This window comes from Molossus molossus, unplaced genomic scaffold (genome assembly GCF_014108415.1).
Source record: "Molossus molossus isolate mMolMol1 unplaced genomic scaffold, mMolMol1.p scaffold_m16_p_2, whole genome shotgun sequence".
Lineage (NCBI taxonomy): Eukaryota > Metazoa > Chordata > Mammalia > Chiroptera > Molossidae > Molossus > Molossus molossus.
The window spans coordinates 34,097,257-34,169,345 of NW_023425355.1; the positions used below are offsets into that span (position 1 = coordinate 34,097,257).

Genomic DNA, 72,089 nt, shown 5'->3' on the forward strand with positions numbered 1-72,089 from the left:
AGGGGCGGGCTGGGACATACTGGGGCCGGAAAGAACCGGACACCACAGAGGATGAGCAGCCGCTAGAGTGACGCTGCCATGACCGGGGCTAGCTGGTAGACCTAACTAAATGAACAGGGCAGCCGTTGACCCTGACTGGCACGCGCTCGGATTGGTTGATTTTGGCATTGTTTTAAAGAAGACTCTTCTATGATTGGCCAGAAAGTCAAGCGGGAACCCAGAGGTGGTGGGTGGGAGGGGGCGGGGGAAACAAAGTTGTTACCCAGGCAACAGAGATACACAGAGCTCTGGGCCGTTTTCGGAGCCTAGCCAGCGACCCAAAAACTGACCCAGGTGAGGAACCCATACCTTACGTGGGGGAAATAAGGGGTTCTCAGATACTGTGGCTATCAGAGAAAGTAGGGAAGACTCTAGATACTTACAATGCTGAGAAATACTCCCCCCACCCTCAAAAAAAGCCACAAGTCGCAGATGATAGAACAGACCCTAAATTCTCCTGCCCTAGACACTCTAATCAAGAAGCTTTACTAAAACTCAGTCTATCAGGGTGTGAGTTAGAGAGAGGGCAGTTTTACCTACAGAGGATGGATGTGGATCGAATGTCAGATAGCCAAAGTGAACAAGGGCAGGCTGCCCAACTCCTTCACACCACTTACGCACTTATAATTGTAACACTAAATTGAGAGTGAAAACTACGTTTTCTTATGGGTAGATTTGGGTGCTCCAAGTGAGAGCAGCCACTGTACCTTGTTTTACACGTATAGGCATGATTTATCCTGGACCAGCACTCCTTGACTGGGATATATTTTTTAAGGGGGATAACACTGTTCTAACTAAAAAATTTGACCTGTGCCACTTGCTACTTAGACAATGTTCTGTGTGTGAGAACATAAAAAGCGGTGGCCTGAGGGTTCCAACGGACCTTGATCAGATAGATCCTTTGAAGAGTGATACGCAATCAGTCCACACTTAGTGGACTGGAGCGTACCATATAAAGACAAATTGTACCTGCCAAACCTGCTACTCATCAAGGGCTAATTGGGAAAGTAGGTCGCTGTCATCAGGTGAGAAATTGTATCACAAAATGAAATTTGAGTAAGGGGAGAGAAACGAATTTGACGAGAGAGGTAGGGATCATTTCTCCTAAGAGTTTTGTGTTGTGAAAGGATTCAAGACAGAGACTATTTCGTAAACAAATGAAGAAAACAGGCCTCTTGACTTGAGGAAAAATTTTCAAAATACCGACGGAAAATTTTCTGTCTCAACTCCCTTTTAGATAGAGGTGGAGTATAAGAGTAAAACAGAGAAACAGGAAAAAGTTATTGACAAGTGTGTTACGTTTGGCTAAAATAACGAATAAATAGAGAGAGGAAATATTAAATCAAAAGAGGCTCATTTCTTGACCTTTAGGTTTATGAAAAATTTCAGGTAGTTTCAAAATCATCTTCCATTAAATTATAATTTAATTCAGACATAGGCATAGATGATGTTTACTTTTGTGTTTTCAGAATAAATTTAATACAGGTGTTGCTAAATAAGGCATTATATAAATAAAGTGCAAAATAAATGCTAAATTTATTTAAGAGAGTAAATGGATTTTGCATACTTTGAAATCATTCAGCTATAAATAGTATTTTATGAAGGGGTATAGGTTTACCTATTAAACAAGTTCCCAAAGGACACTATTTGCTGATCCTTTATTATTCTGATTTTATTTACTATATATAGTTAAATTAATAAAATATCATTACTTTCTATGTAGTCTAAAAATTAATTTTCACTAATTCAACCTATACTTCTCTCCAATTAGTTCAAGTCAAACAGCCTTCCCTTTTGACAATGTGAATGGAGGCAAATAAAATAGAAAGCAAGACCCCAGCCCTCACAAACAAGTTACTGATATTGCTTCAGTGCCATGGATTGGGAGCTATCGTGTTTGAGTTTATCTTGTCCCTATGTTTTGGTAATGAACCGGTTTTGGAGCGTCTTTCTCTTTAGCTTATTGTGACTAGTACCAAGAGAGGTCCCCCAAACACATCTCTGTCTATGAAGGCCGTAAAGGCTCAGGTGGATATAGGAAAATCAAAGGCTTGTCTAGAACTGATTTTCATTAGAATTGGCCCAGCAAAGGAGAGTGAGACAAAAATAAAGCACCTAGAAAATTTATTTTCTAAATAATCAAATCTCAAATAAAAGATTTAGCAATATATATTTTCTAATGAAACCCTACTTAAATTTTTCTTGGTTTAAATTTATTCTTGGCCTATTTAAGTGGCAATGCCAGATTCAAACGTGAGCATTGTGTCTGAAAGAATATATTTTCAACCCTATACTATAGTACCTGAGTAGCCAAGACAAAAGGAAGAATATATTTCGAGGTACAAGGGTAGAAAAGTATAGGATATATTCAATAAGCAGTTCAGTTTTTAAATGAATGCAGATTACATGTAAGAGAATTATAGAAGGGAAGGGCATAAAATTAGGTTGGGGTTATATCCTGAAGGACTTTGATTGTGAGGCTCAAGATGAACTTAATATATATCAGGTTTACCAATAACAGCCCTATAAATAAATAATACTGCACAGTTGATATAAAGACATCTTGCTTTAGTTTTTTCAATGTTATCTGTTTGTGTCAAATGAGCTTTAATATACTTTAATAAATTTTAGTAAATTATTCATAATTTGTTAGACTTCTAAAAAAAGCTAGTAGAATCTTCATTTCCATTTAATTTGGAATACTTTTTTCAAAAATTCACATTATTGTTTTTTCTTTGAAATATTTAGCTATTTACAAAGTATTGGTGATTCTTTTGTTTCTCTAAATACAATATCAGCAAACTTGTCATGATTTGTTTTGTGTTTACAGATTATTATTACAGTTGATTTAATACAATTATTTTTGTTAAATTGCCAATTATATTTTCACTCCAATTTAGCTTAATATGAATCTATACTATTTTATGCCAGTATAACTTGGAATTTAAAAAGTCCAATTCATAATATGCTTCAGATATATAGTTACTATAAATTATTGTGAATGATTTGTTTAACAAACACATTCAAACATATACATCCCAAGAAGTGGCATCCTCTTCAAAGCAATCACTTTGGAAGTCTATCCACTTATTCTAATGCTCTTGTTACTGCTCAAATTATTTTGAAACTACTCTTTTAAAATTGCCTTGAGGACTTAGTGCATTCTTTTGAATATCCTCATAGTAACAAATCTTCATATTTTGAAAGTAGATGTGATATCTAGATATATCTAGAAATTACTCAGAGAGAAACCTGATTTGTAATCAAACTGAGTGAAACCATAATGATACTTATTTTATTGGTGATACATATGAAGGCAATTTCAAAATATTTTTTGAGCATTGATAGTATAATTTACATCAATGTATATAACCTCCCAAGGTGACTACTTTTAATATAACATTTGTATGAATTTAATCATGCTTAATTCAGTATTCATTGACTGCTGACGACATGCCAACTCCAGTTATTGAAGACATTTAGCCTACAGATATATAGTTTTCCCCTGTCCATGCTGCCCTGCCTCTCATCAAATGAGAACCAGACCAGAGCTCCTTTCCAGAATGTGAATTTAAAATTAATCTGCTTTCCTTAAATCCAGTATCCAGTGTACCCACTGAAGCATAGGCTTTCTTTGTAACCTGTACTGTGGTTGCCCAGGTGACATGAGAAAGCCTCTAATGCAAGGCTTGGTTCATTTTTTCTTTTCCAGCTGTGACTTTGAGCCCTACCCTATTCTAAACCTTCATTTAGCTGCCAACTCCCCCACAGTTCTCAAGAACTGGACCCTGCCTCCTATACCCCTACCTATGAATCAGGGAGCCACTTCACCCTGAGTAGGCCTCCCTGTAACCTCAACTATTCAACCTTCCTGCTGTGAAGCACTGCTCACATCCCCTAACTCCCTGTTGCCATGTTCCTGCCTAGCAGATGAGTACGCATGAATAGCAGTTCTGATTTCTATCTCAGACACTATATTTGGGAATTCTGAATACCCTTCTTCTAGGTTAGCTCTACTGGTTTCAGTTTATTCCCCTCTCAGCAGCTCACCATTGAACTCTCACAAGCCTCATCATCAAATATCTGTGGGTGTTGGCACTATGTGCCAGACAATAATATTTCTACATAAGTTTTCATAATTTAGCAAATTCTTTCACATACGTTGCATAAAATGACATCACAAAAATTTATAAGGTAGGTAATGCGGAACTGTTGAAACAATTTCTGCTGTATTTGTTTTTAAAAGTCTCACTGTATAATCTCAACTCAAAATGCTAATTTTATCATTGCATCTGATATTTGGATCCATTTTCCCCTTTCATTGTCAAAATTAGAAAATGTTTCAAACTTTTTGCTTTTAATGTTAAATAAACATTTAATGAACGCTTAATCAACTAGGACTTTTAAAATATAAACAGGAGCCTCTTTGTTTAATTTGTGTCAATTATTCATTTCTATAATGGACTACCAGACCATACTGTGAGAGGATATAGTTTTATTACCTCTTTTTTCATCTTTTCCAAATTAATGAGTTTCCTATATAATGAGTTTTATCATTAACTTATTCAACATAATTGTTAGAAGTGATATTCATGCCTAGAAAAATTAAATTTTTAAAGGACCAATAATAGCTAATATATGTTAAGTGCTTAATATGTGCCAGGCACTGTTCCAAGCTCTTTTACATCCTTCTAACAACCCTATGAGGTAGCGCTACTATTATTTTCATTTTATAGAAAAGGAAAATGAGGTTTTGAGAGCTTAAATGATGTGCCAAAAGTCACAGAGCTAGGAAGTAAATGATAGATAACAAATCTAGGCAGCATGACTGTAGAGTCCTTACTCTTAACCACTGATATACTGTCTTTATGTTGGATGTACAGGGCAATTTAACATCTGTTTCATATTCTTGAGGTCTTCTATAATCATTAAAATCAGTTTTATATTTAAAAAATAAAATTAAAATAATGGTAAAAAATAATGAGGCTGAAGGTTTGAAAGCACTATCTGCATGCAGATTGATTTTGACAAGCGATTACAGCAGTACACATTTGAGAATCCCTTCTGTATTCCTGTTCTAAGCATAATGCAAAAATTTTAGTGGGTCATTTAATAAAAGCACTAAAGTAATATTTCCTGTTAATTAATTTTATAAAATAATGTTTAAAATATCAGCAGAAATGTAGAACAGATTTCTATTATATTTATGCCTAAATCACTAACAATAAGCCTAATTTTACAGTCTTTATTCAGAATAGTTATTAAAGTCTGACACTTCCAAGGTTTTTAAAATCCTGAATTCCTACTCCAAATATAACTGTAGAGATTATTTAAAAGACTGATGTCTGGTTAGTAGGATTATAGGTAGTTGTAATTTACTTATTTATACTTTTAATTAATTATTTCCTAGAAAGTCCACAATAGTCTTATACAGTATCACTACTATAATCAGAAAAACAATTTATTTTGTGTGAACTTTTACTAAAGTCATTGAACCAACCTATTTACATTCTCAAATGGAAATATAATGCTAGGTATCATTTACGGTTAATTAAAATTTTAAATAAAGCAAAAGGTACAAGCCTACCTGAGGCAGAAGTGTGAAATAAGTTCTTTGAGTCATACCCTGCTAGAAACATTCTTTTTAGTTCCCTAAATGAAATATACAGCCTATACAGCATACATGAGACAGATAAAAAGGTAGTCTACACAAATATGTTTCTAAATAATGATATACATTTAATATGATACCGAATCCACTTTCTCTGGAGGTAGGCCTAATAATCTGTGTTTTTAACCAACTCCCCAGATAATTCTTAAGCACACTAAAACCCGAGAACCACTATAGTAGGTGTTCAATAAATGCTTGTTAAATTGAGCATGAAGTTTTAGTGAAGTAAACTGAATACTTGACTTTACTTGTCACCCTCAGTCTGTTATTCAGTAAAATACATATATATCTGAAGAACTTTATAAGGATTTTCAAGGAAGAACAGGAAATAATGGAGTGACCCAGGGAAAGAAAGTATATATGATAATAAAAACTTTATATCTTAAATAAAATAGAAAACTAAGATACCTCTTCATGATTATTTTCTTCCTCAGAATATGGAATTGGAAAATATGGAACCTGAATATATAGAAACTGAAAACATGGAATTAGACAATATGGAAACTGAAACTATTTCTTCAGTTTCAACTCTGCAAGCCCTCTCTAAGCTACTTTATCCTGAAGAAGAGGATGCGTTTGAGTCCGAACAGGTGGTTGTATACTTATAGATGAATTAGTTTTGCTGACATATGCTGTGAAACTGTATTTGAACAACTTGTTCCAACCTTGCTGTGGGAGTAAGGATATGTCATTTTATACATTTGCAGGTGGCTGTAGGGCTGATTACGTATTAGAGTAAAACCTATAGTACATTTCTAGCAAATGTAATTGTAATTTTTTCGAAACTACCTGAATGCTAAATAGGAAAAATTGTTCTGTAACTATGGTAGCAATAGCCACATTTCAAAGTGTTTGTCATTTATATTTATGGCCAAACAATGCTTGACAACCATTACAAAGTGTGATAGCTAGGATTTTAAAGCCTAGACAGTATTTCTATGAAATAAATAATTTCAACTAGACAATATTAATTATGCCACCCAAATCCAGCCCTTTTATTCTTTTTTATTTGTCTATAGATGAAAGCAGAACAGAAAATATTTTGAGCCAAATAAGGGGAAGAATTATCTGCAGCCTACTAAAATAGGCCTCTGGGTGCATGGTCATGTAGAGCTGTGGAATGTACTTACATAGTTGAATAGCATTTGAGGTCAGAACTGGTAACCCCAGCGAAGCCTGCAGCAATATGATGGGCTTTATTTTGAATAGGAGAGTTCTATGAGCTAACCTTTGGCCACTCCACCGTCACTGCCAATATTCCCAGTATAATCATAATACTTTTATGTAATCCTCTCCTCACCCCATTCTTCGTTCTTCTACTCCTTAAATATCAGCAAAACTTGGCTGGGCTAACAGACTACTTAAGTCAAACATAATTTGGGGCAGAAATCTCATTCTGTAGCAGAATATATCTATTTTCTTTCACTTATTTTAATAAAGCTTTTTTATTATTGTGACTAGTTTACCATCAACAAACCATCTCCAATGAATATGCGTATCAGTTTGCTCCTCCCAAAATTCTTTTTTTTGCCATAGTGTGGAAAAACAAGTATAATCTAAAGAGGCAGCAAATTTAGTGGCTAAGAATGACACTAGATTTAGCTTCCACTTTTCGGGAAGAGCTTAGGTGGAACACCATAGAATCAACTAAGACATGCAATGGAGCCAGGATCAGGAACCAAGAAATTTGAGTAAGGGAAAAGTCTTAGTAGAGTCCCAAAATGAAGAAAAATCAAGATGTTAATAACATATTGAATATATACAACATATAAGATACAGGAGAAAAAGTTAGGAGTAGGTATCAATGAAGTTGATAAGGCAAGCTCATTTTTGCTTCCTTAGCTGAAATAGAATAATATATGCTGGAAAATGTGGCATTATGTCAGCTACAAGAAGTATATTAAGTGTTTGAAAAACAGTGCTCTTGAACAAAGGGAAGGGGAACTTGTATTTGGAACAGATTCAGAGATAACGGAAATATCTTGGTAACAAAGACGGTTCCCTTTGATGCTTAAGTTTGAAGGTGTTTATTTACAACTAGAGGTATTTCTCAGCTAAAGATGATAGCCTATTGAGAATAGAGAGCCTAGGACCATTTTACCAAATTGTACAATTGGTAGAAGAAAATTACTATGATAATGTATTATTCTGTATATCTGGGCTATAAGCAATTTTGAGATAATTGGTCATTCAGACACCTCAGTACAAATGTCATTAGAGGGATATAGAATTAGATTATCAGAGCAATAGGAGAATAATTCATGTTTTTAATGAATTATTAAATTTTCCAGGAGAGAAACATATTCCCCCCACCCACATGTATTAATCTTGGGAACTGTAGAATGATTACAAACAAGTGTGATGTGTGTTTTTCTTTGTTGTTGTCGTTGTTTCATATGTTTGTATTGATTTTTTAGAGAGAGAGGAAGGGAGAGAGAGATGGAAACATCGATGTGAGAGAGCTACTTCTATTGACTGGCTCTCCACAGCCCCCACTGGAGACTGCAACCCAGGCATGTGCCCTGACTGGGAATCCAGCCAAGATCTCGCAGTCTGTGGGATGATGCTCAATACACTGAGCCACACCGGTTGCAGAAGAGTGATGAGTTTTTTTAAAATACACTCTCTGAAAATAGCATTAGCACTGTTGCATACACATTGTTTCATTTATACTATCCCTACCATGAGTTGTGAAGAATCTGGGAGATTGGGAAGAGAGTATGACTGCTGTTTGTTCCTTCGTTTGTTTTTAACTTAAGAGGATCTTAAAAATTGCGGGTAATACTGTTCACTACTCTTCACAGACATTGTAACAAGGATGTCCTCAATCTCTTACATATTGCAAAGTGGCATAAATTGTAATGATAAATTGTTCAGATAATTTGACATGGATTCACAGTAAAGGCTGACATGATAGTCTTATAGAAAAGAGTTGCCAGGTGGTTTTTAATGTTTTTATTACCCTGATCCATCTTTTCACTTGAACATTTTTAATCATTTATTTTCATTAAGTTAATAAACTGAAACTCCCCTATGATTTTATATACTGATCCAATTATTACTCTCGATGGAGAGCATACCAATTTTTGTCAGAAATGTTCATTTTTATTTCTACAGATTTTAATTTTTTCATGGAAGGAGGCACTCAGCAAAACAAGAGGTCCTCATGTTCCAAGAAATGTTTTACCCTGATTGACTATTAGTATTCCAGTGATTAATAATTTAAGAAAAGCACTACAAGTTTATATGACCTTAGTGCTTAAAAAGAAAAAAAAAGTGTACAGAATATTTTCTTGGGATTTTCATATTAAAATGTCTGTAACAGTTTAACCACATATATAACACTTTTGAAACACCTTTTGGAAAGGAATAGTTACTGTTTCAGAAACTGTTGACATGTTATAAATTAATTTCTGATTTATAACTGTCAGAATAGTTTAGCATAAAAAGACTCAGGTGAGCTTTTCCACCAGCTTTCAAGCACGACTTTAATTCTCTTGCCCGAACAGGACATTAGAACTTTCATACATGTCTTAAGTCTTGGGAAACTAGTATAGGGGCCTGAAAAAGAACAGCTAGAGGTGCTTGTTTGCCAAGATCCAAGAAGATAAGAATTTTTTGACTGCCAGCAGTGGAGTGAATTGGAATGCAGAATGTGACATCAACAAGAACAATTAGTAAAAAAAAAAAAAAGAAAGAAAGAAAAAGAAAAGGGAGGCATTTTCTTCAAATATAAAAGAAACCCTGAGAGGGACCAGTGAAGTGGTTGCCACTACAATTATGGCATAATAAGTGTTATGCTAATATGAAAAAGGAAAGCTGTTCTTTTACTGGTGCATCAGAGGCAGTCCTGGGGAGTATGTATGCTTATGCAGAATATGGCAAAATAAGCTTGACCTTGTATGAAGACTATAGTGGTTCAGCACTTATTAAACACTATTAATTTGGGATTGCTGTTTGAATTCACTAGTTCAGTAATATGAAGTGGTGGGGTGAAGCAGTGTTTCATACACCCAGTGGAAAAGAAGTAAAAACTGAAATCAGGACTTTTGAATGAGTCATTTGATGTCTAAATACTTAGACTCCAGTTAGTGGTTTATTTTTATTTTTATAAAACTTTCCCAGCCCTGGTGGCTCAGTTGATTGGAGCATCAGCCCATACACCATACATCAATGTGGGTTCCATTCCTGGTCAGGGCACATACCTAGGTTGTGGGTTCGATCACTGTTTGGGCATACATGGGAGGCAGCTGATTGATGTCTCTCTCTTTCTCTCTCTCTCTCTCTCTCCCCCTTTCACCCTCCCTCCCTCCCTTTCTCTCTCTGTAAAATAAATAAACACATCCTCAGGTGAGTATAAAATGGCAACAACACTTTCCCATACTTCTATCCCCTACCTAACTCTGACCAGATACTGCCAAAACCAGAAATGTCGATGCTCTGATACTAACACTTGGTTATGACCTTCAAAGAGATGAATGTGGCTTATTCCCCTGTCCCCTGAAATCCATAATTCAGTGAGCTGGAACTGAGGATTTGGTCTATTCAAAGATAAATTCTACCTTAGAGTCTATTAAACCAAATACTTTTTGAAAGACAAGAAAAACACATTCAAAATAATACTTGACATCATCTGACTTTCTGTTGTATAACAACTATGGGTAATTAAACTGCAAAACTCAATTAAATTTTAGATGGAAAGTTTATTAATTTAAAGCACTACTGGTCGCATACATTAGACAAGTAACGCAAAAAGTTGAACTTTTTTCTTCTTCCAAGGCTAATTGTTTATCTGCGATCGGAGCCATGGGTCCTGGGGATATTGGACCACCAAAACTAGAAGAGCATAAAGGTAAGTTATTTAATAAAGTGTATAGGCCAAATAATTAGTACAATATTTTTTTGAGAACAAAATTATATGGAGAATAATACTAACATTAGCACTTATTAAAGATGACCTCAAATAATTGTGGAAATGATGAAGTCATTTACATATAAAGATGCTGCTTTTACTCTACTGTTGCAGGTAAGTTGTGTTTATAGTAGTGAAAATTAATTTACCTTGAGTTATTCACATTTTGGTATATTTCTTGAGATAAAACCAACAAAGTCATGTAGGGTTAAATAACTTACTACTTGGAGTCTAGTTACCAAGGTGCTTAGCCTCTTCACATTCTAACCTGCTATATTCTGGCAATTTCACAGAATTTATTCATTATTTTATTCAATATATTTATTGAGAGTCTATTATGTACCAGGCAGGATCATCTCTGAGATTACAATAGAAATCAAAATAGAAAAGGTCGCTGCCCCCATTAAGCTGACAGTCTTTTGCAGGAAAAAAAAAATACATAATTTTATCTTATATTGAAATGCTTACAAATTAAAGCCCATGGGGTGACTTATATAGTCATAGTTTCAATAAACTGAAATAAGTATATTTGGGTGCATTCCCAGCATTTGGCCTATACATTGTTTACAGAGCTGAACATTTTATACATCTTTTTAAATTAATTAATTAATTAATTTTGTTACAGATGTTTTTTCTTTCCCTCCATTGACACCCTCCATCTTTTTTAACAAAAACGTTTTTTATTTTTAGATTTAATTTATCTCTATTTTTGAAAGTATCACCAATGTCCTTCCTTTGCCCCCCATTGACTCCCTCCTCCCTGCTCCCCTCCCCAACCCCACCCCACCCCTGCCTTCATTGCACTGTTGTCTGTGTCCATTGGTTATGCATCTATGCATATAAGTTCTTTGGTTCGTCTCTTCTTACCCTTCCCACCCTCCATCCCTCGGAGGTTTGTCAGTCTGTTCCCTACTTCCATGTCCCTGGATCTATTGTGTTCGTCAGCTTATTGTGTTCATTATATTTCTCAAATAAGTGAGATCATGTGGTACTTGTCTTTCTCTGACTGGCTTGTTTCTCTTAACACAACACTCTCCAGTTCCCTCTATGTTGTCTCAAAGGGTAAGCTCAAAGTGTAAGGGATCTTTCTTTCTTTCAACTGCATAGTATTCCATTGTGTAAATATGTATCGTAGCTTTTTGAAATATATGTTTTTATTGATTTTTTTAGAGAGGAAGGAAGAAAGAGCTAGAAACATCAATGAGAGAGAAGCATCGATTGGCTGCCCCCTGCATGCCCCGTACTGGGGATCCAGCCAGCAACCTGGGCATGTGCCCCTGAACATAGGGGTGCATGTATTCTTTCTGATTGGTGTTTCAGGCTTTTTAATATATATTCTTAAAAACTATAGAAGGCTCTAATTCTGTTGGTCATAATCACAGTTACCAGAAGTTGGGCAAGGAAAGGAAGTAAAGTTCTCTAATCAATTTATCTAATTGTAAAAGTTTTTGTATGAAAAAAATTAAATAATGGATAAAAATGAGGTCTGAGGGGATGATTTTAAAATTTCAGTTATTATTGCTCAAATACTCAAGAGTTCATTTTCCTCATTCAAGAGACATTCACTACATGGAAGACTAGTTTAAGTTTGGATATACTTCTGTGCTGTCTGTATTTTTAATAATATAGATCTAATAATCTCTCAATTCTGAGAATAATTAGTCATATGTAAAGTGTTATGTTATAACTCTGTAATTAGGCTTTACAAAGCCCATACTAGACAGAAGCAGATAATTTCAAAAAATTAAAAACCTGACAATCAGGTGCATTTGCTAAAGATGCTTAAAAGGACTCCAGATAATGTTGCACATCTAATCTGACTCAATTTGCTGACCTAATAGTTGGAACAAATGTAAGCTGGGTTTCACATGGCTATTTACATTTAAACATTTAAAGACATGTAGAAACCTAGGCACATGCTCAGTTCTACATAATTGATAGAGAGTTTCTTTAAATCCCATATGTACATGAAGAAAATACTGGATTAAAAAATAAGCATTTTAGGTTATTTTTAATTGATAGTATATTTTAAGAATTATTTTATAATTAAATGAAAAATGTATCAAAGAGCCCAACTGGTGTTGCTCAGTGGATTGACCATCATCCCATTGACTGGGAGATCCCAGTTCAATTCCCGGTCAGGGCACATGTCCGGACTGCAGGCTCAATCCCTAGTAGGGGTGTGCGGGAGGCAGTCAATCGATATATCTCTCTCACTTAAATGTTTCTATCTCGCTCTCTTCCTGTATCTCTAAAAAGTTAATAAAAACATATTTAAAAAGAGAAAAATGTATCAAAGAGCTTTTATATAGTAAAATGCAATGCAAGATAAGACATTACTACCTAAATCAAAGTGATTGTTTAATTTGTTCTTTTATATAAAAATATTTTACACATGATTGTATTTATGTTTTGGGAAAAATGTGTGTTGCATATATATTATATTATATATACAATGTTATTTTATATATTACATATATATTATGTTATTAGATGTGTGTATGTATTCATATATATGAAAGAGAAAGAAAGAAGGAGAGAGAGAGAAGGAGGAAGGGGCGGAGGGAGGGAGGGGAGAGAGAGAGAGAGAGAGAGATAGGAAGCTATATATCTGAATGATATCATTCATTATCTCTGGGCAGTTAGATTGTAGATTATTTTATTTTATTCTATTTGCTTAAATGTCTTTTTCAAATTTTTACAATTATTATTACAATTCTACAATATATTGGTTGTGTATTTATTAAACTATTTTTAAAATTCTTTTTCTTTATTGCTTTTAGAAAGAGAGGAAGGGAGAGGGAGAAAGAGAGACGCATCAATGAGGGAGAACATCAATGACTGCTTCCTGCATGCCCCTCACTGGGGATCTGGCCCACAACCTAGGCATATGCCCTGACCAGGAATCGAACCAGCCACCTCTGGGTGTATGGGTCGATGCTCAACCACTTAGCCACACCTGCCAAGCTTATTAAACTATTTAATCAGTTGTTATTGATTTAGGGTTTTTTAAAACCCAAAATCAATCTAGAGATCACAAATAGAAAACGTTTTACTCCAATGATCTCAAACTGAGTGTTAAGAACAGGTGTGATTTTTCAGGGGAAAATTGGCAACAGTTCAGCTTTATCTTCTCTTTCTTTACAGTCATCACTCAAACCAGTGATGAAACTAGTGAGACCATTTGGAATTCAGAAGAAGTTCCAGAAGGATCAGAGCACACTGACAAGTGGGATGCTAGAGAAATACCAGAGTAAGTCAAATGATGCCTGGAATATTTTTAAGGGTTTAAACAAGATGTGTCATCTGATACCATTCTATTTTTGACAAGATTCATAAAAGTGACTTCTACCACATAAAAGATAAAACTACAGTGACACACAGAAGGCACGTGTAATTATTTTTTCCTTCTAACGCAGAAACAAACAATAAAACATAAGACTTTCCTTTTATTTATTATCTAACAAAAAATAAAAAACACAGTTTTTTACATTATAAATTTACATTTAATGTCAGTTTCTTGTATAATGTGGAACTAACAGGAAGAAAATAGCCTATTCAATTATAAACATTCATACAAACTAAATTATTATACCATGTTTATATGTGAAAGATATGCTTTTAATTACTCAATGTTCCACATTGACTATGACTATAAAACTGTGTCCAATGATTCAAACACCCTATCCTTCTATCTTCTAAGTCAGTTCGAAAAATAGAATCAGTAGGAGACTTAGATAATTAACTGCAAAGAAATATCCAGCTTTAAAATAAACAATGTAAAAAATTATAGACCTCATAGAAAACACTTCAGTCTACATCTTAATAATGAAGAAAGTAAATTTCATGTCATGTTTATACAGAATACACACATCCACATGAAAGATAAGAATTAAGTCACTCATTTGTCATATTGTCTAATAAATGTCAAATATCTCTATGTGATAAGCTCCAAATTTGAATAAACTCTCACTTTTTCTGTTGTTTGATATTATGTAGAAAGAACATCCATGAAAGCCTTACAGGTATAAGTAATTCATTCAGAATATGAAGAAAATGGCTTTTTAAGATTTTTAAAAAATCTATGTTTTCTGTCTTATGCAATCATATTTCAAATGTCCCAATGGGTGAAGAGGAAAATGAGTAAAGAATGTGGACAGACAGTTAGCAAAAAAGAATAACTAGCAACCAAACAAAAAATAATAAGGGCCGGATCTAAGTCACTGGACTCAGGGAAAAGCATTAGTCTTTTTTTGAGAGATTTTTGATGGCAGATTTGATACTTGATTAGATATAATGAATGAGAGGAAAGTGTAAAAAATGATCTGGAAGTTACTAGCTTGGGTGAGTGGGTCAATAGTAAGGCCGTTAACTGTAACTGGGAATGTAGGTGGAGGGAAAGTGATGAGTTTGGTTTTAGATGTGTGGACAGTGAGGTGCCTTTGGGACCTCCAGGCAAATGCATATAGTAGGCAGTTGGAGAACTGCTTCTGAAGATGAGAAGAGCAGCAGCTAGAGCAAATCTATTTGGGAATCACAGGCTTATGGTTCAGTACCTTTCTATTTTGTTTTAATCTGGCTTCATCTTTGTAAATACCTGATATATGTTATAGTCTATTAAGAAATAAATGCCCCATATTAAATGGCTACTTATTGTTAGTCTTGTCTCAACTTAGAAAAATCTCTTTTTTTATTCCTGGGCATTCTTATTTGCCAGTGGTCAAAGTTCAATATAGTCATTTAGTCTTCATGTCCAGAGATTTACCATTTCTTCATCAGAATAGAATTAATTACAAAAAAAAAATCATTTGTAAATGTTTGGTACTTAATTCCATCTAAAATGATAGGGTACATTATGGCTGGGTGCTTCTATAAAACATCCTGTCTCTAAGGGCCCAAGTTTGGGGCCAAAGAAAGATTTGTGAATTGTCATGAGTGAGGTGAAATCTTTCACTGAATTGAGAATTCTGTAAGACTTATTCTAAACATAGTGAAGCTATGCTGACTACATACTCCAGTATTTCTATTGCATAATTTTAGAAATGGAAAAAAGAGATCATTTAATTCAAACACATACCTTTCCATAAATTGTAAAAATGTAGAAGCCAAGACTCCACAACTTTGTCACTTGAGCAAGGTCACACAGTTAATGACAGAAATGGTACTAAACCTGGATTCTACTTTGTGGTTTAAATTTAGCAGAGGAGAGTTTCTATCCATCAAACCCTATGTTATAGGCCCGCTCTTTTTCTAAGCCATTGTTTTCCTGGAAAGTACCTTCCCTTTTTCTTCTACATTGAATCTTATTAGACTCTTATTAGAAGTTTCCTCAATCCATTTTATTTGTATAGCTCTAAAACATTTAAGCTTCATTTTAGAAAAGAAATATATATGATATAAATCCTGCTTTACAGTGTTAGGCATTTTTTACTGAATTTCTAGACTCCTATTCCTATTTCTTTATGTTTTGCTATATGGCTGAAAAACTGCAAATATTTTATTTATTTCGTCTTTTTATATTATTATTATTTGTTGTAATGGCATGTTCTTATATGTGTCTAGTTTTCTGCTCTATGACAGGATATGTCTCTTTCATTTGAGTCTCTACATCAATGACTTTTTTCAGGTATGAAATCATATACAAACAGCAAGTGGGAACTGAGGATATGTTCCTAGGATTGATGGAAAAGAACAGTTCAACAGCGTGTTGTGAGGATCTAATGGTAAGCTTCTCCCCTCTTCCCCATTTTCCTTATGACCATTATAGCTACATTGACTGCCTGTTATATACATAACACTATGGGAAAGGCTGTAAACTCTTTAAAAATAGTGATTGCTATGTTTCAAGTACTAAGGGAATAATGTGACAGTTTAAATTTGGTAAACATGTACAAAATAAACTAACCTTACACATGTGGATAAGATTTACAAATAAACATAACAAACTCATATGATGTAATATACTATTCTGGTACTATTAAAACTGCCAAATCTGATTGGGCTGAATTTCATTTATCCTACTTCTATCTTATGCATGTTATCTGATTGGTTAGTAATGTCTCATGAGTTGACAGGCAATCCAAATGAATGAAAAATTTCCTTCCTTGAATTTGTCTTCGCTCTTATGTTTGTATTTCTTTTAATGATTTGTTTTACATTGGGAAATTTAAAAAGGAATTTTTTCTTAATATTTGGAACTTCTGATATAAAATTCTAAAAAGACATCTAAAGTGTAATTTTCCTCCCTAATCCAAATGATACTATGCCATATTGGAGAGCATCTTTTGTGAAGCCACTGTTTCTATATAATTACAATTGCAACACAAACAATATCAATTGAAACCACTTTATTTTTGCTTATTTGAGCCTCATAATGATCTTGTTGAAATTATGGGTCTAACCAAGAGTGTAGAATGCAACTCATTTTGACAACATACACTAGTAATTTTGGTGCTGAGACTTTATTTTTTGAGATCTGGAGCTGTTCATATATCTTTTCCCTTCCCTCTCTTACTATACTGTTCAGTATAGAGTCCAGAAGTCCCCATAGGAGATGCTTAACGGTTTTTTTCCTTAAGAAAATGATAAATCAAATCTCTTTATTGTCTGAATTTCAGGTTTTTAATTATTAGCATGATCTAATATATTCAACTGAATCAAGTAACAAGTTGGGAATAGTGACTTTAAGTACCTCATGAGATTTTTCTAACTTGAATGAATTAAAGTTTCAAGTGATCTTGATGTAATCATCTCCCAGGGTTTTAGTGGTAATATTCAAAAAGCTATCCTTAAATACTGTAAAATTATGTTTTTGATGTCTAGTATTAAGGATTGCTCTAAACTTTGGAGAAATTCTAGGCCCTAAATAAATGAAACGGTTGTGGATCGTTCCATTGCTCTCATGAAAATTGCTAGTAGTATTAACGATAAAGGTATACCAAATTACAAATCTTGGAAACTAAATCACACACACACACAAATCTACACAGGAAAATAAGACTTGACGGTAGCGTTTAACATGGGTCCTCCCACACTAATCCAAACCAGTAAAAGGAGCCACAACTGATGGAAAATCAACACTGACAGGAAAAATTTGGCATGCTCCAAAACCCACTGAGACAGCCAAAATGGTGAAAGAAAGATACAAATGCCAAATGAAAGAACAAGATAATTCAACAGAAGATTAAATAAATGCAAGGGAATTGAGCAAGATATCAGAGGGAGAGTTCACATTAATAATCATGAGGAAGTGCCACAGCATGAGTAAACATATAGAAGCATTGAAAACTGACAATTGGAAATGAAGAATGACATAGAAATAAAGAACACATTGGAAGGAATAACTAGCAGAGTAGAGAAGGCTAAGGATTAAATCAGTGAATTAGAAGACAGGGTAGAAAAAATTGCCCAGAGAACCCCCCACCCAAAAAATAAAATAAAATTAAAACAAGGAAGACAGCCTAAGGGAACTGTTGAACAATATGAAATGTAACAACATCTGCACATAGGAGTTCTAGAAGAAGAAAATGAGCAAGGATCAGAGCATATATTTGAAGAAATGGTGACGGAAAACTTCCCTAACTTGATGAAGAAAAAAGGCATTCAAGTTCAAGAAGCACAGAGAGCCCCAAGTAAGAAGAACCCAAACAGACCAATACCAACACACGTAGTAATTAAAATGCCAAAAATTAAAGACAAAGAGGGAACCCCAAAGGCAGCAAGAGATAAACAACAAGTTACCTATGAAGGAACCCCCATAAGGTTAACAGCTCACTTCTCAACAGAAACACTACAGACCAGAAGGGAATGGTATGAAGTAATCGAGGTAATGAAACCAAGGTTCTGAATCCAAGACTACTCTATCCAGCAAGGCTATCATTCAAAATAGAAGATAAAATAAAGAACTTTCCAAACAAAAAAGAAAAGGCTAAGGGAATATGTTGGCACCAAACCAACATGCCAAGAAATGTTAAAAGGACTGCAGTAACAAGCAGAAGAAATAGAAAGAGAAACATAACCATAATAAACAAAAATGGTAGTAAGTAAGTACATATTTATAATAACCATAAATAAAAATGGTTTAAATGCTCCCATAAAAAGACACAAAGTAGCTAAAATGGATAAGAAACAAGACTCATATACATGTTGTTTACAATAGACCCACCTCACAACAAAAGACACACAGAGATTAAAAGTGAAGGGATGGAAAACATTTTACCAAGCAAATGGAAAGGAAAAATGGGGTAGCAATACTCATATCTAATAAAATAGACATCAAAATGAAAGTCACAACCAGAGACAAAGAAGGCCACTAGATAATATTGAAAAGACCTATCGAACAGGAGGATACAATATTGGTAAACATACATAACCCAATATAGGAGCACCAAAATACATTTAAAAACTTCTGAAGGGGTGAAAATGGAGGCGGAGTGAATAGAAGCTATGCAGATGATCTCCCAGGACCAAACGAGAATTACAACTAAAATTGAGACAAATCCTCAGAAAAAAGCAACAGAAAAGCAGCAGGACAGGGCCATATAACCAGGGACACTGGTAGGATCTGCGGAGGCTCAAGAGGGTGGCGGGCTGGGAGCCCACAAATAGCAGCAGTCTTAGACGTGAGCAGTGTCCTTGGGGGATAAAGACCAAGCCGCTCTGGAGCTCAGAGAGCTGGGACAGAGTGCTAAAATAGCCATAGCCACTAAACTGGGGGCTACGGCAGAGGGAGGGCAGACTGGGCAGGAATTCTATGGGGGCACCTGGGATTTGGAGGGCACTCAGAGTTTTTGCTGAGTTGCGGACAGAAAGGATGGTGGCCAGTATGTTTCTTCCCGAGGCTGTGAAGAAAAGCAGCATCCCTCTACCACCTTGGAGATTCAGCCTTTCCAGGTGAGGCAAAGAAATGCAAATTGAGGCTCATTAACAGCCAGCATCTCTCCCACCCTCTGGAAATCCTCTTATGCAGAACATCAGAGCTACACTTCAAGGCACTGAGTAACTGAGACTTCTAGCCACCAGGAAAAAGCTAGAGGATAACTGAAACTTCTCTGGGCTTGCAAATCTACCCAGGAAAGTAAGACTTGACAGTGGTGTTTAACATGAGCCACCCAGGTTCATTCAAACCCAATACAGGGAGCCACAAACAGCAGAACACAAACACCTACAGGGGAAATTTGGCAGGCTATATAACCCACTGAGATAGGCAAAATGGTGAAATAAAGAAACAAACCCCAAATGAAAGAACAAGGGAACTCGACTGAAGATGAGATCAATGAAATGCAGCTAAGCAAAATATCAGAGGTAGAGTTCAGAGCCATAATCTTGAGGAAGCTCAATAGCATGAATAAGGACATCAGCACCATAAGTAAAGATATAGATACATTGAAAACCAACCGAGTGGAGAGGAAGAATGACATAGCAGAAATTAAGAACACATTGGAAGGAATAACCAGCAAAGTAGAGGAAGCTGAAAACTGGATCAGTGAATTAGAAGACAGGGTAGAAAAAATCAACCAATCAGAAAACCAAAAAGAAAAAAACAATTAAAAAACAGAAAGATAGCTTAAGAGAACTGTTGGACAATTGCAAATGTAATAATATTTGCATCATAGGAGTCCCCGAAAAGCAAGAAAATGGCCAAGGGTTAGAGAATATATTTCAAGAAATGGTGACAGAAAACAATTTTAACTTGGTAAAGGAAGAAGGCATTCAAGTTCAAGAAGCACAGAGAGCCCAAAGTAAGAAGAACCCAAACAGGCCCACATCAAGACCCATAGTAATTAAAATGCCAAAAATTAAAGACAGAGAAACCTAAAGGCAGCAAGAGATAAGCAACAGGTTACCTAAAAATGAAACCCCATCAGGCTCTCAGATGACTTCTCAACAGAAACACTACAGGCCAGAAGGGAATGGCATGAAGTGATCAAGGTTATGAAAAATGAGGATCTGAATCCAAGACTACTTTACTGAGCAAGGCTATCATACAAAATAGAAGGACAAATAAAGAGCTTTCCAGACAAAAAAAAGGCTAAGGGAATATATTAACACCAAACCAGCACTGCAAGATATGCTAAAACGACTGCTGTAATTAGTAGAAGAAATAGGAAGAAAAAATAACCACACTAAACAAAAATGCCAATAAGTAAGTACATATTAATTATCACCTTAAATGTGAATGGTTTGAAAGCTCCAATAAAAAGATGCAAAGTAGCTGATTGGATAAGAAAGCATGACTCACATATATGTTGTTTACAAGAAACCCACCTCACAACAAAAGACTCACATAGGTTGAAAGTGAAGGGATGGAAAAACATTCTTTAAGCTAACAGAAATGAAAATAAAGCTGGGGTAGTAGTACTCATATTTGATAAAGTACATTTCAAAATGAAGGTCATAACTAGAGACAAAGAAGGCCACTACATAATATTGAAGGGATCTATCCAACTGGAAGATGTAACCTTGGTAAACATATATGAACACAATATAGGAGCCCCAACATATATTAAAAATCTTTTGGAGGACTTCAAAGGAGAAATCGACAGCAATACAATCATACCAGGGGACTTCAATACCCAGCTGACATCACTGGATAGATCTTCTAGACAAAAACAAACAAACAAACAAACAAACAAAAAAACAAGGAAACACAGACTCTAAATGAAGCACTAGATCAAATGGATTTAAAATATATCTACAGAGAATGACACCCCAAAACTGCAGAATTAACATCCTTCTCAAATTCACATGGGACATTGTGAAAGATAGACCACATGTTAGGGCATGAGCTAAGTGTCTACAACTTCAAGAAGATGGCAATAATATCAAGCGTCTTCTGAGATCACAATGACATGCAACTAGAAATCAATTGCAACAAGAACATGCAAAGATATTTGAAAACATTGAGGCTAAATAGCATGTTATTGAACAATGAAAGGGTTACCATAAAGATCAAAGAAGAAATGAAAAACTTCCTGGAAACCAATAAAAATGAACACACAACAACACAAAATCTATGGGATGCAGTGAAAGCAGTTCTGAGAGGGAAGTTTATAGCACTATAAGCCTAACTCAAGAAGTAAGAAAAATTTCTAATAGACTATCTAACCTCAAAACTTAAAGAACTAGAAAGCAAACAAAAGAAAACCCCAGAGCACGTAGAAAGAAGGAAATAATAATGATCAGAGCAAAAATAAATGACATGGAGACCAAAGAAACAATTTAAAGGATCAATGAAACAAAGAGCAGGTTCTTTGAAAAGATAAACAAGATTGATGGACCCTTAGCTAGACTCACCAAGAAACAAAGAGAGAGAACTCAAATACACAAAATCAGAAATGAAAGAAGAGAAATAATAATTGACACCACAAAAATACCAAGGATTGTTAACAAATATTATGAACAATTATATGGCAACAAATTCGACAATCTTAGTGAAATGGACAAATTTCTAGAAACACACAGTCCCCAAATACTGGACCAGGAAGAGATAGGAAACTTGAGCAAACCAATAACAACAAAAGAAATTGGAGATGTAATCAAGACTCTCTTGGCAAACAAAAGCCCAGGCCCAGATGGCTTCATGGGGGAATTTTACCTAATATTCAAAGAAGAACTGATACCCATTCTCCTCAAACTATTTTAAAAACTCAAGAAGAAGGAAGACTTCCAAACTCATTTTATGAGGCCAGCAGAATTCTAATTCCAAAACTAGAAAAACACACTACAAAGAAAGAAAACTACAGGCCAATATGTCTGATGAACATAGATGCCAAAATCCTGCACAAAATACTAGCAAATCGAATCCAGCAATACATCAAAAAAATTATTCACCATGACCAAGTGGGATTCATCCTGGGGATGCAAGGCTGGTACCATATTTGCAAATAAATAAATGTGATATACCACATAAACAAAATGAACAATAAAAATCATATGATCATATCAATAGACGCTGGAAAAGCATTTGACAAAATTGAGCACCCACTTTTGATAAAAACATTCATCAATCTAGGCATAGAGGGATCATATCTCGACATAATAAAGGCTATATATGAAAGACCTACAGCCAACATTATACTCAATAGTCAAAAATTAAAAGCATTTTTCTGAAGAACAGGAACAATACAGGGATGCCCCCTTTCACCACGCTTATTTAACATAGTACTGGAAGTCTTAGCCACAGCAATCAGACAGGAAGAAAAAATAAAAGGGATCCAAGTTGGAAAGGAGGAAGTGGAACTGTCATTAATCACAGATGACATGATACTATACATAGAAAACCCCAAAGACTCCATCAAAAATTTACTAGACTTCATAAATTAATTTGGCAAAGCAGCAGGATACAAAATTTACGTCCAGAAATCAATGGGATTCTTATACACCAGTGAGAAACTCACAGAAACAGAAAATAAAAAATCAATCCTGTTTACCACTGCAGCAAAAAAATTAAGATACCTAGGAATAAACTTAACCAAAGAAGTAAAGGACCTATTCACAGAAAACTACAGGTCATTGAAAAAAGAAATAAAGGAATATAAAAACGTGGAAGCACATACCTTGTTCATGGATTGGAAGAATTAACATCATTAAAATGCAAGCTATAGATTCAGTGCAATCTCCATTCAAATACTAACAACATATTTCACAGAACTAGAACAAATACTTCAAAAGTTCATTTGGAATCAAAAAAGACCCTGAATAGCCACAGCAATCTTGAAAAAGAAGAACAAAGTAGGAGGGATCACAATACTCGATATCAGAGATATGAGAAAGCCATAGTAATCAAATCAGCTTGGTAGAGACACACGTAGAGGCATATAGGTCAATGAAACAGAACAGAGAACCCGGAAATAAACCCAAGACACTGTACTCAATTAATATTTGACAAATGTGGCAAGAACATACAATAAAGTAAAGACAGCCTCTTTAATAAATGGTATTGGGAAATTAGGACAGCTACACGAAAACAAAACAAAACAACAACAACAAAAAACTAGACCACCAACTTACATCATATACAAGAATAACTCAAAATGGATAAAAGACTTAAATATGACTCATGAATTCATAAAAATCATAGAAGAAAATGTAGGCAACAGAATTTCAGACATCACACACAACAGAATTTTTACTAATAGAACACCTAAGGCATGAGAAACAAAAGAAAAATTAATACATTGGACTCCATCAAACTAAAATGCTCTCCATAGCAAAAGAGACAAGCATCAAAATGGAATGGGAACCCACTATGTGGGAGAGCATAAATGCCAACGATACATCAGATAAGGGGTTAATTTCCAAAATATATACAGTACTCGTACAACTCAACAAAAGGAAGACAAAAAACCCAATTAAAAAATGGGGAGAGGACCTAACTAACTAGACACTGCTTCAAACAGGACATATAAATGTCCAAGAGACATATGAAAAAATCCTTAACGTCACTAATCATCAGGGAGATGCAAATTAAAACAACTATGAGATATCACCTCACACCTGTGAGAATGGCCGCCATTAACAAATCATCAAACAACAAGTGTTGGTGAGGGTGTGGAGAAAAGGGGACTCTAGTGTGCTGCTGGTGGGAATGCAGACTGGTGCAGCCACTGTGGAAAACACTATGGTGTCACCTCAGAAATTTAAAAATTGAACTGCCATTTGACCCAGTAATCCCACTTCCAGGAATATACCCTAAGAAGCCTGAAACACCAATCAGAAAGAATATATGTACCCTCATGTTCATAGCAGCACTAATTACAATCTCTAAGTTATGGAAACAACGTAACTGTCCATCAATAGATGAATGGATCAAAAAACTGTGGTACATATACCCATGGGAACACTATGCATCTGTAAGAAAGAAAGATATTGTATCCTTTGAGATGACTTGGAGGGACCTGGATAGTATTATGCTAAGCGAAATAAGCCAATCTGAGAAAGACCAGTACCACATGATCTCACTTATTTGTTGAATATAGGGAGACATAAATGTTTCATTTTATTAACAGTTAAACTTATGGTTGACAATTGTATGTCTACCAGTTCAGAATTCATATGTTCAATCTTTGAAGATTTAGTGAATACTACTACATACCAGGCACTGTCCTAAGTACTAGAGATACAGAGATAAATAAGAAACAGTCAATTATCCTTAAGGAATTTTCAGTAAAGGGGATGGGCCCCTAATACATCATTGAAGTTCAGTATGGTCAGTACATATTTAGAGGCATATATCAGGTACATGGTGATTTAAAGATGAAAGGGATCAACTCTGTTTGGGTAGATAGGATTTCTATGGTGGACACCATTCCAAGGACATTCCAAGCAGAGGCAAGAGCACATGGGTGGTAACCAGGCATGAAATAGCATGGCCTATTTGAGTAAGCAGTGAATATGAAAATAATAAAGAATAATTGTGGATGGTGGTATACTGGTAAGCTGATGCTCAAAAACAAAACAAAACAAAACAAAACCACCTCATTTGTAGCTTGAATTTTATCCTGTAAATATATATATATATATTTTATCCTCACCCGAGGATATTTTTCCATTTTTTGTACAGATAGAGTGGGAGGGAGAGAGAGAGAGAAACATCGACGGGCCGGGGACAAACTGCAACCGAAGTACGTGCCCTTAGCGGGAACCGAACCCGGGTCTCTCCGGACCGCAGGCTGACGCTCTAACCACTGAGCCAAACTGGCCAGGGCTATCCTGTAAACATATTAATGATGACATCTACTGTCATTGTTTAACCCCACTGGTAAGACTCAGATAGAAGAGGTTGTTGACCCCATTTCAAGTATTTCTTCCTCCAATTTATAAGTGTATTATTCTTGTTGATAATGTGGCATTTTCTCACATTTAAGACATAATCAATTTGTAAATGTGCACTTATTTAATAACAAAAGAAAATAGGTATGCTACATTAAATGTACGCTTTGATTACGTGATGCATCCCAATATCAGAAACATTAAAATGCAGGGAAATTTGCAACTTAGAGTTGACTAAATATGTTACTTGGATCCTGGACCTGGTCTGTATGTACAAGGAGTGCTTTAGGGTTTAAAAATTCACAAGTACCACCTTGTCCTTTACCCTCCCCAAACTCCAAATAAGAAAGCAAGATTTATGAGTCCTAAATCAAAGTGATTGTCCTAAAGAAAATTCTGTGTTAGCAATATGTGTATTTTCAACAAGCTTTCTATTTTCCCCTTCTAACCCCAACCCAAAGAGCTCCATTATCCAATTTCCGCCTGCTGTTCTACTCCCGAGTTTGTAGCCACCAAACATCTCTTGCCTTAATCTATATTTAGGCATTTTATTTTAAAATAAAAATTATATATATATTTAAAGTGTACAACATGATGATTTGATATACATATACATAGTGAAATGATTACTACAGTCCAGTTAATTAACATGTCATCTCACATAGTTACTGTCTTATCAAATTTCCATTATTTAATACATTATTATTAACTACAGTTATCATGCTGTACATTAATTTTAGAGCTAGAGCTAGGCCAGTTTTGCAGGTTTGTTTTGTTTTGCCTTGTATTTAGCTACCAATCCTTTTCTCCAAGGAAAATTCTATGAGAAATCCCAACATATAAAATACATAAATGCACCCTCACCTTGGTTTCAAGGGTACTATCACCCATGAAGCAGCTCCTAGGAGAAAAAAAACGGGGCTCCTTGGAACCCAAAAGATGATAATTTAACCTTTCTCTGTTATATTACAGTTCAGTTGATAAAATAAGTACAAGCTTACAAGGTATCAAATATTCATATAAATTAATGGAAAAAAAATAAATGAACTAAGGATCTTGTTTTATTTTATATTTTATTTTCTCTTGTCTTCTATACTCTTCATCCTTCTTCAGAAGGCTCTGATTATAATGGGTTTGATATGTATCCTTGACTATATATTCTTGCATATGTATTTATCATTGTTTACTATATTTTTAAAAATTCAACAAATATTTATTAAGCACTTACTCTAGGCCAGATACTCAATATATAGTGTTGAAAATATCAATAAGTTTCTCCTTCTCTCAAGGAGCTTACTCTTAAGAGATCAAACAGTCCATAAGCAGCAACACAGACTTTAATAGACCCATCCAATAAGGAAACAATGAGATCAAATGTATATAGATTATCACTTACACAGACAGCATAAGTAAGATCAGCACAGTGTCAGCTCCTGATATTCTTTGCCCCACAGGACATCGAAGTAAAGGGGCAAGATGACAGATGACATGAGCAGTGGGGCACTCTGTTGCTGAAAAGTTCCCTTTAGACTGCAGCTAAACTATTTCATAGCCTGCATCTATACCCAAGGGGAGGGAGGTGGAAAGTCCTATGCCTTACTGAAATCTGTGAGTAGGGTGAGAATCTGCCTTGTTGTAGCCTTCTGCACAATAGGGAGCCTCCCACAAGGTAGAAAGACAGATTAAAAACAGCCTTGAGCAACTCCTCATAAAACTGCCTATTGTCCCACAGTCTGAGAGAATCACAGGATGTTCTGCCAAGATCAGGGACAGACCACAATTGAGCCTTGCCTATGTGGCATACGTAAATAGTGAAAGGTCACCACAATATCAGAGTGCAACTATTTTTGTACATTTATAGTCTATGAATAAAAGTTGTTTTTTCCTGATTGTTTTCACTTAATATAATGATAATAGCAAATAATTTATACAACACCTACTAAATTCAAACATTTCTCTGAGAACTTTGCACATAGTAACTCATCAATCCCCATACCAAAACTCTATGAATCAGTGCTATTATCCCCATTTTACTAATGCAGTTACTGAAGCACAAAAAAGTAACTTGCTTAAAGTCACACATTTAGAATCTGGCCAAACTACAGTTTGAACCCAGACAATTTGAATTTGATAGAAGTATGTGCAAAGTTATATGAGCACAAAGAAGAAAACCAAGCTCATTTCATAATGCAGGTGGCATTTGACCTGGACATTTGAAGGACATACAAGTTTATTAGAGTGAAAAAGTTGTTTAAGCAGAGTAAACAGCATGAGCAAAGGTATAGTCTGTGAAAGTATATTATGTGTTTTGAGAACTATTTGTGATGCTTTTGAAGCTTCAGAATGCATGGAGTAATAAAATATAAAACAGAATAGGCAACTTAAAGCTGGTTGTAAAAGCCCTTGAATAGCACACCATGTGCTATAGACTGAATTATATGCCCCCTCCCCCATTCACTAACTCCCTAGTGTGATAGTATTCAGAGATGGAGTCTTTGGGAGGTAATTAGGTTTAGATGAGGTCATGACAGTGAGGCTTTAATTATAATACCAGTTCATTTATATGAAGAGACACCAGAGAGCTTGCTCTATTTGCTATCTCTCCCTGCCCCATGAGCACACAGTGAGAAGGTGGCCATCTACATGCCAGAGAGAGAGAGAGTTCTCACCAGAAACCATGATCATGTTGGTACATCTGACATGCTCAGACTTCCAGTCTATGCTATTTTGTTATGGCAGCCTGAGCATACTAAGACACCATGAAATTTGGACTTTATCTTGTGGGCATTAGAATTACTAACTATTTTAAAGCAAGTGAGTTGAATGATTAAATGCACATTTCAGAACAACTCTAGTGGCAGACTATGGTTAAGAATTTGGTGGAGATTATGGTAGGAGACAAGTATAAGTTTGGAAGACTGGTAGTGGGAAATCCAACTGATAGACAATTGCAATAGTTCAGGTGACAGAAGTAAGAGAAGTAAGAATATGGCAATGAGGATAAAAAATAAAGGCTTCAGTAGAGATTTTGGAGGTAGTATTGATATTATTTAGAAAGTGGTCAAATATGATTTGTAAAGGAGAAACTGTAGTCAGATTTGTAGCTTGAGTGACTAGGTGAATGGTGATGACATTAATCAAGTTATGCAAATGTAAAGTGGTTTATCTTTGGATGGTAATCTTAGGGATGGTTTTTATTTCTTTTAGCTCATCTGAGTTCTCAACATATTTTACAATGACAATCTATTATTTTTGGAATGAGAGTAAATAAGGGACGTTTTTGTTTGTGTTGTAGAGATCCAGTATGGGATGCAAAAGAAAGAAGACAAAGTTCTAAGAGAAAAGTATTAAATTTTGGTTATATTGAGTTTGAACTGCCTGTAGGAAATCTTGTTGGAAGTGTCTAGTAGGCTATTAGTAATACAAATCTATGAAAAATTCGAAAACAGGAACTGGAGATATTGATTTTCAGAGTGTGTGTTTGCTCTCTCCAGGGATTAGAATATATCCACAGAATGATGGCTTTGCATTGGGCTTGGAATGAAGTAGAACTGATTTTAGGTAACATGTTCATGCTTGGAGAGGGGGAGTTTTTGATAAGGATACTAGGAAACTTGCAGAAATGGGATTAACATGAAACAGAATAGGTGGCCATTGGGATGTGGTCAACAAACAGAGACAGAGTTCAAACAGAGGCATTGTAAATTCTCACTTAAATTCCAGGTCAGGTATTACAAACCAAGAGGAATTGAGGTCAAGATTGTGACATGGCTTTAGAGATACAATGGGGGACGCCAAAGAGCTGCCATAGAAACAAGTTAGGGAAACAGAATGGGAACCTGCCTACCTCTGAGAAACAGGGTTGACTGAGTTACCTGACCTGTTGTAACGAATACCATTTGGAGAGTGCGGGAAAAGAAACTTTTGGTATCAAAGATAGGTAGGGAGATAGCCTGGCTTCCCCATAGGACTTTTTTTTTTTTTTTTTTTTTTTTTTTTTTTTTTTTTTTTTTTACAGAAAAGGGGATGATTACAGTAAAGAAGTAAGTCAGTGGATTCCCATTTTCACCCATGGGTGTTGAACAGCAGACTTCCTCTAAAATCCAAAAATGAATGGGGCTATGGTTATTGATATTCTGACAAAAAGAGACAAAGAGATTCGGGGAGAGTTTAAGATGGGGTTAAGGTCAGGAATGAAATAAGGGTGTTAAATGTCTTATACATATTACTTGCTAATAAAAATCAGTAATGTCATATTTTGATGCTGTAATTTTGAGGTTTCTTCAAAATATATGAATCACATGGTGTGGCATCCTTGAACCAAAATTGGCAGAAATTTCTGAATCCAAGCAGATTCACATATTAACTCTAGAAAATATCAATATTTGAGGGATGGATGAAGGAAAAGAAACTGAGAAGAATATATGGAGATGGAGAAACCATAATAGTATCTACTGCTGTAAAGAAGTGAAGCAGGATTAAAGTACAGAAGGGACTGTGAGATTCATCAATTAAGTCTTTTGGTAAAGAGAGTAGTCTCAGTGGTGTGGTATGGGCCAACACTGCATTGAAGAAAACTGAGTGGTAAATAGGAAGTGAGACATAAATAGGAAGTGTAGGAGAAGGCGGCAGACAAATATAGATTATTCTTTGAGGAAGTTTAGCAGAGAAAGGGAAGAAAAAGAGGAGATGGTTGTTGAGAGGAGACAGGATTTAGAGGTGTTTTTTTTTAAGAGAGACTTAAGAATGCATTACAGTTGATGACAAGGATCAATTCATTTACTTGGGTAACATTTTATTTATTTATTTATTTTTGCTACAGATGTTTCTCCTTTTCCCCCCACTAATTCCCCCCTCCACCTCGCTCCCCATCCTGTCCCCAGCTTTGTTGTCCATATCATTTGTTCATGCATACATGCATATAAGTTCTTTGGTTTATCTCTCACCCACCACCCCATCTTCTGGGGATTGTCAGTCTGCACCCCACTTCCACGCCTCCGGGACTACTCCAGTCCTTAGACTGTTATGTTCACTATATTCCACAAACAAGTGAGATCATATGATACTTATCTTTCTCTGTTTGGCTTGTTTCGCTTAGGATAATATTTTCCAGGAGCCTCCATGTCATCTCAAAGGATAAGAGATCTTTCTTACAGCTGCATAGTACTGCACTGTGTATATCTACCACAGCTTTTTTTATCCATTCGTCAACTGATGGACATTTGGACTGTTTCCAGATCTTAGCTATTGTAAATAATGCTACTACAAACATGGGGGTATATATATTCTTTCTGATTGGTGTTTCAGGTTTCTTAGGGTATATTCCTAGAAGTGGGATCACTGGGTCAAATGGAAGTTCAATTTTTAATTTTTTGAGGTAACACCATATTGTTTTCCATAGTGGCTGCACCAGTCTGCATTCCCACCAGCAGTGTACTAGAGTTCCTTTTTCTCCACACCCTAGCCTACACTTGTTGTTTGATGATTTGTTGATGGCGGCCATTCTGACAGGTGTGAGGTGACATCTCATTGTTGTTTTAATTTGCATCAATCTGATGATTAGTGATGTTGAGCATTTCTTCATATGTCTCTTAGCTATTTGTATGTCCTGTTTGGACAGGTGTCTATTTAGTTCCTCTGCCCATTTTTTAATTGGGTTCTTTGTCTTCTTTTTGTTGAGTTGTGTAAGCACTCTCTCTATATATTGGAAATTAACCCCTTATCTGATATATCATTGGCAATTATGCTCTCCCATACAGTGGGTTGCCTTTCCATTTTGATTACTGTATCTTTTGTTGTGCAGAAGCTTTTGAGTTTGATGTAGTTCCATATGTTCATTTTCTCCTTTGTTTCTGTTGCCTTAGGTGATGTATCAGTGAAAATTCTGCTGTGTATGATGTCTAAAATTTTGTGGCCTACATTTTCTTCTAGTATTTTTATGGATTCATGAGTCACATTTAAGTCTTTTATCCATTTTGAGTTTATTCTTGTGTAGGGTGTAAGTTGACGGTCTACTTTCATTTTCTTGCAAGTAGCTGTAGAACTTTCCCAACACCATTTATTAAAGAGGATGTCTTTACTCCACTGTGTGCTCTTGCCACCTTTGTTAAATATTAATTGAGTATATTGCCTTGGGTCCATTTCTGGGTTCTCTCTTCTGTTCCATCGGTCTATATACCTGTTCTTATGCCAGTACCAGGCTGTTTTGATTACAGAGGCTTTGTAGTATAACCTGAAATCTGGTAATGTGATCCCTCCTACTTTGTTCTTCTTTTTCAAGATTGCTGTGGCTATTCAAGGTTTTTTTTTTGGTTCCACATGAACTTTTGAAGCATTTGTTCTAGTTCTGTAAAGTGTGTCGTTGGTATTTTGATGGGGATTGCATTAAATCTATAGATTGCTTTGGGTAGTATGGACATTTTAATGATGTTAATTCTTCCAATCCATGAACAAGGTATGTGCTTCCACTTACTATATCTTCCTCTATTTCTTTTTTCAATGACCTGTAGTTTTCTGCAAATAGGTCCTTTATTTCTTTGGTTAAGTTTATTCCTAGGTATCTTACTTTTTCTGATGCGATGGTAAATGGGGTTGTTTTTTTAGTTTCTCTTTCTGTGAGTTCATCCTTGGTGTATAAGAATGCTATCAATTTCTATTTTTTTTTACATTAAATTTTTTTTATTAATTACTTTTTGTTACAGATGTTACTCCTTTTTCCCCAGTTGATTCCCCCCTTCCCTTCCCTCCCTGCCCTTTCCCCAGTTTGTTGTCCATGTCCACTGTTCATGCATATATGCATATAAGTTCTGTGGTTTATCTCTCCCCCACCACCCCCCTCTTTAGGGGATTGTCAGTCTGTACCCCACATCCACGTCCCTGGGACTACCCCATTCCTCAGACTGTTATGTTCATTATATTCCATAAATAAGTGAGATCATATGAAGCTTGTCCTTCTCTGTTTGGCTTGTTTTACTTAGGATGATACTTTCCAGGTCCCTCCATGTAGTCTCAAAGGATAAGAGATCTTTCTTTCTTACAGCTGCGTAGTACTCCATTGTGTATATGTATCACAGGTTTTTTATCCATTTGTCTACTGATGGACACTTGGGCCGTTTCCAGATCTTAGCGATTATAAATAGTGCTGCTACAAACAGGGGGTACATATATTCTTTCTGATTGGTATTTCAGGCTTCTTAGGGTATATTCCTAGAAGTGGGATCACTAGGTCAAATGGCAGTTCCATTTGTAATTTTTTGAGGTAACATCATATTGTTTTCCATAGTGGCTGCACCAGTCTGCATTCCCACCAGCAGTGTACTACAGTACCCTTTTCTCCACATCCTTATCAGCACTTGTTTGATGATTTATTGATGGCAGCCATTCTGGCAGGTGTGAGGTGATACCTCATAGTTGTTTTAATTTGCACCTCTCTGATGATTAGTGATGTTGAGCATCTTATCATATGTCTCTTGTATGTCCTCTTTGGAGAGGTGTCTGTTTAGATCCTCTGCCCCTGTTTTTTATTTATTTTTTTTACAATTTTTATTAATTTATTTTTGTTACAGATGTTTCTCCTTTTCCCCCTCTAGACACCCTACTCCCCATCCCAGCACCTCACCCCTTCAGCATTGTTTTCTATGTGCTTTGGTTACACAAACATGCATATAAATTCTTTGGTTTATCTCATCCATGCCCCTTGCCCCCCTCCTCAGAGGTTTGTCAGTCTGAACCATATTCCTTTCTATGTCTCTGGGACTATTTTGTTCATCAGCTTGTTTTATTCATTATAGTCCACAAATAAGTGAGATTATGTGGTATTTGTCTTTCATTGATTGGCTTATTTTTCTTAGCATAATGCTCTTCAGGTTTCTTTATGTTGTCTGAAAGGATAAGAGATCTCTCTTTCTTACAGGTGCATAGTGTTCCATTGAACATATGTACCACAGCTTTTTTTTTTTTTTTTTTTTTATCCACTCATCTATTGATGGACATTTGGGCTGTTTCCAGATCTTAGCAATTGTAAATAGTGCTACTATGAACATAGGAGTACATATATTCTTTCTGATTGATGTTTCAGGCTTCTTGGGATGTATTCCTAGAAGTGGGATCACTGGGCCAAATCTCTGCCCAAGTTAATTAGATTATTTGTCTTCCTTTTGATGAGATGTATGAGTTTTCTATGTATTTTGAAATTAACCCCTTATCTGATGTATCATTGGCAATTATGTTGTGGATTCCCCTTCCATTTTGATGCTTGTTTCCTTTGCTGTGCAGAAGCTCTTTAGTTTAATATAGTCCCATGTGTTCATTTTTTCCTTTGTTTCTATTGCCTTAGGCATTGTATCGGTGAATATTCCACTGCATGTGATGTCTGAAATTTTGTTGCCTACATTTGCTTCTAGGACTTTTATGAATTCATGAGTCACATTTAAGTATTATATCCATTTTGAGTTTATTCTTGTATTTGGTGTAAGTTGGTACGTCTAACTTTAGTTTTTTGCATGTAGCTGTCCAATTTTCCCAACACCATTTATTAAAAAGGCTGTCTTCACTCCATTGTATGCTCTTGCCACTTTTGTCAAATATTAATTGAGCATAATGTCTTGGGTCAATTTCTGGGTTCTCTGTCCCATTCCATTGATCTATCTGCCTTCTCTTGTACCAGTACCAGGCTGTTTTGATTAAAATGGCTCTGTAGTGTAACCTGATATCTGGTATTGTGATCCCTCCTACTTTATCCCTCTTTTTCAAGATTGCTGTAGCTATTCGGGGTCTTTTTTATTCCATATAAACTTTTGGAGTATTTGATCTGGTTCCATAAAATATGATGTTGGTGTTTTAATGGGGATTGTATTGAATCTATAGATTGTTTTGGGTAGAATAGTAATTTTTATGATGTTAATTCTTCCAATCCATAAAAAAAGTATAAGCTTCCACTTTTTTATATCTTTCTCTATTTCTTTTTTCAATGTCCTATAGTTATCTGAGAACAGGTCCTTTGCTTCTTTGGTTAAGTTTATTACCAGGTATCTTAGTTTTTGCCGCAATGGTAAATGGGATTGTTTGTTAGTTTCTCTTTATGTGAGTTCATTGTTGGTATATAAGAATTCTGTTGAGCCCTGGCAGGTTTGACTCAGCAGTTGGAGTGTCAGCCTGTGGACTAGAGAGTCCCAGGCTCGGTTTCCACTAGGGGCACGTACCAAAGGAAGGAAGGAAGGAAGGAAGGAAGGAAGGAAGGAAGGAAGGAAGGAAGGAAGAAAAGAAGAAAGAAGAAAGAAAGAAAGAAAGAAAGAAAGAAAGAAAGAAAGAAAGAAAGAAAGAAAGAAAGCTCTCAATTTGTTAATGTTAATTTTGTATCCTGCTACTTTGCCAAATTTATGTATTACCTCTAGTAGATTTTTGATGGAGTCTTTAGAGTTTTCTATGTACAATATCATGTCATCTGCAAATAATGACAGTTTCATTCCCTCCTTTCCAATTTGGATCCCTTTTATTTTTTCTTTTTGTCTAATTGCTGTGGCTAAGACTACCAATACTATGTTAAATAAGAATGGTGAAAGTGGCCATCCTTGTCTTGTTCCTGTTCTTAAGGGAAATGCTTTTAGTTTTTTCCCATTGAGTATGATGTTGTCTGTAGGATTTTCATATATGGCCTTTATTATGTTGAGATATGATCTTTTTATTTCCATATTGCTGAGCGTTTTTGTCAGAACTGGGTGCTGGATATTGTCAAATGCTTTGTCAGCATCTATTGATATGATCATATGATTTTTATCTTTCCTTTTGTTTATGTGGTGTATCACATTTATTGATTTTCAAATGTACCATCCTTGCATCCCAGGGATGAATCCCACTTGGTCATGATAAATCATTTTTTTGATGTATCACTGGATCTGATTTGCTAATATGTTGTTAAGGATTTTGGCATCTGTGTTCATCAGGGATATTGGCTTGTAGTTTTCTTTCTTTGTAGTGTCTTTATCTGATTTTAGAATTAGAATTATGCTGTCTTCATTAAACAACTTTGGAAATCTTCCTTCTTCTTGGATTGTTTGGATTAGTTTGAGGATAATGGGTTTGAGGATAATAGTTTTTTCTTTCAATGTTCGGTAAAACTCCCCCTTGAAGCCCTCTGGGACCGGGTTTTTGTTTGCTGGGAATTTCTTGATTACATCTTTAATTTCCTTAGTTGTTATTGGTATATTCAAGGTTTCTGTCTCTTCTTGGTTCAGTTTTGGGATAGTGTGTCTTTCTAGAAATATGTGCTTTTTGCCTAGGTTGTTCAATTTTTTGGCATATAATTGTTCATAATTTTTTAATGATCCTTTGTATTTCTCTGGTGTCAGTTGTTACTTCTCTTATTTTGTCTCTGATTTTGTTTATTTGGGTCCTTTCTCTTTGTTTCTTGGTGAGTCTAGCTTAGCTAAGGGTCCATCAATCTTGTTTATATTTTCAATAAGCCAGCTCTTCGGTTCATTGATCTTTTGAAATTCTCTTCTTAGTTTCTATGTCATTTATTTCTGCTCTGAACTTTACTATTTTTTCCTTCTACTTGTTTTGGGATTTTCTTTTTGTTTCCTTTCTACTTCTTTCAATTATGAGGTTAGATAGTCAATTAGAAATTTTTCTTGTTTCCTGAAGTGGTCCTGAAGTTCTTAGAACTTTCCTCTTAAGATGCCTTTTGCTGCATCCCATAGATTTTTTGTTTATGTTTATTCATTTTTATTGGTTTCCAGGCAGTTTTGAATTTCTTCCTTGATCTCCGTGATAACCCATTCATTGTTTAATATCATGCTATTTAGCCTCCATGTGTTTGAATGTTTTTGCTGTAATTAATTTCTAGTTTTATGCCATTGTGATCTGAGAAGATGCTTGATATGATTTCAATCTTCTTGAACTTGTAGTGACTTTTTTTGTGTCCTAACTTGTGGTCTGTCTTTGAGAATGTTCTATGTCCTCGAGAAGAATGTGAATTCTGCAGTTTTGGGGTGTAATTCTCTGTAGATACCTATTAAATCTATTTGTTTGCCCTGGCCAGTTTGGCTCAGCAGTTAGATCGTTGGCCTGTGGTCCAGAGAGACTCGGGTTCGGTTCCCACTAAGGCTATGTACCTCCGTTGCAGCTTGTCCCTGGCCATGGATGGGTCGTGCGGGTGGCAAATACTCGATGTGTCCCTTTCACGTCAGTGTTTTTTTTTCTCTCTCTCTCTCCCTCCCACTCTCTCTGAACAAAAAATGGAAAAATGTCCTCGGGTAAGAAAAAAAAAATCCATTTGCTCTAGTGCATCATTATAAGACACTGTTTCCTTGTTAATATGTTGTCTAGAGGATCTATCCAGTGATGTCAGAGGGGTTTTGAAGTCCCCTGCTATGATTGTATTGCTGTCGGTTTCTCCTTTGAAGTCAACCGGAATATTTTTAATGTATTTTGGTGCTTCTATGTTAGGTGCATATATGTTTATAAAGGTTATATCCTCGTGTTAGATGGATGCTTTCTTTGTCTCTAGTTATGGCCTTCATTTTGAAGTCTAATTTATCAGCTCCAGTTATTGTTGTTTTTTCCTTTCCATTTGCTTGAAAAAAATTTTTTCATCCCTTCACTTTCAACCTATGTGAGTATTTTGTTGTATGCGGGTGTCTTGTAAACAATATATATGAGTCATATTTTCTTATCCACTCAGCTACTCAGTGTCATTTCATCGGAGCATTTAATACATTTAAGGTTATTACTGATGTGTACTTATTTATTGCCATTTTAGTTTATTTTGCTTTCTATTTCATTTATTAATTACAGCAGTCCTTTAACATTTTTTGCAGTGCTTGTTTGGTGCTAATATATCTCTTAGTCTTTTTTTTTTTTCATATGAGAATCTTTTATTTCACCTTCTATTTTGAATGATAACCTTGCTGGATAAAGTAATCTTGGGTTCAGATCCTTGTTTTTCTCCATATATATTTATTAATTAATTTATTTTTTATTAATTAATTTTTCTTACAGATGTTTCTCTTTTTTCCCCCACTGATTCAACCCCCCTCCTCCCTCCCTGTCCTGTCCCCAGTTTGTTGTCCATGTCCACTGTTCATGCATACATGCATATAAGTTCTGTGGTTTATCTCTCCCCCACCACCCCCTATTCTGGGTATTGTCAGTCTGTACCCCACTTCCACGTCTCTGAGACTACCCCATTCCACAGACTGTTATGTTCATTATATTCCACAAATAAGTGAGATCATATGATACTTGTCTTTCTCTGTTTGGCTTGTTTCACTTAGGATATTTTCCAGGTCCCTCCATGCAGTCTGAAAGGATAAGAGATCTTTCCTTCTTACAGCTACATAGTATTCCATTGTGTATATGTACCACAGCTTTTTTTTTAATCTCTCTTTTATTTTATTTTTTTATTTTATATCTTTTTCATTAATTAATTTTTGTTACAGAGGTTTCTCCTTTTTCCCCCACTAATTCCCTCTCCCCTCCCCTCCTGCCCTTTCCCATTTGCTGTCCATGTCCACTGTTCACACATACATGCATATAAGTTCTGTGGTTTATCTCTCCCCCAACAACCCCTCATCTGGGGATTGTCAGTCTGTACCCCACTTCCACGTCTCTGCGACTACCCCATTACTCAGTTTGTTATGTTCATTATATTCCACAAATGACTGAGATCATATGAAACTTGTCTTCTTCTGCTTGGCTTGTTTCACTTAGGATGATACTTTCCAGGTCCCTCCATGTCGTCTCAAAGGATAAGAGACCTTTCTTTCTTACAGCTGCGTAGTGCTCCATTGTGTATATGTACCACAGCTTTTTTATCCATTCGTCTACTGATGAACACTTGGGCTGTTTCCAGATCTTAGCGATTGTATATAGTGCTGCTACAAACATGGGGGTACATATATTCTTTCTGGTTGGTGTTTTAGGCTTCCTGGGGTATATTCCTAGAAGTGGGATCACTGGGTCAAATGAAAGTTCAATTTTTAATTTTTTGAGGTAACACCATGTTGTTTTCTATAGTGGCTGCACCAGTCTGTGTTCCCACCAGCAGTGCACTAGAGTCCCCTTTTCTCCACACCCTCGCCAACACTTGTTGTTTGATGATTTGTTGAGGGCGGCCATTCTGACAGGTGTGAGGTGATTCCTCATTGTTGTTTTAATGTGCATCTCTCTGATGATTAGTAATGATGAGCATTTCTTCATATGTTTCTTAGCCATTTGTATGTCCTGTTTGGAGAGGTGTCTATTTAGTTCCTCTGCCCATTTTTTAATTGGATTCTTTGTCTTCCTTTTATGGAGTTGTATGAGCACTCTATATGTATTGGAAATTAACCCCTTATCTGATATATCATTGGCAATTATGCTCTCCCATATAGTGGGTAGCCTTTCCGTTTTGATGATTGTATCTTTCGCTGTGCAGAAGCTTTTGAGTTTGATGTAGTCCCATGTGTTCATTTTCTCCTTTGTTTCTATTGCCTTAGGTGATGTGTTAGTAAAAATTCTGCTGCGTATGATGTCTGAAATTTTGTTGCCCACAGTTTCTTCTAGGATTTGTATGGATTCATGAGTTACATTTAAGTCTTTAATCCATTTTAAGTTTATTCTCATGTAGGGTGTAAGTTGTTGTATAGTTTCATTTTTCTGCAAGTAGCTGTCCAATTTTCCCAGCACCATTTATTAAAGAGGCTGTCCTTACTCCACTGTATGCTCTTGCCACCTTTGTCAAATATTAATTGAGCATATTGCCTTGGGTCTATTTCTGGGTTCTCTGTTTTGTTCCACTGGTCAATATGCCTTTTCTTGTGCCAATACCAGGCTGTTTTGATGACAGTGGCTTTGTTGTATAATCTGAAATCTGGTAATGAAATCTCCAACTTCGTTCTACTTTTTCAAAATTGCTGTGGCTATTCGGGGTCTTTTTTGGTTCCATATGAACTTTTGAAGCACATGTTGTAATTCTGTGAAGTATGCCATTGGGATTTAGATGGAGATTGCATTGAATCTATAGATTGCTTTGGGTACTATGGATATTTTAATGATGTTAATTCTCCCAATCCATGAACAGGGTATGTGCTTCCACTTTTTTTATATCTTCCTCTATTTCCTTTTTCAGTGACCTGTAGTTTTCTGCAAATATGTCCTTTATTTCTTTGGTTAAGTTTAGTCCTAGGTATCTTACTTTTTTTGCTGCAATTGTAAATGGGATTGTTTTCTTAGTTTGTCTTTCTGTGAGTTCATCATTGGTGTATAAGAATGCCATCGATTTGTTGACGTTAATTTTGTATCCTGCTACTTTGCCAAATTCATTTATTAAGTCTAGTAAACTTTTGATGGAGTCTTTGGGGTTTTCTACATATAGTATCATGTCATCTGCAAATAATGACAATTTCACTTCCTCCTTTCCAATTTGGATCCCTTTTATTTTTTCTTCCTGTCTGATTGCTGTGGCTAAGACTTCCAGTACTATGTTAAATAGGAGTGGCGAAAGTGGGCATCCTTGCCTTGTTCCTGTTCTTAAAGGAAATACTTTTAGTTTTTGCCCATTGAGTATGATTTTGGCTGTAGGTCTTTCATATATAGCCTTTATTATGTCTAGATATGATCCCTCTATTCCCACATTGGTGAGACTTTTTATCAGAAATGGATGCTGGATTTTGTCAAAGGCGTTTTTGGCATCTATTAATATTATCATGTGGTTTTTATTCTTCATTTTATTTATGTGGTGTATGACGTTTATTGATTTGCGAATATTGTACCAGCCTGCATCCCTGGGGTGAATCCCACTTGGTCATGGTGGATAATTTTTTTGGTTGTATTCCTGGATCCGATTTGCTAGTATTTTGTTCAGGATTTTGGTGTCTATGTTCATCGGGGATATTGGTCTGTAGTTTTCTTTTTTTGTAGTGTCTTTTTCTGGTTTTGGAATTAGAATTACGCTGGCTTCATAAAACAAATTTGGAAGTCTTCCTTCTTGAATTTTTAAAAATAGTTTGAGGAGAACGGGTGTTAGTTCTTCTTTGAATGTTCAGTAAAACTCCCCCGTGTAGCCATCTGGGCCTGGGCTTTTGTTTTCTTGGAGAGTCTTGATTACATCTTCAATTTCTTCTGTTGTTATTAGTCTGTTCAAGTTTTCTATCTCTTCCTGGTCCAGTTTTGGGAGTCTATGTGTTTTTAGAAATTTGTTCATTTTGCTTAGATTGTCGAATTTGTTGTCATGTAATGTTCATAGTAGTTGATAGCAATCTTTTGTATTTCTGTGGTGTCAGTTGTTACTTCTCCTCTTTCATTTCTGATTTTGTGTATTTGGATTCCCTCTCTTTGTTTCTTGGTGATTCTAGCTATGAGTCCATCAATCTTGTTAATCTTTAGAAAAACCTGCCTTTTTTTCATTGATCGTTTGAATTGTTATTTTGGTCTCTATGTCTTTTATTTCTGCTCTGATCTTTACTCTTTCCTTCCTTCTACTTGCTCTGGGGTTTTCTTTTTGTTTGCTCTCTTGTTCTTTAAGTTGTGAGGTTAGATAATCTTTTAGAGATTTTTCTTGTTTTTTTGAGGTAGGCCTGTAGTGCTATGAACTTCCCTCTCAGGCTGTATCCCATAGATTTTGTGTTGTTGTGTCTTCATTTTCATTGGTTTCCAGAGTTTTTAATTTCTTTCTTGATCTCCATGGTAACCCATTCATTGTTTAATAACATTCTATTTAGCTTCCATGTGTTCAAATGTCTTTGTATGCTCTTCTTGCAATTTATTTCTTGTTTCAGGGTACATAGTAGTTTTTAACAATTATATCCTCTTGTTGGAATGCTCCCTTTATCATTGTGTAGTGTCCATCTTTGTCTCTGACTATACTTTTTTTTCCTTTTTGGTCATTTCCTTCACCTCCCCTACCCAGTCCTCAACCTTGCCCTCCCTGACAACTGTCAGCCAGCTGTCTATGAGTTTGTCTCTATCTATATGGTTAGATATAAGTAAAGCTACTCAAGCTTTTTTAAAATTTCAATTTGCATAAAATATCTTTTTCTATTTTTTACGTTTAGTCTGTTTGTATATTTCATTCTCTGGTGGGTCTCTTCTAGAGGGCATATAGATGGGTTTTGTTATCTTATTCAGCTACCCTATCTGTCTTTTGATTGAAACATTTAAGCCATTTACATGTAAATGTATTATTTATAGTTATGTGTTATTGCCTTTTTATTCTTTTAACTATGTTCCTTTCTTGTTGTTGTTGTTCTTCTTCTTCTTCTTCTTCTTCTTCTTCTTCTTCTTCTTCTTCTTCTTCTTCTTCTTCTTCTTCTTCTTCTTCTTCTTCTTCCTCTTCTTCTAGAAGACTCTAAAATTCCTGGTAATAATAGTTTGGTGGTAATGAACTCCTTTAGCTTCTTTTTGTCCGAGAAGCTCTTCATTTCTCCTTCTATTTTAAATAATAGCCTTTCTGGGTAAAGTAATCTTATATGTAAGTCTTGCTTTTCATCACTTTGAATATTTTATGTCAATATTTTCTATCCTGAAATGTTTCTGTTGAGAAATTAACTGACAGTCTTATGGGAGCTCCCTTGTAGGTAACTGTCTTTCTATTGCTGCTTTTATAATTCTCTCTTTGTCTTTAATTTGCCATTTTAATTTTAATGTGTCTTGGTGTGGGCCTCTGAGTTCATCTTGTTTGGGACTCTCTAAAATTTCTATACTTGTGTTTTTTTTTTTTTTCCTTCACCCTGTTAAGAAAGTTTTCAGTCATTATTTCTTCAAAAGTTATTTTTCAATACCTTGTTCTCTCTCTTCTCTTTCTGGTGCCCTTATGATATGGATGTTGTCATTCTTTATGTTGTCTCAAAGTTCCCTTAAACTTTCCTTATTTTTAATTTTTTTTTTTTCATTTTGCTGCTTTTGTGTGTTTTCTGCTACCTTCTTATCCAAATTGATGATTTGATTCTTTGTTTCATCCAACCTACTCTTTATTCCTTCTACTGTATTCTTCATTTGAGATAGTTTTCTTTATTTCTGACTGGTTCTTTTGTATGGCTTCTATGTCATTTTTATCCTTGCTATCTCTTTGTCGAAGTTCTCACTAAGTTACTTGAGTATTCTTATAACTGTTTTTTTTTTTTTAACCCTGTATCTGGTAAATTGGTTGCCTCCATTTCTTTTAGCTCTTTTTCTTCAGAATTACCCTTTTCTTTCACTGGGGGCATGTTTCTTTTTCTCTCCATGTTGGCCACTTCTTTGTGTTTTATGTATTAGATAGCTCTGCTGATTCCCAGTCATGGTAGGGTGGCCTTCCATAGAAGGTGTCCTGTGGGACCCAGTGGTGAAGTCACTTTGATCATTTGATGTGGGTGCTTCAGGAATGCCCCTTTTGGAGGTTATGTGGGTCCTCCTATTGTAATTGAGTCTTGATTGTTAATGATTCATTTATTTGTGGGTTCAAACCTTAGGCTGGCTGACTGAGGATCAACCATGACCTCAGTGTATGAGCTGCTGTGCAGGTGCTGACTACAGGAAACAGAATTTACCTCATCAGGATCTGGTACCTGCCAATATCTCTCTTTGGATATGCCACTCATGAAGCAAATTGGATCCTGCTCAAGTGCAGGCTCATTTCAGACTCTGCCTTTGATTGGCCCTGGGCAACCTTTTTGGAGATACAAAGCAATCCACAGTTTATGGTTGCCTCTGCTAGGCCTGGGTGTGTGCAGAAAGGACCAAGCTGCACACCAAGGTCAGAACTGAGCCCAGAAGAAGGTCATAAAAAGTCCTAAGTCACCGGGAAATCTGCCTCTGCTGTCTCTTGGCCTGCCGGGATCGGTACAACTCAATGAAACTACAAGCACACACTGCTTGGAATGAGGGGGAGCTTTGCAACATAACAAGTGCTCTTGATCTCTGGATGCAGTCCCATTTATTTGAAGACTGGTACCCCCAGGTCACAAGTGGATTTAAGTAAATTATTTCCTTGACATGGCATTACTGCATACACCCCAGCTTTGCCTCTTGCTTTTTATAGGAAGAAACTTTGAAACCAAAAGATAACAAATGCTTATTCACATGCAAATGAAGCACCCAACACACCTGGGTGGGCCAGGTTGTCCCCCCAGGCTAGTATTCTGAGAATGCATTAACACAAGTTTAAAAAACATCCATCTTACAATCCCCCAACCCCACATCTCCCCTCTTTTTGTTTTCTTGAAATTGGAGGATTGCCAAGGCTGCAGTGGTCAGGAGCATCGTGACTCATTTGTCAGCCTTCTGCATAGAGGATACCATTCCCTAAAATTCTCAGAGAACCATATCAAGTCCCCAGGTGGGAATGGATGTGTAAGTTCTGAGGTGGCCACAGGCAGGGCAGCACACACGAGTTTGTGGACACCTTTCAGGGCTGACTGCATGAGTTGCAGGAACTGTAAGAGGACAATGGGGAGCAGAGTGGTCCAGTTTTCACTGCTTTTTAAAGTAGATTTGGTTAAGGTTTCCTTTAAGGTCCTGTCTTCCTGCCTTTACCTTTCTTTATCTTGCGTAGACCCTCTGCAACTTTCGTAGTGCTTTTCCTGTCATAAACCCGAGCATGCTCAATCTATCTGCTGTCTGCACATGGTCCAGTTTTCCTTTACCTCCTCCTCACTCAGATCAACACATTCCTACCTCTCTCGGCCTCTCCCTTTTACTGTGACTTTACCAGACATTACCTGCCTCTCAGGAGTTCAGTAAGCTTGGTGTAACCTAAGAGGGTAGTCTGGTGCAGCTGGTGGAGTAAAAGTCCAACCTAGGGCCTCTGGAACTATCAACCTCTCATCAGGCAGTCTGATTCTGGTCTGTAGCCAATTTTCCTTGTCCCATCAGAGAGTCTGGATTAGGGCTACACGTTCAGGCTGTTGGGTGACGTTTTCCTACTCACTGACTGAGACCATTTGACAGGGTTTAGAGTTCTTGCTGCTGCCCCAGCACACCTGATTCAGGTAGACTGGCAGGGTTGATGGCCAAAGTCATGTAGAACTTGATGTGGTGCTGGCCTGGAGTTGCAGTGGCCAGCAATTGGAACAGTCACCGGACAAGAACATGTCTGAAGAGGGGATATGGGCACTCCGGCATGATCAGAAACAAATGAGTTCCAGTATTTCTCCCAAGGTCCATAGTCCTTTTTGACGTTTAGGGTTAGGTTAGGGGCCCATTGTCCAAGTTAGGATTGAGTCTGCTGCACCAGTATATACTAGGAAACTAACTAGTTTGTCCCCTCCTGTCTGCTAATTCTTTGCTCTCATGGACTCAGTCCCAAGAAGCCCTGGACCTATCATATTTCTAAGGTAAAAAATTTTACTTTGTTCCTCCACCTGACTTTGCCCTAGTCTTTTCAATCCCTAATCGGGACCTAGGCCTGCCATCCAGACCCTTCCTAGGGCGATCCTATTCTGTGTATACTGTTTCCCTTAAGGCTTCTTCTACTACCTTTGTTAATTCAACCCATTGGGCCAATAGGCCAAACAGGAGAACATGGTAAAAAGTATCGAAGGAAGCCCTCCCCCAAAAGTATTTGAGTCCCACAGAGGGCAGAGGAATGGGAAAATTTTCTGTGACCCCATGTTTTCAAAGGGCACAGGAAGAAGAATGATATCCCAGCAAGTATGTTTACACGGGGCGGTGTGTTTATTAACTCTCCAAGAGCACTTCACAACCATGCCTGGGATCCCTATATTCAAACCACCAAAGTTCAGAGAAGCCTGTTGGAATGTAGTTGCTTCCAAGCCTGTGGAGGCGGACAGAGGAGCCCCTTGGGCTAGCAGCAAAGGTACACACCCCTTTCGTGGACTGAATGAGCACTCGGCCCTCCCTGAGGAGCCCTGTGGCCACCAGGTGAGTGCCTGTGTATGCATCCCCACGCCACCCCTGTTTCCCAAGACCAGGGGCTCCCCACACCCACCACAGTCTCAAAGTGCAGTGTCAAACAGGTAGCACAGAGTGGCCTACTGGAAGGGATGACCCTTGAATCAGTAATTATTCTGCTAACATCCTCTAGCAACCGAGCTATAAAATCTTGATATGGCATTTCAGGTCCTTATCTGATGGATGCATGGTCTAGCAAATTTTCCCCTTTGTTGGGAGCTCTTTCCAGGCCTTCAAAGCACAAAGATTAATCTCAGCTGTAATGGTCAATGGTGGGGCAGTCTCTAAGGACTCATAGCCCTTCTTTGCTTTCCTCAAGTCTTTCACTACACCTGGCTTTCCCACCTTATTAGTCTCTAACTAGGGCCCAAAGAGGAAATGTTTGCACCAGAATCTTGTTCGGTTTTATGCTCTATGTCTGCCTTGCAGGCACTGCCTTACTTCTGCCCAGGTTGCTCTTGGGGCCCAATTTGGGGCCCACAACCAGTATTTGTGCCCAATCAGAACCTTCCTCAAGAAAGTTTCTAACTGCAACCCAATGAGGTCTTCTGGGCATTAGGGTTGCTAACTATGATTAGACTAACAGTAACAAAGGTGAGGGAGACACAGTGGGAAAGTAGACAAGGACAAAAACAAGGGAAGAAACCCAAGACAGAAACTTCTGCTTACAAACATCGTGGAGCAAGGACACTCACACTCACAATTACATTCACAGAGTCACACTCAGACACCGTTTACATTTTCTTTCAGAAATTTTCTATCCTGAGAGGTGCCTCAGGATAGGAGGGTGATCCGTTCCCCTTCTTCCCCAGTGGTGGGTCTGAACCAAATTTGCCATATTTGAATCATAATTTGCCAGATTTGAACTGACCCCTAACATTTTGCGGCATTCCCAGGAGAAGAGAGTCAATGTTGCATCTGGCCCTCTCACTCTCATCCAGGTAGACAGGCCACCCAGAATATGCCTCCAGAGTCATTAAGTAGGTCTTCTTTCATTTTTGGGGGGATGTCTTTGCGTCTCCCAGCCACTCTTCAGAAACCCAAGTAGGATCTTCAGGGCCCTGGAACTGAGGGGGCACCTCCCTCAGATCTATAGCGGTCCAGCAGCCGTTTCGGGAAAGGCAGCCCGTCCTAGGCATCTAGCCCTTGGTATAGCAAAACACCAGGGTTTCTTGCTGTGGCCTCCCATTGTTGTATCTACTACTCCGGGGGTTCATAGCATAGGTAAGAAGCGTAAAATATCTACCCTAGAATGGGTGAAGATTTTACGTGTGAAAGCCAAGAAATATTCTCGGGGGAAAGAGAAGCCCCCATTCTAGTTAGCGTTTTCTCAGAACATTGTTTCAATTGCTTGAGGCTTCCCCAGGTAACCCAGGAAAGGATTTAAGAGAGGGGCCCTGGGACTGAGCCTGGGACAGAGTGTGAGTTTTATAATCAGTGTCCAAGATCAGCTGTGTCATATGATGAGTCAGGTTGAAGGGCAGGCCCTTCCTGTTCGTGGTAACATTTTATCCAGCCACCTGGGACCTGTAGGAGACAAAACACAAGCATGCCCCCACCGCCAGCCAGTAACTCTGCAGGGATTTGCCATTGAGGCCCTTGCTGTGGATCTGTATACTGGACTAAAGGCTTGGGCCCTGTAACAGAAGCCTTGTTTTGAAAATGTTACTCTGCAGATGCAGTGCCAAACCCATGTCGATTTAAAAAAAAAAAAAAATTAACAGATAGATTGCCAGGGAAAGCTGATTTACAGGGGGTTGTCACATACTCCACCCCTTTTGAACATGCTCATGCTATTTTTGCAATAGGATGATCATGTTCAACAATAGCTTGTCTTGTAGGGTTAGAGGGGATCCCGGGTTTATGTCTAATGCTCCATTGCAGGAGAAATAATTTAATGCTTTGAGATGTATAGGCTGGCCCACTATGTGTTTTAACTTCCAGTGGCAACCCCATATGTGCCAACCTGGACAGCCAGTGACCTTTAATGTCTTTAGCTTTTGCTCTGGGAGCAGTGGTTGCATGCAGAAAATTTGAATGGGTATCCTTAGTGGCATGTGCCCACTGAAATCGACCAAATGATGGAATTTATGTTACATCAGTTTGCCAAAAGGCACTTGGAAGTAAACCCCGAGGATTGACTCGGGCTGATGTTGGAGTCCCTCCAGAATGTTGGCAATCTGGGCAGGTTTTAATAATATCCTGAGCTTCTGAGAGGGTCGAATGAAATGTTTTAATGAGGGCGGGAGCATTTGGTGAAAGAAGCATGGGCACACTGCGCTTGCTGAAAACCAAGAGTTGTTGCTATGATGACATCCGCCTCTTGATTTCCTTGTGTTAAAGGTCCGGGGAGCGTGGAATGAGATCGATTGTGAGTTGAAAAATTGGACGATTCAGCCCTGGCCGCTTTGTTTCACCAGTTAGAGTGTCGGCCTGCAGTCCAGAGAGACCTAGGTTAAGTTCCCGCAAAGGCACCTACCTCAGTTGCTGTGTGTACCCCGCCCTGGTTGGTCGTGCGGGAGGCAACCACTGGATGTGTCCCTTTCACATCGATATCCCCCTTTCGCTCCCTCTTTGTCTATCTGAACAACAACATGAAAACTAGGATGATCCCGTTGGTCTATTAAAGCTTGCAGAGGCAAAAATAAGGTTAATAGATGTTCATCAGTTAAAGGCTTTTTTCAATTCTTTGTAGCACTTCACATACTGTGAATCACTAACTATATTTAAGGGCTCTTTTGTAAAATGTTGAAAGGCTAATGTAGCAGCCCATAATTTAGCACGCTGAGTTGACCCAGGCTCAAGGCTGCTGATATTTTTCCAATTCTCATTTTCCTTGCAGGCTACTCCTGCTTTTTTATTTACCTGATCCGTCAATGAATAAAGTTCTAGCCCCAGGTAATGGGGTATTACTGATATTTTTGCACCAACTGAAGGAGTAACTGAGGAGTATTTGGCAATAACATATTTGCTGGAAGAGTGTAATTAATTTCCCCAATGAAATCTGCTGGAGGTATTTAAAAGTCTATTGCCTGGGAAATCAAAGTGGTAAATTGTTCCTGAGTAAGGGGCAAATGTAGAAACTGAGTGTCATACCTGTCAGCTCTTGTGTTCTTTTTCTACCTTATAGCCAAAGGTATAAGATTTGCTAACTATTCCACAAATGGAGTTATGGTTTTAGATGGGGTAGCTGGTAGAAAGATCCATTCAAGATATTTTATTTCAGGTGTTAATTGTCCTATTAATGCTGTAGGATATGGCGCAGTTGGATAAACAAATAATCTAATAGGGTTTTTTAATGACCAACGATGAGCTTGTCTGGTTTGTATTTGAGTAGTTACTTCTTTAAGTTCCTGTTGTGCCTCTATAGATAGAGTTCTAGGTGAATTTAATGCTGGATCACCCTTGAGAGTATTAAATAAATGAGTTAACTGTTGAGTAGTGATACCAAGCATAGGTCAAAGCCAATTGATGGCTCTCAGTAATTTTTGTTATTCATTTAAAGTTGTCATTTTGACTGGAATGGTAAGTTTCTGGGGGTGGAATAGTTCTTGCCCCTAATAGCCACCCTAAGTATTGCCAAGGTTCTAATTGCTGTACCTTGTCTGGAGCTATTTGTAATCTTGCCTCTTTTAAAGTCTCCTGAAGCATTACATAGGCCTGATTTAATTTTGGGGGGGTAGAGGCAGCCAATAAAATATCATGTATATAATGGTAAAGATAAATGGCAGGAAATAGTTTCCTTACTGGCTCAATAGCATGATGAACATAGTATTGACAAATTATTGGATTATTTATCATTCCTTGGGGTAGTACCTTCCATTGAAACCATTGCATAGATTTACTATTGTTAATGGAGGGAACAGAAAAGGCAAATTTCTCTCTATCTATAAGAACCAAAGGGATAGTGAAAAAACAATCTTTAAGATCTATAACAATTACATGCCAACTTTCAGGAATCATTGTAGGATTGGGGACCCCAGGTTGTAATGCTCTCATAGGTTTTATAATAGCATTGATTGCTCTCAAATCATGTAGTAATCTCCATTTTCCACCCTTTTTTTTTTGGAATTACAAAAATGGGAGTGTTCCAGGGACTGACTGAAGGTTCTATATGACCTGCTTCTAATTGTTCTTTCACTAAAATGTTTGCATGCAACAATTTTTCCCCTTTTAAGGGCCACTAATCAACCTATACTAGTTCTGTTGTTTTCTAGGCCAATGAAAGGAGGGGAATTTTACCAGTGACCCCTAGCCAAAAGGCTGGGTTTGAATAACCATTTCCCATTGAGAGAGAGGATTCCTTCCCCACAAATTTAGGGGAGACTTCATGACATAAGGTTGAATCCATCCTTTTTGTCCATCTAGACCTGTACAGGAAAGGGAGTGAGTACTTTGTTGAGGAGCTTGAGTTCCTCCCACTCCTGTAATTATTAGGGGTACCAGGGCTTTAGGCCATTCCTTATGCCATTCCCGTGTTGTTATAATAGAAATGTCTGCTCCTGTATCCACTAATCCTGAAAATAGTTGCCCTTGTATATTAATGGAGAGCAAGGGCTTTTTGGTGTTAATAGCTGCAGTCCGGAGAACATCACACTGACCAGTGCTCCCAAACCCTGCATTCCCTCTAATTATGGAGTTGGCTCCAGGAACCCAGAAGGATAAGAGAAGAAGTTGAGCTATTCAGGTTCCCAGTGTGGATACATGAAAGTGCACAGCCTTAAGCATTAGTGTAATTTCTCCTTTAAAATCTGAGTCAGTTACCCGTGTCACCACCTGTAATCCTTTCATTGTTAAATTAGATCTTCCCATCACTAAACCCACTTTCTTCTCTGACAGGGGGCCATGCACTCCTGTAGGCACTCAACAAATATCATCAGACTCATTAAGAGTTAATTCTGTGTTAGTGATAAGATCCAGGCCAGCACTTCCAGCTGTGGAGGCTCCGAGGCCTCCAACCCTCCCTTTGACTGACTGAAAGATCCTGAGGCTGGGGGACCCAGGGAGTGGTGTGGGCACCAGGTCTGAAGCCCTTCTTCCCATTTCCTGAAAAGGCATTTCCACATTTGCCATATTTAGACTTACACTGACTGGCCCAGTGCAGGCTTTTGCCACATCGAGGACAAGGCTGCGTAGGACGGCCAGGGGTTCTGCCATTTTCTTTTCTACAGTCCTTTTGAAAATGTCCTGGTTTGCCACAATTGAAACATAATGTAGGCCCTTGTTGTTTTTTACTGAATTCTCTTATTGGCAACGTCACAAGAACAGGGGCTAAAGCTCTAGACCTATGAATTTCTGTCCCTGCATTTTGACATGATTGTATATATTCTTCTATATATGAGGTTTTTTCCCTTAATGGAGTAAGCACAGTTCAACAATCTGCATTAACATTCTCACAGGCGATTGTAATAGCAATGTACCAGCTGCTTCTGCATTATCAACTGTTTACTTATACTGCTTCCAATCTATCAATGAAAGACACATAAGATTTCTGTGTTTCTTGAGTAATGGTAGCCTAAGGGCCTGTGTCTCCTCCAGATGCTGGAATCTTCTGCCAAGGTTTAGTAGCTACATCAGAGGACTGATGAAACAATCGAGCATCTTTCCTTGTCTGTACGTGGAAATCCAAATTGCTTCCTTGTCCTAGTAGCATATCTTGTCCAACAGGAATCCCTGATTCACAATTATCCAATGCCTTTCATGAGGCTCTCTCCTGATATTCTAATTTGCACATGGCGATTTGGGCAGCATCAACACAGTTTTGGCTAGTGCTGTCCAATTCCAGGGAGTCATCAGATAACTATCAGCTATTTCTTTCAAAAGTTCTCTCATAAAGGAACTCTTCAAACCATTTTCCTTTAAGCTTTTCCTGAATTCTTTAAAAACCTGATAAAGCAAACATTCGTACACCGGTTGTTGACCTGGCTGGGAGAGCCCCAAAGCCGCCCACTTTCCTGGCTTCTTTAATACAGCCCTCCATTGCTGGGTGTGGTGAGGCTAAGAAATTCTTCACAAAAGGAAAAGTTTCCTTTGGCAACCATGTTGGAGCTGTCGGCTCCAGAGTATCCTCTGATGAGGAGGTTGGAGCCGCCTTGCTGCTGGGACTGATCTCCTGAGTCACATGCTGTGAATCTATAAGTACTGACCCCATACTGTCATACTGAAATGGAAACCCCTCCGGACACTAGATATGCTGGCAGCTGTCCCAAACCCGGGCACCATGGCTCAAGAAAACTTTTTCTCGAGTGAAGTTTACTTTGGATCCAGATTGCTAATTCCCTTTCGCATACCGTTACATTGCTGGTCCTGTCGAGTCTCGCCACTGCATCACCACTTGCTGGTTGCTTTGAATCCCACCGCTGCATCACCACTTGCTGGTTGCATCAAATCTCGCCACTGCATACCCAAATCACGTAGAGGTCACCACTTGCTCGCTCTCAGCCTCACAGGATCAGTGCAATGTTGTGAAGGACAAACACATGCTATGTGAACATATAGTAAAAATTTTTTGATTAAGCAAGGAAGGAGCTATACATCAGCCAGAGTTAACCCATTGTATAGTTAATTCACCCCTCGTGCGTAAAGGCTAACCATAGATATCTGCTTCTGTATGTGCTTACTTGCTCACAAACCTTTAGCCCAAATTTCTTAACAGGGGCTAAAACAACTATATAAGCAACCCTCCCCCTGAGCCCAGGGCTGATCTCTCCTCTGTGTAGGATGTGACAGTCACCGTGCAGCTAATAAAGCTCTCTTAATTTGAACCCAGTTCAGAGTCTGAGTCTGGTCTGTCTCATTGGTCTACAACAATGCAAGGAAACTACAAGCACACACTGCTTGGAGTGAGGGGGAGCTTTGCAAAGTTTGAGCAAATGCTCTCGATCTCTGGATACAGTCCCATTTATTTGCATATTGGTACCCCCAGGTCACAAGTGGATTTAAGTAAATTATTTCCTTGAGATGGCATTATTGCATACACCCTAGCTTTGTCTCTTGCTCTTTACAGAAAGAGAACTTGAAGCTAAAAGATAACAAACCCTTATTCACATGCAAATAAAACACCCAATACACCTGGGTGGGCCAGGTTTGCCCCCCAGGTTTGGATTCTGAGAATGCATTAACACAAGGTTGAGAGTGCTTAACACAAGGTTAAAAAGTCCATCTTCCAACCCCCAATGGCACATGCCTCCAGCTGCCTTTGTCTGCCAGCTGCCTGATAGACTCAGTTACTGAAAGAATCTCTGGCAGTAATGAGGAAGGTTCTCAGTGAATTACCAGGTAGGGGCAAGTGGTACTCAACAGACTGATATAGGCTCAAACTTGGTGCCAGTGCTGGGTCAGTGGCCACTCATCATATGTCTCAGGGTATACCAAGTCTACCTGCCACCTGATTGGTGCCTACAGAAATTTATAGTGGGATGGGGTTTCAGGGAGTCATCAGAGTGAGACAAGCAGAGTTTATCAGGCACAAACAGACAAAGATTTGGTCATGTGAAGAGAGGGCTCTGCACTGTTCAGATGTATGTAGGGAAAATGGCCCTTGTCCTAGAGCCATACAATGCACTCTGACCAAGATTCTGCCAGGAGCCCAAGCTCAACAGGGTGAGGCTGCAGGGAGTCAGGAGGGTGGGGCTAGTGGATCTCCCATGAAGGAGGATAGGATTTATTTAGAGAGTAGCACCTCTAGAACTCTATTTATACATATTTTTTAAATTTACAATTGTAATAAAGTAAGCTGTAATGCACAGGCATGTACTGGCCCACATGCTTTATATTGCAAAAATACTATTGCCTACTTTAAGCTTCTTACAAGGAATTCCATTTTTCCCATTATTTATTTGATATGTATTACCCTCAAAATCTATAGCTTTTGTCCTTTCCATTCCAGCTCTGAAATCACCAGATGTCTAATATTTCAAGTCTTTAAGCTCATTTTAGATAAGTCTTCATAATTTACCTTAACCTTAGGTTGTTTTTCTTTTTTCTTTGTCTTTGGAAACCATATGCCACATCATCTCAGATAGTTAGATAGGTAGATAATCAACTTCTATCAAAAAGAGGATTAATTAAGTCAGAGAGATGAGATTTTGTATTGTGATAAAATAGACATAATAAAAAATTTGCCATTAGTGATATTTAGCACATTCACAGTGTTGTGCAGCCATCACCAATATATAATTCCAGAATATATTCATCAACCCAAAGGAAATCCATGCTCAATTAACAGTCACTCCTTCTTTCTCCCTCCCCAGCCTCTGGCAACCACCTGTTTTGAGTCTCTATGGATTTGCCTATTCTGGATATTTCACATAAAATAATTCCTACAATAGGTGGCTTTTTAGGCCTGACTTCTTTCACTTGTCTTAATGTTTTTAAGGTTCATCCACATAATAGTTCCTCATTCTTTTTCATAGCTAAATAATATTCTATTCTATGGATATACCACATTTGGGTTATCCATTCATCAGTTGATATTCATTTGGGTGGTTTTGTCTTTTGGCTATTGTGAATACTGCTGGTGTGAACAAAAACATTATGTACATGTTTTTGCTTGAACACCTGCTTTTAATTCTCTTGGGTATATACTCAGCAGTGGAATTACTGGATCATGTGGTAAGTGAAATGAGACTTTTTAAGTGAAAACCTACCAAACTAATAAATATTCCCATTTTATGTGTAGTGGCCATATTGTTATTTCTCTTTTATTATGTTAACAACTTCTCTGGACTCCTGCACTTCTCTAGGAAATGTGGTATGGGAGTTTATGACAGGAGACTACCAGATGGCATCATCAATCCACACATAACATGAGAACTTACCATTTTTTTTATACAAAGGGCCCACTGATATAAAGGCAGTTAAAAGTCTCCAACTTGAGCAAGTGTACTGCAATGCACCTTCAGACAATGAAGGTTACAGGCAAGTTACCAAAGTATTTCTGTAGAGCCTTGGAGTTTGATAGGCCTCAGTCAAATCACAAACCATTGCTCTTGGGCCACTCACTAAACTTCACTGTATTTCAGTTTTTCCATCTGTAAAACTGGGGTAATAATCCCTTCTTTTCAAGATTGCTATGAGGAAATGGCATAGCCTGGCACATAGTTGGCACTTAATAAATATTAGTTCTCATTTCCCTATGTTTTCTAACACTCTTCAAATTAACTATTCTTCAAGACAATAGTATTTTTCTTCTCTTTTTCTCTTTCAGGTTAAAATTAAACTGCCAAATACAAATCCTTCTGAAATTAAAATTAATGTCCAGGAAACGATTCTTGATCTTCGTACTCCTGATAAGTGAGTAAAACTTAGAACTAGAATAATGTATTAAAATATGAATGAATCCTCAGTCAATATTTTTTAATGTACATAGTTATTTTGTATCACCCCTAAAGTCTGAAGAAAAGTTAAAAAGTCAGCTAATCATTCATGTCTTCGATCTACATAATATAAACATAAATGTATTTGGAAATACTTAAATTTTGTCTATTGTGCATTTATATATTTGGAGTAGGTTGATGTCTCCAAAACACAGTCTTTGACATTCAGATACAGTTGGCTTATCTGTCAGGAAAAATAGCTATAGGTGAAAATTCCTTAAGTTGTAGGTCTTGCATGTGTTTTTGATTTTTTTGAGAGGGGTTGTTTTGTTTCTATAGTGGTAGCATAAGAGAAGCAATATATTTAAACTTTTTGGATATGGTGGGGGCTCTATGACTAAATTTGATTATATTCAACTAAAAATCCACAAAAATTCTTTTTTCTTAAATTCTCACTTGAGGATATGTTTAGAGAGGAGAAAGAAAAGAGAGAAAAAGAGAGAAACATCGATGTGAGAGAGAAACATCAATTAGTTTCCTCCAGTGTGCAACCCGACAAGGGAATTAAACCTGTAACCTAGTATGTACCATGACCAGGAATCAAACTCGCATCCTTTTGGTGTACTGGACAATGTTCCAACCAACTGAGCTACCTTGCCAGAGCAACACAAATTTTTGTCATCAATTACTTAAAACAGAAATTCTAAAAGCTAATTCATCACTAGATCCTTAAATTTTGTGAATACATTTTAAAGTAATACAGATGACAGTGGATTTACTCAATTAAATACTTTGATATTTTCAAAATTGTCTTGTTATTACACAGGTTCAAATCATGTTCACAAAACTGAATACATACAGTAAAAATGTTATAAAGTCTTTATCCTGAAGCCTGTATGAATCAGTCCTGTTTCTCAAAACTAACTCTATAAAGAGGGAATCAATGGAACCTGGTGTGTTCTAGATAAAATGTCTAAATATCTCACTGCATTGTTCACTTTTCATATGAATGTATAGCAGTAAACACATTTTGGTTGACTGCAGTGGTTCTTTTTCTATAACTCATCAATATCTCAAATTGTGTGTGAGGAGCATTCTCTTCATTCCATTATTAGTACCTATAATTCTCCTTTGTTGCTCTTAGAGTTACAAAAATATACAAAGTAGATCCTTCACACAAAGGACTCATATGTATAAACAATACAGTGTTCATACATAGCTTAACCTCGATTTCTACAATAGATGCATTTAACACAAAATGATCTACAGATGAATACATATCAAATATTTTCTTGTTACTTATATAGTAATTTCAAAAATGTATTCTCATGATTATCTCACGCAATAAAATATATATTCACTATCTCTACCATTTACTTCAGGGAATATTGTAATTTTTTCATTGCATATTATGCACACATTTATTCTTGTACCCAACCTTTTCAAGGGAAGTTAGTTAAATGGACGATCAATCTTCCATGATATCTGTGCACTTGTTAAAAGTACACACATATCTACACAACGTGGAGTTAATTTCCATTTCCTTAGCAGTTCTTACAGTCTCCATCAATCTTTAGGCAGCTTCTCTGGCTATGCTGTCATTCCAGATATCTAGCAGAGCCCACTAAATGAAAGACTCAAACAGAGATACTTTTCCACATAAAATGTGGGCTGCATTAGGTCATTTGGATCATAATATATTTAAATATTAAATGATCAGTACAGATAAATACTTTCTCATAAGGAAAAAATCATTATAATTATGCAGGGAGGGATCGGGAGGAGGGTGTCAATGGGGGGAAAAGGAGAACTATCTGTAACAAAAAATAAATAAACTAATAACAATAAAAAAAAATAGAGGACAATAGGAAGAATTAAGGTTTTTATCTCTTTTCTTAAACACTGGAGTGTTCTTTGGAGCCATGCTATTATCTAATTTGTATTATTGAAAATGTGTCTTTTTTTTTAGTTTATTTATATTCACATTTACTTTCTTTAGTTTCTGACTTTGACACCCTATAAAGCTATGTTTACTTGCTTCAAGAAAGATAAGGGAGGACATTCAGAATTGTTCATATATCTATAAGGCAATGAACAAGTAGGAATTCATTTTCATTGTATTGACTACTAATATCAGTCAAATAATAATTAATTACATTGTAATTATTAATAATAGCCAGATATTTAACATTATACAACCAAAAGAAATAATTCAGTTTACTGAATTGTTTATTTATTAAAAACTGGTTGTTTTAGCATGTAGAGTCTCAACATAAAGTAGATGGAAAGGAGGAAAGATAGGGGAAATTGGGTAATTTCCCAGAATTTCCTGATGTCTTCATATGGTGTTTCATTATTTTTCAAAGTGAATTCTAAGAATATTAAAACAAATTCCTTCAATGTGATAATAAAAACATTCTAAAGACAAGTATAAGTTAATTTTAGTTGAGAGCTGCCTTAGATAATTCTCACCTTTACTGTGTTCGTTTAATTCAGATTAATTGTGAGTTGACTGATATTCAATGTCATTGATATCTAAAAAAAGTTTTCTAAATGAAATAGTGAATTGCAGCTCAGTAGCTATTTCAGCACTTTCTTTGAAAATAGTTATGTCTCCAATAGGAAACCTTAAAAAGGTCATGTCTGTTTTTAACACTGACATGTAAATAAAATTATTTATTAACTATATAAAATAAAAATTGTTATATGTAAATATGCACAGAGCAAGGCTGTTCTTTATGTAAATCTCTTGTAAGTAATATCAACTTGAATTCTCCAATATAAATGTAAGCATGCAAATCTCTAAAGTATAGTTCACTGTATAGATAATTTTTAAATTTTCACATATTATTGTTTGTATTGAAATAATTTCTAGTGAAAATTAGCACTGGATAAACATTTGATCAATTTTTAAACTGTAGCTTCTTAAAATACAAAGATCTTATCAATGTAAAAACAGAGGAATTTGGGTTTAAATGTTTGTTCATATTTTATAGTAATAATTTGAAATAGTATTCAAATATAATTTTGTGGTGACCAATTTGATTTTCACTTGTTTATTCACTCAACAAATATTTATAAAGTCTTCTGCTAGACACTGGGGGACACCAATATAAGATACATTCCAGTCCTTCAGTGGTTAAGTATTTGTGGAACTTCACTTTCTTTAAATATACATCTCAGTTCATATATGAGACAGTAAAACAGACAAGAAAAAAATACTTTCCTTCTCCTAAGAGCCTAAATAAGTCACACAGCTTGTATTGTTCAAAATTTTAGTATGTGAAGCCATACTGCTAAGAACTAGACATAAATGCAGGGATAGATGGATCATTCCAATGGCCACTAACTGTCTTTTTAAAATTTATTTCTCTTTGAACAGAGAAGTGCACATTGTCATTGGAACTCCTTGTTCAGCTGATTTATACTTGTATTTTAGTACAGTGAAGCTACCACCATTGAAATTTGCTTTCTTTTTAAAGTGAATATATTATCGTTTGTAGAATAAAGGATAAAGCAAATCTAATTCCAGCAAAATCTATATTGTTACCTTTTTTTTTTTTTAAGAGAGAGAAACATCGACGCAAAAGAGACACATCAAGTGGCTACTACCTGCACGACCCAACCAGGGCCGAAGACAACTGAGGCACATGCCCTTAGTGGGAACCGAACCCGGGTCTCGGAACCGCAGGGTGACGCTCTAACCACTGAGCAAAACCGCCCAGGGCTATCTTGTTACTTTTAAAAAGATGGACTCTAAATGTTTCTGCACCTACTTTTTTTTGAGATGTCAAATATTACAGGCTACCTTAAAATACATCATGATTTCATTACTTAAGGTGGTTTTTGCTCCTACCCCAAATGTCTGGAATGGAATAAGTGTCACAATATTACTCCTTCAGGTTCCATAGATGTGTGATAAATACTTTTAATGAGTCCAGTATCCTGAACTTAGGTCTGCAAATGAGTAAAGAAGCAATTAATTTTCAAGATTTTTGTTTTCAAATACTAGTTCTTTATGCAGTATTTAATAAGTACCCCTAAAAATACCAGATTCCTTTACTGATTTGGATTTTATACTTTGTAAAAGAGCTTTCCTGCCCACTGGTTTGGAAATACTTAAGCCTTCTCTATTGAGAATGTGAGGTAACAAGTGTTTCATGCATTTAATTGCCTTCAGATGTGCCAACCCCATGCATAATTTAGATTCATATTACTATGGCAGAATTATGGATGTCACATACCAACAATGCATCTAAAGCCTGAAGCTATACAGTAACTGAGCCATCCACTGCAAAATAAACCCAGCAATCCCTCACTGAGACTCTTTGTTAATGCATAGTAGAAAGAACCAGAAACAAGCAGAGAGAAGCACTCTCATTTACCTGGTATTGAAATTATTCCAGGCCTGAGTTTCACTGACTACACTTGCAATGGAAACTCAGCCTAAAGTTGTGTTAGCAGAATTCTTATAGAACCATTCCAGTTTTCAGATTTGTGTCAGCTAGCCACATTCCATGCACATATAAGTATGTTTGGCAACAGATCTATCCAACAAACTTAAAGTTGCACTGCTTCTATTTTTATGACTATAAACGTAGCCTGAGACTAGGTTTATATAATACAAAACGAGGCCAATTTAGAAAAAATATGGGGAAGTCAGAACCACTGCTTGGATTTTTAAGGCCAAAAAACTAATACCCAATTTGTGTTATATAGGCATACTTTTGATCCAGTACTTACACTTTTGAAATATTCTTTTTTGATTTCTAATGTTGTGATGGTATATCTTGCTTTCTGTTGCCTTATTAAAAGTGATGTCTTCTTGATATCACTTTAGGGAACTGATTTTATATTTTTGTTTTGTTTTGTTTTGTTTAGGAAACTGTTGTTGAACCTTCCTCATCCTGTGGATTGCAACAGTGCCAAAGCTGTCTATATCCTGGAAACTGAAACGCTTGAAGTCACCATAACTTTCAAACGAGAGTTGGATTTTGTTAATTTTTTCTAAAACTGCATGAGTAAGGAGGAACACAGCAGAATAGCCCTGATAAAAATTTTTAAAAATGGTTAATGTTTTCTATCTTCTCTTTATTATTTCAACATTCGCCAGAAAAAGCCTAAATTCAATTATACTGATAATCTGATAATTTACAGTCATTTCTGCTACTATAGTAGAAAATACCATTTTCTCAAACTAATAAGCTATTCCATTTCTATAGCGATGGATAGAATGTACAGGTTAAGCAATAGACTACTACATAGTCGATTAAATAAATGAGATATGACCATGAAAAGGTTGGTCTACTTATTTTAGTAGTCTTAAGAACTTAAGCCAATTAATTGTACTATGATACAATCAGTTGCATAGCAACTGGTCATTGCTATCACCAGAAAAGTGTATTTGGTTGTCTTTTCATTGATTTGATCAAATGATTTAGTGTTCTGTGTTTAGGTTTTCATTGTTGTTCTGAAATATACAAAAAACAAAGGATAATAAAGAGTTTGATGTACCATATTATGCACATGTTTTACTTGAATCAGAAATACTCTTGAGGAAAAAATCATGGTGGCAGGCAAGACCAGAGTGAGGGTGAGTATGAGTGGGTGAGTGTGTGTGAGAGACACAAAGTATGAGGCTGTAAGTGAGGGTGGACATCTTCTAGTCAGTGCAGAAACTCAGGGCATGCAGTTTGGGTGGGGGAGCTGCCAGCTGCTTCCACATGCTGCTCAGATAAAATGGATTTAATTGACTTTTACAGAACATTCCATCCCAAAGCTTCAGAATATAAATTCCTGTTAAGTGCACATGGGTACTTCTCAAAGATAGACCACATTAGGACACAAACTAAGTCTCTACAAGTTCACAAAGATTGAAATCATATCAAGCATCTTCTCAGATCACAATGACATGAAACTAGAAATCAACTACAATAAAAACACTAAAAAACATTCAAACACATGGAGGCTAAATATCATGTTATTAAAAAATGAATGTGTTACCAAGAAGATCAAGGAAGAAATCAAAAACCTTCTGGAAACAAATAAAAATGAACCCACAACAACCCAATATCTATGGGACACAGCAAAAGCAATCCTGAGAGGGAAATTCATAGTATTACAAGCCTACCTTAAAAAAAAAGAAAAAGAAAAATATCTAATAAAATATCTAACCCTACAACTTAAAGAATTACAAAGAGAACAACAAAGAAAAGGCAAGAGTAAGTCTAAAAAGGAAATAATAAAGATCACAGTAGAAATAAAGGACATAGAGGCTAAAATAAAAAATAATTAAAAGTATCAATGAATCCAAGAGCTGGTCCTTTGAAAAGATAAACAAGATTGATGAACCTTGAGACAGACACATAAAGAAACAAAGAGAGAAGACCCAGATAAACAACATAAAAAATGAAAGAGGTGTGGAAATAAATGACACCACAGAAATAAAAAGGATTGTAATAAATACTATGCCAACAAGCTGGACAACCTAAACAAAATGGAGAAATTCTTGAAAAAATAACATCTTCCTAAACCGAATCAGGAAGAATCAGAAAACCTTGTAACAAACAATGAAACTGAAATAGTAATAAAAAAAAAAAAAATTCCAAGCGAACAAAAGCCCTGGACTGGATGGCTTCAGAGAAGAGTTTTATCAAACATTCAAATTGGACCTAACACCTATCCTCCTCAAACTATTGTCAAAAATCAAAGAGGAAGGAACACTTCCAAGCTCCTTCTATGAGGCCAGCATTAAGCTAATTCCAAAACCAAAGACACTATAAGAAAGAGAATTACAGGCCAATATCCCTGATGAACACAGTTGTTAAAATCTTCAACAAAATATTAGCAAATAAAATTTAGCAGTATATTTAAAAGATCATACACTATGACCAAGTGGGATTTATTCCAGGGATACAAGGCTAGTACTATATACACAAATCAATAAATGTGATAAATCACATAAACAAACTGAAATTACCTTTTACCAATCAAGCTCACATGATCATATCAATAGATGCGGAAAAAGCATTTGAAAAAAATCTGACACCCATATTTGATAAAAACTCTCAGCAAAGTGGGCATAGAGGGCCCATACCTCAAAATAATAAATGTAATATTTGACAAATCTACTGCCAATATCATACTCAATGGGCAAAACTAAAATCATTTCCCCTAAGAACAGGAACAAGACAGGAATGTCTGCTTGCACCACTCTTACACAACATAGCACAGGAAGTCCTAGCCAAAGAAATCAAGCAAGAAGAAGAAATAAAATGTATCCAAATAGGAAAGGAGGAAGTGAAACCATCATTATTCACAGATGACATGATATTATACATAGAAAACCATAATGACTCCACCAAAAAACTATTAGATTTAATAAGTGAATTAAACAACATGTCATGACTCTAACTTCATTCTTCTATTTGGGAGAAAGCTCAAAATACCTGTATAGTTTATTGTTGCTCTACAAAGCCCCCAAAGAATTATCCACTGCTTCTTTATCTAACTCTCTTCCCCTTGAATGAATCCCTTCTGCCATTTTCAACATTTGATCATTTCACTATACCTATGTGAATGTTAATTTTTGTATGTTCTACAGCAGGAGTTCACAAAATATAGCCTGTGGGACGAATCCAGTCTACTGCCTGTTTTTGTAAATAAAGTTTTATTTACAAAACATACACACACACACAAAACAACATGTCATGATACAAAGTTAACAACAATTAATCTAAGGCATTTTTTTTATCTTCACCTGAGGACATTTTTTGATATTTTGTTCAGATAGAGTGGGAGGGAGAGAGAGAGAGAGAAACATCTATGTGAATGGGACATATCGAGTGGTTGCCACCCACATGACCCAACCAGGGCCGGGGACAATCTGCAACCAAGGTACGTGCCCCTAGCAGGAACCGAACCCGGGTCTCTCTGGACCACAGACCGATGCTCTAACTGCTGAGCCAGACCGGCCAGGGCTCTAAGGCATTTTTATACACCGACAACAATGTATTAGAATGAGAAACTAAAAAAACAAACCAACAAACAAACAAAAAACATTTTCCATTGCAACAAAAATTAAGATACTTAGGAATAAACTAAACCAAGAAGGTAAAATACTTGTACATGGAAAGGTATAGGACGTTGCAAAAAGAAATAAAGATATAAACAAACAGAAAAATAAACTGTGTTCATGGACTAGAAGAATTAACATGATTAAAATGTCCATATTACACAAAGCAATCTACAGAGTCAATGCAATCGTATTCAAATATCAATAGCATATTTCACAGGTCTAGAACGATACTCCAAAAATGTATGTGGAACCAAAATAGACCCTGAATAGCAACAGTAATCATGAGAAAACACTAAGTAGGAAGGACTACAAGATCAGATTTCAGGTTATACTACAAAGCTATTGTAATCAAAGGCTGGGACTGGCACAAGAACAGGCATATGGATCAATGGATCAGAACAGAGAACACAGAAACTGACCCAAGCTATTATGCTCAATTTATATTTGAAAATGGAGGGAAGAGCATACAATGGAGTAAAGACAGTCTGTTTAATTAGTGGCATTGGGAAAACAAATGAAACTAGACCATTAACTTACACAGTACACAAGAATAAACTCAAAATGGATAAAAGACTTAAATGTGATTCAGGAAACCATAAAAATTGTCAAAGAAAACAGGCAGTAAAATATTAAACATCTCATATAGCAAAATCTTCACCAATACATTACCTAGAGCAAGAGAAAGAAAGCAAAAAGTAAACAAATTGGACTACATCAAACTTAATACTTTCTTTACAGCAAAAGAAACTAGCATCAAAATGAAAGGGGAACCCACTGTTTAGAAGAACATATTTGCCAATAATATATCTGATAAAGGGTTAATCTCCAAAATATATAAAGTACTCATACAACTCAACAAAAAGAAGACAAACAATCCAATTTAAAAATGTGCGCAGGTCTTTCATATATGGCTTTTATGAACCACAGAACTTATACGCATGTATGCATGAACAGTGGACATGGACAACAATCTGGGGAAGGGGCAGGGAGGGAAGGGAGAGGGGGGAATCAGTGGGGGGAAAAAGGAGAATCATCTGTAACAAAAATTAATCAATAAAAAAATAAAATAAATAAATAAAAAAAGAAATCATATTATCCCTTTGCTTAAATATAAAAAAATAAAAAAAATGTGCACAGGATCTTAATTGACACTTTTCCAAATAGGACATAAAAAAAATGCTTAATATCACTAATGATCAAAGAGATGCAAATTAAAATGACAATGAAGTATCACTTCACAACTGCCAGAATGGCTACAATCAATAAATCAACAAACAAGTGCTGGTGAGGATGTGAAGAAAAGGAAACCCTAGTACACTACTGGTGGGATGGCAGAGTGGTACAACCACTATGGAAAACAGTATCGAATTTCCTCAAAATATTAAAAATGTAATTGCCATTTGATCCAGTGATCTCACTTCTCAGAATATATCCTAAAAATCCCCAAACACCAGTCAGAAAAAAAATATATGCACCCCTATGCTCATAGAAGTGCTTTTTACAATCGCTCACATCTGGAAACAGTCTAAGTGACCATCAGTAGATGAGTAGATAAAAAAGCTGTGGTACATATACAAAATTAAATACTATACATCTGTAAAAAAGAAAGATTTACTACCCTATGACACAGCATGGAGGGAACTGTTAAGCAAAATAAGCCAGAGAACGACAAGTATTACATGATCTCACTTATATATGGAATATAATGAATAAAATAAAGTGATAAATAAAATAAAAACAGAGGCATGGAAACATGGAAGAGATTGATGTATTTCAGAGGGAAGGTAGGATTAGGGGCAGGAAGAGATTAACCAAATAATTTATATGCATATATACATTACCCACGGACACAGACTATAGAGTGGTGAATGCATGGGTTGGGATGGGAATCAAGAAGAGAGGGGGAATGGGAAATATCTGTAATGCTCTGAACAATAAAGTCTAGAAAAATAGAAACATTCTTCAGCACAGTTTTATCTGGCTACATCGTTACTGCTCTCAATGTTTGGGTCTAGTTAGGTTAAAAAAAATTTTTTTTTCTTTTGTGCACTAATAATGATTAACAATACCTTTGAGAATACTGTGTTTATATTTAGCAATTGAAATCCTTGATATTTAAAGGGAATATTTAAAAAGTGTGATGGCTCAGCTGGTGTGGTTCAGTGGATTGAACATCATCGCATGGACTGAGAGGTCCCAGTTCAATTCCTGTCAGGGCACATGCCTGGGTTTCGAGCTCAATCCCCAGTAGAGGGCACGTGGAAGGCAGTCTAACATTGTTTCTTTCTCACAATGATGTTTGTATCTCACTCTCCCTTTCTCTCTCTCTAAAAAATCAATAAAAACATATTTTAAAAAAGTGTTATGCATTACAAATCCTGTTCTCTCATTTTCTATTGTTATTCTTAATTGGATATACTGATTTTTATGATTTATGTCAATGCCCCTACCACTTCTCTACTGCATCGTATAAGTTTATTTCAGAATAATTTTGAATAAATTATACTTTAAAGCAGTGTGACTTGTCATCCTGCATAATCATAGAACTGTGGCATTCATTACCGGGGAGTAAATTTGAAAAGAGATGAATAACTGAAAGATATTTATTGCTTCTATGTGAATCATTAAGGAACTACGTAGTCAAGCAGGTATTTTCCACACTTACTTATGTAGATAACTACCAAGCATCTCGTTTGAAACTAGATCAAATCAAAGAAGGAGATTGAGATTTTGGAAAAAGTCACTGTGTTAAAACACTAAGGTCTTGTAGAGAATTCGACATTGAAAGTACCACCATGACTTTCTTCTGTAGAGGTTAAGAGTTGATGGTGGGTCTTGGCCGGATGGCTCAGTTCATTGGAGTGCCATCCTGTACACCAAAAGGTTGTGGGTTTGATTCCCAGTCAGGATACATACCTAGATTGCAGGTTTGATCCACGAATCAGGGCATATACTGGAGGCAACTGATTGATGTCTCTCTCTCACATCGGTGTTTCTCTCTCTCACTCTCCCTTTTTCTTTTTCTAAACTAAATTTAAAAAATACCAATCAGAAAGTATATATCAGCCCTATGTGCATAGCAGTGCTACTTACAATAGGTAAGATATGGAAAAGCCCAGTGCCTATTAGTAGATGAATGAATAAAAAAGCTGTGGAATGGAATGCACAATGGAATACTCTGCAGCTGTAAAAAAGAAGGATCTTTTACACTTTGAGACAGCATGGTGGAACCTGGAGATTATCATGTTAAGAAAAATAAGCCAGTCATATAAAGACAAATATCACATGATCTCAATAATATGTGGAATATAATGAACAAAACAAACTGATGAATAAAATAGAACCAGATGCATGAAAACATGGAACAGACTGACTATATCAGAGGGAAGAGGATGGGGGTGAAAAGAAATTAACCAAAGAATTTATATGCATATATGCATTGGTCATGGACACAGACAGTAGGATGGTGAAGGGCTGGGGAGGGGTAGGAACAGGATGGAGGGGGGCAATGGTGGAACAAAATGTGGGACATCTATAATACTCTCAACAATAAAGATTTAAAAAAAAATTTAAGAGTTGAGGGTGGGATTAACTGAAAGGAATCTAGTATCTAAATTTAAATCCATGATGTTGCAGGATCAAATGTGTGTCCTACTTTGCTTTCTTAGCATCTTTTTAAAAGGCTGTATTTTAATAATTTAAGATTACAACCTAAAATATAAACTCTGGAGGAAGCCTAAGCAGTAACCGATATTTTTCTTCTCTAGAGAAGCAGCAATGAGTAAGAGGGAAAATGTATCTTTTTCTTATGTACTGGCCTTAATTACAGAGACAATTATTACTGAAGCTGACTGAAAGTCTATTAAGTTGTCCCCGGAAGAGAATATAGAACATATTCAGGCCAACTTGAATTGGGATTTGGTTATGTGGTACTGTATCAATTATATAATTAAACAGCTTCAAGATAATGGAATGTGACTCTCAAAACATGACAGCAGGCAGAACTGAAGCAAGGGTGAGTGTGTGAGAGGCTGAGCAAGTGCGAGAGAGTGTGTGAGTGGGTATGAATGTGGCTGGGCATCTGCATAGCAGTGCAGAAATTTTGGGCAGACAGTTTCTGTGCTGTGGATGAGAGAGCAGCTGGTTACCAATGTAGGCTGATTGGCAGGGCACTTCTCTCTCCTCTGGTCTTGAAGGCCCCGCCATTTTGAAATCTGCAGGGCCTTTCCTGGGAGGAGGCAGCAGGGAGTGGCTAGGGTCCAACCCCCAGTGGCCATGAGTGCACTTTGCACCATTGGACCTGCAGCCCCTGCTGTGCCAAAACTGACCAACACACAGCAGCTGTGCTGCGGAGGCACCTGCATCTGGCAGCAGTGGTGGGGCTAGGGAGCTGAGCACTGCCCCCAGAAGCAGCAGCAGCAGCAGCGGATGCTTGGGAGCCAAGCACTGACCCTAACAGCAGCAGCAGAGGCTGGGGGCCAACAACTACCACTGGCAGTAACAGTAGCAGCAGCGGATCAAGAGCAGAGCCCCTCTCCCCAAAATAGCAGTGGCTTGGGAGCCAAGCAACACCACCACCCCAAGCAGCTGAGACCCACCTGTGACAGCAGTTTGGATTGGGAGCAGACACCCACCCACAGCAGCAGCAGCAGTGGCTGATCAGGAGCAGAGCCCTACCCCAAGCAGCAGTAGAGGCTCCAGAACAAAGCACCACCCCTCACAGCAGAAGCAGAGGCAGATCAAGAGTCAATACCTGCTAAGCAGCAGTGGCACATTGGGACCCATTCACTCCAGCAGTGCCTAAGACAACAGATGAACACAAGCGGCTAGTCATCAGTCCTCCCAAGACCGACAACAGACAAGAGCTGCTAACCTCAGAGTCCCCATAGCAACCAAGAGACAATTGCCCTGCCACTGCAGATGCTAACCAGAGCCGCCAGCACCCCGAGATGACTGGACTGGATCCAAGATTCAGCCCTGGCAGGACCCAATGCCCCTGGACACACTAACCTGCCAGTGTGAGCTGGTGCACCGGGAACTATCAGATGGTGTAAGTGGAGAGACAAAGAAACAACCCCCGAATGAAAGAAAGGAAAAATTACCAGATTAAGAACTAAATGAAATGGAGGCAATTAGTTTGTCAGAAAAGTAATGGTAGTAAGGGTTCTCAAAAAACTTAGTGAGAATTGTAAGCAACTTAATTAGAACTATAAAGAACTCAGTGGGAGATTGAAAAAAGAGGTAGGAGCTATTAACCAAAATCAGGTAGAAATAAAGAATGACATAGCTGAAATAAAGAACACCTGGGAAGGATTCGGTAGTAAATTAGAAGAAGCTGAGGACCAAATTAGCGAGATAGAAGACAGGGAAGAAAAAAATACCCAATGAGAGTAGAAAATGGAAAAAAAAATCAAAAGCAGAGGAAGCGTTTAAGGGAGTTTTGGGATAATATGAAATGTAACAACATTCATATCAGAGGGGTACCAAAAGGAGAAGAATTAGAGAAAGGAATAATCTGTTTTAAGAAATAATAACAGAAAACATCCCTAATCTGGTGAAGGAAAAGGTCATACAAGTACAGGAAACACAGAGAGTCCCATTCAAGATGTAGCCAATAAGACCCACACCTAGACATATAATAATTAAAATAGCAAACATTAAAAACAAAGGAAGAATCTTACAGGCAGAAAGAGAGAGACAGAAAGTTACCTACAAGGGAGCCCCCATTAGACTATCAGCTGATTTCTCAATAGAAACACTGAAGGCCAGAAGAGAGTGGCGTGAAATATACAAAGCAATAAAAAGAAAGGGACTGAATCCGAGACTACTCTATCCAGCAATGCTATCATTCAAAATTGACAGTGAAATAAAGAGTATCACAGACCAAAAAACGAAAACAAAAAACAAAAAAGGCTAGAGGAGTTTCTTACCACCAAACCAACAATGCAAGAAATGCTAAAGGTATTGTTATAAAAAGAAGAAAGAGAGAGGAGGGGACACAGGCATAAAGAATACAAATGGGAACCAATTAGTACCTATCAATAATATCCTTAAATGTAAATGGCTTAAATATCCCAATCAAAAGACATAGGGTAGATGATTGGACAAAAAACAAACAAAAAAAATGACCCACATATATGCTGTCTATACAAGACTCACCTCAGAACAAAAGACACACAGTATGAAAGTGAAGCAATAAGAAAAAAATTCCCATGCAAATACAAATAAAAAATAAAGCTGGGGTAGAAATACTCATATCTGATAAAATGGACTTTAAAATGAAGGCCATAACAAGAGACAAAGAAGGACACTACATAATATTAAGAGGATCAATCCAACAAGAAGGTATACCCTAGTAAACATATATATTCACCCAATATAGGAGCAGCAAAATACATTGAAAACCCAGTGGAGGACTTTAAGGGAGATATTGCCAACAATACAATCATAGTAAGGAATTTTAATATCCCGCTGACATCACTGGCTAGATCTTCTAGACAAAGAATCAAAAAGACAACAGAGACCCTAAAAGACACACTAAATCAGATGGATTTAATTGATATTTACAAAACATTTCACCCCAAGCCTGCAGAATGTTACATTCGTCTTAAGAGTACACAGGACATTGTCAAAGATAGATCACATGTTAGGACACAAACTTAGTCTCTACAAGTTCAAGAAGATTGAAATCATATCAAGCATATTCTCAGATCACAATGGCATGAAACTAGAAATCAATTTCAATAATAACACTCAAAATCATTCAAACACATGGGGACTAATGAGCATGTTATTAAACAATGAATGGGACACCAAGGAGATCAAGGACAAAATTAAAACTTCTGGAAACAAGTGAAAATGAACTCACAACAACACAAAATCTATGGGACACAGCAAAAGCAGTTCTGAGAGGGATGTTCATGGCACTACAGGCCTATCTCAAGAAATAGGAAACATTTTAAATAAACTATCTAAACCTACAACTTAAAGAATTAAGAGAGGACAAAAAGAAAAATCCAGAGTTAGTAGAAGGAAGGAAATAATAAAAATCAGAGAGAAAATAAATGAGATAAAGACAAAAAAAATTTCAAACAATGCATGAAACTAAGAGCTGGTTCTTTGAAAAGATAAACAAGATTGATGAACCTTTAGCCAGACTCAACAAGATACAAAGAGAGAGGACACAAATAAATAAAATCAGAAAAAAAGAGGTGAAATAACAACTGACATAATAGAAATACATAGGATTATAAGAAAATACTATGAACAAATATATGCCAACAAATTGGACAACCTAGGTGAAATGGACAAATTCATAGAATCATACAAGCATCCAAAACTCAACAGGGAAGAGTCAGAAAACCAAAACAGTGCAATAACAACTAAGAAAATTGAAGCAGTAATTAATAAACTCCAAGCAAACAAAAGCCCTGGTATGGACAGTTTCAGAGGAAAGTTTTACAAAACATTCAAATAACTAACACCGATTCTTCTCAAACTTTTCCAAAGAATTTAAGAGGAAGGAAGACTTCAAAGGTCTTTTTATGAGGTCAACATAATCTTAATCCCAAAACCAGACAAAGACACTACAAAGAAAGAAAATTACAGCCCCAAATTCGTGATGAACATAGATGTCAAAATCCTCAACAAAATTTTAGCAAATTGGATCCAGCAATATATTTTTAAAAATTATTCACCACAACCAGGTGGGATTTATCCTGGGAATACAAGGCTGGTAAATATTCGCAAATCAATCAATGTGATACACCACATAAACAAAATGAAAGTTAAAATCATGATCATATCAATAGATGCTGAAAAGCATTTGACAAAATCCAGCACCCATTTTTGAAAAAACTTTTAGTAAAGTGGGAATAGGAGGGTCATATCTCAACATAATATAGACCATCTATGAGAAACCTACAGCCAACATCATACTCAGTGGGCAAAAACAAAGCATTTCGCTTAAGAACAGGAACAAGACAGCGATGTTCATTTTTGCCACTCTTATTCAACATAGTACTGGAAGTCTTAGCCAGAGCAATGAGACCAGAAGTAAAAATAAAAGACATCCAAATTGGAAAGTTGAAAGTAAAACTGTCATTATTTTCAGATGACAGGATATTGTACATAGAAAATCCTAGAGACTCCACCAAAAAAACTACTAGATTTAATAAATGAATTCAGCAAAGTAGCAGGATACAAAATTAATATCCAGAAATCGATGACACTTTTATATAGCAATAATGACCACTCAGAAAGAGAAATTTAAAAAACAATCCCATTTCCATTGCTTCAAGAAAATTAAGATACCTAGAAATAAACTTAACCAAGGAGGTAAAAGGCCTATTCTCAGAAAACTACAGGATATTGAAAGAAGAAATAGAGGAAGATATAAAAAATTGGAAGTATATACCATGTTCATGAATTAAAAGAATCAACATCATTAAATGACCATACTGTCCAAAGCAGTATATAAATTTAATGCAATATCTATTAAAATACCAATGGCATACTTCCAAGAACTAGAATCAAATCTCCAAGTGTTTATATGGAATCAGAAGAGACCCCGAATAGCCACGGCAATCTTGAATAAAAAGAACAAAGTTGGAGGGATCACAGTACTGAATATCAGGTTATACAACAAAGCCACTGTAATCAAAACAGCCTGGTACTGGCACAACAACAGGAATTTAGATTAAGGGAACAGAACAGAGAGCCGAGAAATGGACCCAAAACTGTGTACTCAATTAATATTTGACAAAAGAGGCAAGAGCATAAAGGAATACAGACAGTCTCTTCAATAAATGGTTGTGGGAATTGAACAGATACATGCAAAAAATGAAACTAGACCACCACCTTATACCACACACAAGAATAAACACTAAATGGATAAAAGACTTAAATGTAAGTCATGAAACCATAAAAATCCTAAAAGAAAATGTAGGCAGCAAAATCTCAGACATCACAGGAAGCAGGATTTTCACTGATACATCGCCTACGACAAGAGAAACAACAGAAAAAATTAATAAATGGGACATGGTACATTGGATAAGGGAATATATAAAGTATTCATACAACTCAACAAAAAGATGACCGATAACCCAATTAAAAATGGTGAAACTACCTGAATAGACACTTCTACAAAGAAGACATACAAATGTCAAAGAGACCTATAAAAAAATGTTCAACATCTCTAATCATCAGAGAGATTCTAAATAAAATGATTATGAGGTTTCATCTCACACCTGCAAGAATTACTACCATCAACAAATCTTCAAACAACAAGTGCTGGTAAGGAAGTGGAGAAAAGGGGACACTAGAATACTGCTAGTGGGAATGCAGACTGGTGTAGCCACTATGAAAAACAGTATGGTGTTTCCTCAAAAAAATTAGAAATGGAACTGCCATTTGACCCAGTGATCTCACTTTTTG

General features: G+C 36.7%; 1 protein-coding gene across 1 annotated transcript; it reads left to right on the forward strand.

Moving 5' to 3' along the window:
- Positions 1 to 270: 270 nt before the first annotated feature.
- DNAAF6 (dynein axonemal assembly factor 6) lies at positions 271 to 59,588 on the forward strand. Its single transcript, XM_036271682.1, has 7 exons — positions 271 to 333; positions 6,145 to 6,300; positions 10,490 to 10,562; positions 13,770 to 13,875; positions 16,249 to 16,345; positions 54,469 to 54,554; positions 59,459 to 59,588. The coding sequence occupies exons 2-7, from the start codon at positions 6,148 to 6,150 to the stop codon at positions 59,586 to 59,588; spliced, it is 645 nt and encodes a 214-aa protein (XP_036127575.1). The 5' UTR covers positions 271 to 333; positions 6,145 to 6,147.
- The last annotated feature ends 12,501 nt before the right edge of the window (positions 59,589 to 72,089 follow it).

Bases quoted from the DNA above. Each gene is read 5' to 3' on its own strand.
- DNAAF6 (XM_036271682.1), top strand. From the start codon at position 6,148: ATGGAATTGGAAAATATGGAACCTGAATATATAGAAACTGAAAACATG. The intron at 13,876-16,248 runs GTAAGTCAAATG...GACTTTTTTCAG, and splicing joins GATGCTAGAGAAATACCAGA to GTATGAAATCATATACAAAC. The intron at 16,346-54,468 runs GTAAGCTTCTCC...TTTCTCTTTCAG, and splicing joins CGTGTTGTGAGGATCTAATG to GTTAAAATTAAACTGCCAAA.